General features: G+C 46.6%; 2 protein-coding genes and 1 pseudogene across 3 annotated transcripts; all 3 read right to left on the bottom strand.

Annotated features, from left to right (window-relative positions):
* Positions 1 to 25,881: 25,881 nt before the first annotated feature.
* On the bottom strand, positions 25,882 to 29,108 carry LOC123060132 (piriformospora indica-insensitive protein 2). 2 transcript variants are annotated; one of them, XM_044482705.1, is made up of 3 exons: positions 28,518 to 29,108; positions 26,975 to 27,395; positions 25,882 to 26,875 (listed from the first exon to the last, which is right to left on the bottom strand). In XM_044482705.1, exons 1-3 carry the CDS (start codon positions 28,767 to 28,769, stop codon positions 26,172 to 26,174), a joined length of 1,377 nt encoding a protein of 458 aa, XP_044338640.1. In that variant the 5' UTR covers positions 28,770 to 29,108; the 3' UTR covers positions 25,882 to 26,171. The 2 variants fall into 2 exon arrangements, with proteins under 2 accessions (XP_044338640.1, XP_044338639.1); XM_044482704.1 differs by having other exon boundaries at positions 25,882 to 27,395.
* A 13,838-nt stretch (positions 29,109 to 42,946) lies between these two features.
* On the bottom strand, positions 42,947 to 48,535 carry LOC123060131 (receptor-like protein kinase FERONIA; annotated as a pseudogene).
* Positions 48,536 to 53,738: 5,203 nt separating this feature from the next.
* LOC123056730 (putative F-box/LRR-repeat protein 23) lies at positions 53,739 to 59,922 on the bottom strand. The gene is made up of 3 exons (XM_044480021.1): positions 59,779 to 59,922; positions 54,335 to 54,507; positions 53,739 to 54,240 (listed from the first exon to the last, which is right to left on the bottom strand). Exons 1-3 carry the CDS (start codon positions 59,920 to 59,922, stop codon positions 53,739 to 53,741), a joined length of 819 nt encoding a protein of 272 aa, XP_044335956.1.
* Positions 59,923 to 72,089: the final 12,167 nt, after the last annotated feature.

Genomic DNA, 72,089 nt, shown 5'->3' with positions numbered 1-72,089 from the left:
TCAAAAAGCAAAGTTGTGTGTCTCTCTCGTCCACCGAAGCAGAGTATGTGGCGGCCGGTAGTTGTTATGCACAACTCTTATGGATGAGGCAAACTTTAAAGGATTATGGTGTCACTTGTGACAAAGTGCCTCTTTGGTGTGACAATGAAAGTGCCATCAAGATCTCTCTCAACCCGGTGCAACACTTCAAGACGAAGCATATTGAGATCCGGGATCACATTAGGCGAGGAGAGATCGAGCTAAACTACGTCAACACTCATGATAACCTTGCAGATATCTTCATGAAGCCCTTGGATGAAGCAAGATTTCGCGAGTTAAGGCATGAGCTAAATATCATCGATTCGAGCAATGTTGCGTGAACCCTTGCACACCCCACCATACTCAACGTGTTTTCCTATTTAGATGTAGGCATAGACATAGGCGGAGTGATGTTCTCTTAATGAACTCTCCCTCCCCCCATTATGCATAAATCAATCAAGTCTTTCACATTAGCCATGTTTGATGGTACTTGTGCTTCAAAGAAGAGTTTTGGTCATGGACCCAAGGATAATTCTTCGCGGTGCCATACCAATTGACTCAAACATAGGTGGCTACGGCCACCGCCCTCTCTTTTGGAGAGGTGGTGTCTCGTGGTTGGTTCGTTTGTCGTGTGCCTTTCTGGTTTTGTGTGTTGCGTGGTCTTGTGGTGTCGTGTTGGCTCGGAGTGGTTTGTGTAAAGATCCAGTTTTTCACGCTCGAAACGTGCATCTTCTTGAGCCCAAGGTACTACCGCGTCTGGGCGCGGTACTACCGCTTTGGGAGGCACGGTACTACCGTGTCTGGGCACGGTACTACCGCGCCGTCAAGGGCGCGTGGGGGTTATGACTCAGGCAGGGGAGTTCCAACTCCCCATACCCATTCATTGTCTCTCTCTCCACGTCTCTCCCTCTCAAGAACGGCGTCGGAGGCCCTCGCCGGATCTCCGTCTCCGGCCACTCTCCTCGGATTCCGACCGGTGGGATCATTCCCCACCACTTCCTCTTGCCATGGACCAAGGTTTTTCCCTAAATCCTTCTCTTTTTCTTGGTTGTTCTCTTGCTTCTAGGCTTTTGGGGAGAAACTTGTCGTTCTTGAGATTTTAGGCCAAATCTATGCAAGAGTAGGATGTAGGAGAGTCGTGATGCGTAGGAAACATACTTGATATGCTGTCTTGTGGTAGCTTTGTCCAACCATAGTACCGCCGTGGTTTTGCGGGCTTTCTCAGATTTGAACCAGTTCAGATCTGACGCGGTGCGGTACTACCGTGCCCGATGTGCGGTACTACCGCTCTTGCGGTACTACCGCCCGTCAGGTGTGGTACTACCGTACCGTGCGGTACTACCGCTCCGCAGACGCGGTACTACCGCGCCGGCCGCGGCGCTAAGGTCGTACTACCGCTCCTACACCCGGTACTACCGTGATCTTGCACGGTACTACCACGTCTAAGAGCCGTACTACTCTCTTAGCTCCGCAGCTCTTGGCAGTACTACCATAGGGATCAAATCTATCTCTATGCATTTATCATGTGTGCTTTCTAGTTGTTTCGCTTGCTTTGTTGTGGTCTTTGCATTAATCTCTCTTGGCTGTTGTGGGTGTTTTTGTGTTCTGTGTCTCAGGTGGTGGCTCTCGCCGTTCCAATCCCAGTCGTGACACTGGCTCCAAGCATCTGCGCAACCCCCAAGATGAAGCCCCAGAGGGCTCCAATGCCCCCAAGCGCAATGTCAAGACCACTGCTAGCAAGCAAAAGGAACCGGCTAAGGGCATGGACGAGATTTCAACCACTGAGTATTCGAGTGCCGGAAGATCAATCCCTATGTGAATCCTCGGGCTATCCTCAGAGGCATCGAGTTGTTCTGGACCAAGCAACATGCTCTCATCTATCTGGATGTGATCAAGAACAAGCAGAATACCTTCGTGGATGTCAAGTGGATAGACATGCATCACCTGCGGAAAGACAAGTTTCGTGACTATTTTGGAGAGGCTCTGGACTTGGTGGAGCAGTTTGCTATTGAGCCGGTGATCTCCTTTCACCTTGACTATGACCCTGAGCTTATCTGTTAGTTCTTTGCCTCAGTGTACTTTCATCCCGGGGAGGAGCGGAGGATGACCTGGATGACCAATGGCCGTCAGCTGTCTGCTACATGGAAAGAGTTCATGGATCTGCTGCACATTCCTGATGACGGGCTTCACACCCCCGTTGGCGTTCGCCCCCATGCCAACTCTGAGTCTGCCAACAAGAACCATCTTCAGCCTTCCTTGTTGAGAAGGTACTCCCCAATGGCAAGTCATCTTGGGTGTTGAACTCCTTTCTAGATATCATGCATCGCATCTTCCGCAACACTCTGTTCCCACGCATTGGCGACAAGGACAAGGTTCATGCATATCTAGTAGACATGTTGCTCTTGTGTGCAGAGGCACGTACTTCTCAGACTCAGCCACTTGATGTCTCACACATCATGTGGTGTGAGCTTCGGTTTGCGGTGTTCACTCGCAAGGTACCTACCTATGGACCGTACCTGTTTCTGCTGCTCTCCACCACTTGGAAGAAGACGTATCCAGGTGATGAGTTCCTTGCTCCAAACTGGATTCGACATGAGTCCATCAGCCTCCGCGTCAAGCCCAACTGGGCCAACACCACTACCCGTGCTGAGGCATCTTTTGCTAGGAGGGTTGCTGGTGAGGGGGAGGCTGCTGCTGCTGAGGACCGTGCTGCTAGGTGCACCACTTCTTCCTCTGAGCCGTCATGGGCCAAGAAGCTGAAGGACAAGATGAAGACTCTCTTCTGCATGCAGGTGAAGGGACAGTACAGGGCTCATGTGACTGACAAGGAGAGTCGCCGCCGTGACAAGAAGGTGATGAGGCTCTTTGGAGAGGATGTGTCTAGCGGGTCTGAGGACGTCATCACACCTGAGACTGCCTGGATGTCAAAGCAGGACTACAAGTGGACCAGTTCAGAGGATGACATCGAGGAGACTATCCCCGCCGCTGAGTCTGACGAGGAGCACGAGGAGCAGTGGGACGACTTCTCTGCCTGAGCCACCCCGTGTGTGTAGGTGTCCTCTCTGCCCTTTTGGTGTCTCGATGCCAAAGGGGGAGAGAGTGTAGGGATTTGCGTTGTGCCGTTCTTGGTGTGTTTGTTTGCTTTGTCGTTTGGACCTCATTTGCCTCGTTTTCTTTTGTTCGGTTTGTGCCTTCGAGACCTATCCTCCATATGGTGTAAGACATATGCACTCTATCTATCTTAGTCATCTTATGTTTGTACTATCTTGTCTAGTGATAAATTTGCCTTGTCTCTATAATATAGGGGGAGCTCTGTTCCTAGTATTCATGCTCATCTAGGTGGCACACATTTAGGGGGAGCCCGTCTATATTATAGAGAGGAGGGGTTTGCTTTTACTTAATAGTATTTTTCCTTGTGCAAATCCCGTTTTGTCATCAATCCATCAAAAAGGGGGAGATCGTAAGGACATATTTATCCCTAAGTGTTTTGGTGATTGATGACAACGCATTTGCGGACTAATCGTGTGCCATGAGTTTTCCAGACACTTCTTTGCTAGGCACAAGACGATTGGGTGCCCCTCGAAGACTGACAAAGACGGCGTCTTTTCTACGTTTCTTTTTGGTGGATTTGAGTCGTAGGAAAGCCGTACTATTAAGAGGGGGTCCGCGTTGGAAAGGTTTGGGTGAAATCATCACGTACACATCTCCTTTTATCCCCTCCTTCCTTGGAGCTTCCTCCGTTTTTCCTGCCTCCTTTGACTGGCTGCTGTTGTGGTTGCGGTAGTACTGCTCCTGGATCAACGGTAGTACCGTAGGCATCCACGGTAGTACCGCGCGGTGGCGCGGTAGTACCGCTGGTGCTCATGGTAGTACCGCTCCCCTGGAGCCGCACTACCGCTGCCCACCAGGCTAGTGCCACCCCCTTGCGGTAGTAGGAGCGGATGTAATTTTTTACATCCGCACCTGCCGCGGTAGTACCGCTTTCGCCGTGCGGTAGTACCGCGCTATGCGGTCAGGCAGTAGTACCGCCCCTCGGTAGTACTACTGTGTCGGGTTTTTGCTACTTCCGTTTATTTGCGGAAGTAGGCACGGAAGTTCACCTTCCCCCTGGCTGGGACTTTTGCCTTGCGGTAGTACCGCATGGGGGGCGCGGTAGTACCGCGCGTGCGGAAGTACCGCCCCCAGCTTGCGTCTGTTTCTGTGCTGGGGTCACGGCAATACCGTGGGATGGTACGGTTGTACCGCACTGCCGTGCGGTAGTACCGCTTGGTTGCAAGCAGTAGTACCGCACGGCCTTGCGGTAGTACCGCTGGCCGCGGGCTGGTTGGTGGGTAACGGTTGGATCTTTTCCACACACTATATAAAGGGTCTTCTTCTTCCCCGTTGGCTCACCTCTTCCACCATTAAAACTCCATTATTGCTCCAAGCTCCATTTTCGCCCAATCTCACTCCCTAGCCAACCAAACTTGTTGATTTGCTCGGGAGTGGTTGAGAAGGCCCCGATCTACACTTCCACCAAGAGATATTTGATTCCCCCTACTAATCCCTTGCGGATCTTATTACTCTTGAGTGTTTGAGCATCCTAGATGGTTGAGGTCACCGCGAAGCCATAGTCCATTGTGGTGAAGCTTCGTGGTGTCGTTGGGAGCCTCCAATTGAGTTGTGGAGATTGTCCCAACCTCATTTGTAAAGGTTCGGTCGCCGCCTCCAAGGGCACCAATAGTGGAATCACGGCATCTCGCATTGTGTGAGGGCGTGAGGAGATTACGGTGGCCCTAGTTGTTGGGGAACGTAGCAGAAATTCAAAAAATTTCCTACGTAACACCAAGATCTATCTATGGAGAGACCAGCAACGAGTAGAAAGGAGGAGTGCATCTACATACCCTTGTAGATCGCTAAGCGGAAGCGTTCAAGTGAACGGGGTTGATGGAGTCGTACTCGTCGTGATTCAAATCACCGATGATCAAGTGCCGAACGGACGGCACCTCCGCGTTCAACACACGTACAGCCCGGTGACGTCTCCCATGCCTTGATCCAGCAAGGAGAGAGGGAGAGGTTGAGGAAGACTCCATCCAACAGCAGCACAACGGCGTGGTGGTGGTGGAGGAGCGTGGTAATCCCGCAGGGCTTCGCCAAGCACCACGGGAGAGGAGAAGAACTTGGGAGAGAGGGAGGGGCTGCACCAAAGGCATAAGGTGTGTTTGGGAGGCCCTCCTACCCCACTATATATAGGGATCCCAAGGGGGGGGGTGCGCCAGCCCCTAGGAGATCCAATCTCCAAGGGGGCGGCGGCCAGGGGAGGAGTCCTCCCCCCCCCAAGGCACCTAGGAGGTGCCTTCCCCTGCTGGGACTCTTCCTTTAGGGTTTCCCCAGGCGCATGGGCCTCTTGGGGCTGGTGCCCTTGGCCTATGTAGGCCAAGGCGCACCCCCTACAGCCCATGTGCCCCCCGGGGCAGGTGGCCCCACCCGGTGGGCCCCCGGGACCCTTCCGGTGGTCCCGGTACAATACCGATGACCCCGAAACTTGTCCCGATGGCCGAAACAGGACTTCCTATATATAAATCTTTACCCCCGCACCATTCCGGAACTCCTCGTGACGTCCGGGATCTCATCCGGGACTCCGAACAACATTCGGTAACCACATACAAGCTTCCTTTATAACCCTAGCGTCATCGAACCTTAAGTGTGTAGACCCTACGGGTTCGGGAGACATGCAGACATGACCGAGACGTTCTCCAGTCAATAACCAACAGCGGGATCTGGATACCCATGTTGGCTCCCACATGTTCCACGATGATCTCATCGGATGAACCACGATGTCAAGGACTCAATCGATCCCGTATACAATTCCCTTTGTCTATCGGTATGTTACTTGCCCGAGATTCGATCGTCGGTATACCGATACCTTGTTCAATTTCGTTACCGGCAAGTCACTTTACTCGTTCCGTAACACATCATCCCGTGATCAACTCCTTGGTCACATTGCGCATATGATGATGTCCTACCGAGTGGGCCCAGAGATACCTCTCCGTTTACACTGAGTGACAAATCCCAGTCTCGATCCGCATAAAACAATAGATACTTTCAGAGATACCTGTAGTGCACCTTTATAGTCACCCAGTTACGTTGTGACGTTTGATACACCCAAAGCACTCCTACGGTATCCAGGAGTTACACGATCTCATGGTCAAAGGAAGAGATACTTGACATTGGCAAAGCTCTAGCAAACGAACTACACGATCTTTGTGCTATGCTTAGGATTGGGTCTTGTCCATCACATCATTCTCCTAATGATGTGATCCCGTTATCAACGACATCCAATGTCCATAGCCAGGAAACCATGACTATCTGTTGATCACAAGGAGCTAGTCAACTAGAGGCTCACTAGGGACTTATTGTGGTCTATGTATTCACACGTGTATTACGATTTCCGGATAATACAGTTATAGCATGAATAAAAGACAATTATCATGAACAAGGAAATATAATAACAATACTTTTATTATTGCCTCTAGGGCATATTTCCAACAGTCTCCCACTTGCACTAGAGTCAATAATCCAGTTCACATCGCCATGTGATTAACACTCACAGGTCACATCGCCATGTGACTAATACCCAAGAGTTTACTAGAGTCAGTAGTCTAGTTCACATCACTATGTGATTAACACTCAATGAGTTTTATGTTTGATCATGTTGCTCGTGAGAGAGGTTTTAGTCAACGGGTCTGAACCTTTCAGATCCGTGTGTGCTTTACAAATCTCTATGTCATCTCCTAGATGCAGCTACCACGCTCTATTTGGAGCTATTCCAAACAACTGTTCTACTTGGAGCTATTCTAAATTATTGCTCCATTATATGTATCCGGTCTCTCTACTCAGAGCTATCCGGATAGGTGTCAAGCTTGCATCGTCGTAACCTTTACGACGAACTCTTTTACCACCTCCATAATTGAGAAAATTCCTTAGTCCACTAGTTACTAAGGATAACTTTGACCGCTGTCCTATGATCCATTTTTGGATCACTCTTGTACCCCTTGACTGACTCATGGCAAGGCACACTTCAGGTGCGGTACACAGCATAGCATACTGAAGAGCCTACGTCTTAAGCATAGGGGACGACCTTCGTCCTTTCTCTCTATTCTGCCGTGGTCGAGCTTTAAGTCTTAACTTCGTACCTTACAACTCAGGCAAGAACTCCTTCTTTGACTGGTCCATCTTGAACACCTTCAAGATCATGTCAAGGTATGTGCTCATTTGAAAGTATTATTAAGCATTTTGATCTATCCTTATAGATCTTGACGCTCAATGTTCAAGTAGCTTAATCCAGGCTTTCCATTGAAAAACACCTTTCAAATAACCCTATATGCTTTCTAGAAATTCTACATCATCTCTGATCAACAATATGTCAACAACATATACTCATCAGAAATTCTATAGTGCTCCCACTCACTTCTTTGGAAATACAAGTTTCTCATAAACTTTGTACAAACCCAAAATCTTTGATCATCATCAAAGCATACATTCCAACTCCGAGATGCTCACTCCAGTCCTTAGAAGGATCGCTGGAGCTAGCATACCTTTTAGCATCCTTAGGATCGACAAAAACTTTCTGATTGTATTACATACAACCTTTCCTTACGAAAACTGGTAAGGAAACTTGTCTTGACATCTATCTGCCAGATTTCATAAATGCAGCTAATGCTAACATGATTCCGACGGACTTAAGCATCGCTACGGATGAGAAAATCTCATCGTAGTCAACTCCTTGAACTTGTGAAAAAACTCTTCGCCACAAGTCGAGCCTCATAGATGGTGACATTACCATCCACGTCCGTCTTCTTCTTAAAAGATCCATTTATCTCAATGGCTTGCCGATCATCGGGCAAGTCCACCAAAGTCCATGGATCCGTTCTCGGATTTTATGGCCTCGAGCCATTTATCGGAATCCAGGCCCACCATCGCTTCTCCATAGCTCGTAGGTTCATTGTTGTCTAGCAACATGACTTCCAAGACAGGATTACCGTACCACTCTGAAGTAGCACGTATCCTTGTCTCCCTACGAGGCACGGCAGTGATTTGATCCGAAACTCCATGATCAATATCATAAGCTTCCACTTCAATTGGTGTAGGTGCCACGGGAACAACTTCCTGTGCCCTGCTACACACTGGTTGAAGTGATGGTTCAATAACCTCATCAAGTCTCCACCATCCTCCCACTCAACTCTTTCGAGAGAAACCTTTCCTCGAGAAAGGACCCGATTCTAGAAACAATTCATATTGCTTTCGGATCTGAATTAGGAGGTATACCCAACTGTTTTGGGTGTCCTATGAAGATGCATTTTATCCGCTTTGGGTTCGAGCTTATCAACCTGAAACTTTTTCACATAAGCGTCGCAGCCCCAAACCTTTAAGAAACGACAACTTAGGTTTCTCTAAACCATAATTCATACGGTGTCATCTCAACGGAATTACGTGGTGCCCTATTTAAAGTGAATGTGGTTGTCTCTAATGCCTAACCCATGAACGATAGTGGTAATTCGATAAGAGACATCATGGTATGCATCATATCCAATAGGGTGCAGTTATGATGTTCGGACACACCATCACACTATGGTGTTCCAGGCGGTATTAATTGCGAAACAATTTCCACAATGTCTTAATTGTGTGCCAAAACTCGTAACTCAGATACTCATCTCTATGATCTTATCATAGACATTTTATCCTCTTGTCACGATGATCTTCAACTTTACTCTGAAATTACTTGAACCATTCAATAATTCAGACTTGTGTTTCATCAAGTAAATATATTCAACATCTACTCGAATCATCTGTGAAGTAAGAACATAATGATATTCACTGCATGCCTCAGCATTCATTGGACTACACACATCAAAATGTGTTACTTCCAACAAGTTGCTATCTTGTTCCATCTTACTGAAACCGAGGCTTTTCAGTCATCTTGCCCATGTGGTATGATTTGCATATCTCAAGTGATTCAAAATCAAGTGAGTTCAAACGGTCCATTTGCATGGAGTTTCTTCATGCATATATACCAATAGACATGGTTCGCATGTCTCAAACTTTTCAAAAACGAGTGAGTCCAAAGATCCATCAACATGGAGCTTCTTCATGCGTTTTATACCATTATGACTTACATGGCAGTGCCACAAGTAAGTGATACTATCATTACTATCTTATATCTTTTGGCATGAAAATGTGTATCACTACGACCGAGATTCAATAAACCATTCAGGTTTAATACTAATCTTGATGGTAGAGGGAGCGTGCGATGTTTGATCACATCAAACTTGGAAACACTTCCAACATATATCGTCAGCTCACCTTTAGCTAGTCTCCGTTTATTCCGTAGCTCTTTATTTCGAGTTACTAACACTTAGCAACCGAACCGGTATCTAATACCCTGGTGCTACTAGGAGTACTAGTAAAGTACACATTAACATAATGTATATCCAATATACTTCTATCGACCTTGCCAGCCTTCTCATCTACCAAGTATCTAGGGTAATCCTGCTCCAGTGGTTGTTCCCCTTATTACAGAAGCACTTAGTCTCGGGTTTGGGTTCAACCTCGGGTTTCTTCATTGGTGCAGCAGCTGATTTGCCGTTTCATGAAGTATCCCTTCTTTCCCTTGCCCTTCTTGAAACTAGTGGTTTCATCAACCATCAACAATTGATGCTCCTCCTTGATTTCTACTTTCGCGATGTCAAACAACGCGAATACCTCAAGGATCATCATATCTATCCTTGATATGTTATAGTTCATCATGAAGCTCTAGCAGCTTGGTGGCAATGACTTTGGGGAAACATCACTATCTCATCTGGAAGATCAACTCCCACTCGATTCAAGTGATTGTTGCACCCAGACAATCTGAGCACAAGCTCAACGATTGAGCTTTTCTCCCTTAGTTTGCAGGCTAAGAAAATCGTCGGAGGTCTTATACCTCTTGACATGGGCACGAGCCTGAAATCCCAATTTCAGCCCTCAAAACATCTCATATGTTTCGCGATGTTTCAAAAACATCTTTGATGCCTCAATTCTAAACCGTTTAACTGAACTATCACGTAGTTATCAAAACGTGTATGTCAGATGTTCGCAACATCCACAGACAACGTTCGAGGTTCAACACACTGAGCAGTGCATTAAGGACATAAGCTTTCTACTGTCCGCATAATTGCTACTATCAACCTTCAAACTATATTTTCTCTAGGAACATATTTAAACAGTAGAACTATAGCGCGAGCTACGACATAATTTGCAAAAGGTCTTTTGACTATGTTCAGGATAATTAAGTTCATCTTATGAACTCCCACTCAGATAGACATCCCTCTAGTCATCTAAGTGATTACATGATCCGAGTCAACTAGGCCGTGTCCGATCATCACGTGAGACGGACTAGTCAACGTCGGTGAACATCTTCATGTTGATCGTATCTACTATATGAGTCATGCTCGACCTTTCGGTCTCCGTGTTTCGAGGCCATGTCTGCACATGCTAGGCTCGTCAAGTTAACCCTAAGTGTTTTCGCTGTGTAAAACTATCTTACACCCGTTGTATGTGAACGTAAGAATCCATCACACCCGATCATCACGTGGTGCTTAGAAGCGACGAACTGTAGCAACGGTGCACAGTTAGGGGAGAACACTTCTTGAAATTTTGTAAGGGATCATCTTATTTACTACCGTCGTTCTAAGAAAACAAGATGCATAAACATGATAAACATCACATGCAATCAAATAGAGTAGTGACATGATATGGCCAATATCATATAGCTCCTTTGATCTTCATCTTCGGGGCTCCATGATCATCTTGTCACCGGCATGACACCATGATCTCCATCATCATGATCTCCATCATCGTGTCTTGATGAAGTTGTCACGCCAACGACTACTTCTACTTCTATGACTAACGCGTTTAGCAATAAAGTAAAGTAGTTTACATGGCGTTCTTCAATGACACGCAGGTCATACAAAAAATAAAGACAACTCCTATGGCTCCTGCCGGTTGTCATACTCATCGACATGCAATTCGTGAATCCTATTACAAGAACATGATCAATCTCATACATCACATATCATTCATCACATTCTTCTGGCCATATCACATCACATAGCATACCCTGCAAAAACAAGTTAGACGTCCTCTAATTGTTGTTGCATGTTTTACGTGGCTGCTATGGGTTTCTAGCAAGAACGTTTCTTACCTACGCAAGACCACAACATGATATGCCAATTGCTATTTACCCTTCATAAGGACCCTTTTCATCGAATCCGTTCCGACTAAAGTGGGAGAGACTGGCACCCGCTAGCCACCTTATGCACCAAGTGCATGTCAATCGGTGGAACCTGTCTCACGTAAGAGTACGTGTAAGGTCGGTCCGGGCCGCTTCATCCCACAATACCGCCGAAACAAGATTGGACTAGTAACGGTAAGCATATTGTACAACATCAATGCCCACAACTACTTTGTGTTCTACTCGTGCAAAGAATCTACGCAATAGACCTAGCTCATGATGCCACTGTTGGGGAACGTAGCAGAAATTCAAAAATTTTCCTACGTAACACCAAGATCTATCTATGGAGAGACCAGCAACGAGTAGAAAGGAGGAGTGCATCTACATACCCTTGTAGATCGCTAAGCGGAAGCGTTCAAGTGAACGGGGTTGATGGAGTCGTACTCGTCGTGATTCAAATCACCGATGATCAAGTGTCGAACGGACGGCACCTCCGCGTTCAACACACGTACAGCCCGGTGACGTCTCCCATGCCTTGATCCAGCAAGGAGAGAGGGAGAGGTTGAGGAAGACTCCATCCAACAGCAGCACAACGACGTGGTGGTGGTGGAGGAGCGTGGTAATCCCGCAGGGCTTCGCCAAGCACCACGGGAGAGGAGAAGAACTTGGGAGAGAGGGAGGGGCTGCACCAAAGGCATAAGGTGTGTTTGGGAGGCCCTCCTACCCCACTATATATAGGGATCCCAAGGGGGGGTGCGCCAGCCCCTAGGAGATCCAATCTCCAAGGGGGCGGCGGCCAGGGGAGGAGTCCTCCCCCCCCCCCAAGGCACCTAGGAGGTGCCTTCCCCTGCTGGGACTCTTCCTTTAGGGTTTCCCCAGGCGCATGGGCCTCTTGGGGCTGGTACCCTTGGCCCATGTAGGCCAAGGCGCACCCCCTACAGCCCATGTGGCCCCCCGGGGCAGGTGGCCCCACCCGGTGGGCCCCCGGGACCCTTCTGGTGGTCCCGGTACAATACCGATGACCCCGAAACTTGTCCCGATGGCCGAAACATGACTTCCTATATATAAATCTTTACCTCCGGACCATTCTGGAACTCCTCGTGACGTCCAGGATCTCATCCGGGACTCTGAACAACATTCGGTAACCACATACAAGCTTCCTTTATAACCCTAGCGTCATCGAACCTTAAGTGTGTAGACCCTACGGGTTCGGGAGACATGCAGACATGACCGAGACGTTCTCCAGTCAATAACCAACAGCGGGATCTGGATACCCATGTTGGCTCCCACATGTTCCACGATGATCTCATCGGATGAACCACGATGTCAAGGACTCAATCGATCCCGTATACAATTCCCTTTGTCTATCGGTATGTTACTTGCCCGAGATTCGATCGTCGGTATACCGATACCTTGTTCAATCTCGTTACCGGCAAGTCACTTTACTCGTTCCGTAACACATCATCCCGTGATCAACTCCTTGGTCACATTACGCATATGATGATGTCCTACCGAGTGGGCCCAGAGATACCTCTCCGTTTACACGGAGTGACTAATCCCAGTCTCGATCCGCATAAAACAATAGATACTTTCGGAGATACCTGTAGTGCACCTTTATAGTCACCCAGTTACGTTGTGACGTTTGATACACCCAAAGCACTCCTACGGTATCCAGGAGTTACACGATCTCATGGTCAAAGGAAGAGATACTTGACATTGGCAAAGCTCTAGCAAACGAACTACACGATCTTTGTGCTATGCTTAGGATTGGGTCTTGTCCATCACATCATTCTCCTAATGATGTGATCCCGTTATCAACGACATCCAATGTCCATAGCCAGGAAACCATGACTATCTGTTGATCACAACGAGCTAGTCAACTAGAGGCTCACTAGGGACTTATTGTGGTCTATGTATTCACACGTGTATTACGATTTCCGGATAATACAGTTATAGCATGAATAAAAGACAATTATCATGAACAAGAAAATATAATAATAATACTTTTATTATTGCCTCTAGGGCATATTTCCAACACTAGTGGCTTCTTGGGGAGCATTGTGCCTCCACACCGCTCCAACGGAGACGTACTTCCTCTCAAAGAGAAGGAACTTCGGCAACACATCCTTGTCTCCACCATCTCCACTCTTGGTTATCTCGTGCCTTTACTTGTGTAGCTTATTTGTTTCATATATCTTGCTTGCTTGTGTTTCTATTCGTGTTGCATCATATAGGTTGCTCATCTAGTTGCATATCTAGACAACCTACTTTGATGCAAAGTTTAAATTGCTAAAGAAAAGCTAAAAATTGTTAGTTGCCTATTCACCCCCCTCTAGTCAACCATATCGATCCTTTCACTAATACATATTTTAGTAGGTTTCCTAGGACTAAAATTTTTTAGCCTCAAGACTAGTCCTAGCCTCTCTTTAGTCAGGGGTGCTTGGAACTTTAGCCTCTAAAAGAGACTATTTTTAGTCAGACTAAAAATAGTCCCTTGGATCCAAGCACCCTCTAAGTTAACTACCAACTACTCCCTCCGTCCGGGTTTATTAGGCCTAAAGACAACTTCTCTTAGACCAAGATACATAGTAATTTTCTCACATTAATTCTTCAATTCCACTCCCAATGCACTCTCTCACATGCATGCAGCCAATGAAAAAGCAGGCATGAAGTGTATTAATTTTCCAGCCATGGCACCAACAATAATGACTTTTAATACAACCAATGAAATGGTTGCATGCATGCACCTTTCCAAAGCGGGGCCTTATAAAAGGGGACATGCTTGTAATGCTGAGAGGCCTAATAAACCCGGACGGAGGTAGTACTACCATTGGCATATGCCCCATTTGGCATATATATGAATGCAATATGGCATCGTTTGCCGCTTCGGGAGACAATTCTTTTCTTGCCCTGTCTAGACTTCCATTTATGCCCTAGGCGAGGCGTTTGGCCATCGCATAGCGCCTAGGCGTGCCTAAGCGCCTCTTAGGCACTGGCCTAAGCGCCTCTTAGGCACTGCCTTTTCCAACAGAGCCCATACCCATACTCGACAGGTACCCGTACCCATTGGGTAGAACAAATAGTACACAAGTTGTTCATAATTTTACACTCATTAATAGCACATTTGACAAAAAAATCAATTATCTCAACTCAATAACAAGGCAGATGACTACGTGACCACTGTCAAAATATAGAAATCACAACATACAGGTACCTAACCAGGATTGCCATATTCGGCACAAACGCCTGGACTGGCCAGCACTCCCCATATACGGCTTATCTGAGGCGGATATGGGGACACGCGGGCACACCCACCACGTTGAACCCGACAAGGCGGGTCCATCCTAAATCCTAATAAAATTGACTTCTCCTCGTCCTCTTCGACCGAAACCCTCTCGCCCCTGTCCTCCATTTCCCGCCTCCGTGCAGCCGCCTACCCCTCCTCCCCCTTGTTCGGCGTCCTCATCTGTCGTCGCCGACAACCCAGTCCACCGCCATGGCCCTGGATGATGCCTCGGCGAAATCGGTCAGGCTCCCCAGCCTGGCGGCTCCTTGTATTGCGAAGAACCTTGCCCGGGAGGAGTGTCATTTGTGGCAGTGCGAGCGTGACGCGACGGCGAAGGCAGCCGCAGAGGCAGCCAGTCCTGAGATGCCCTTCATGCCCGCTACTGAGGACATGGTCGTGGGGACAAACAACTTTTTGACTGTGCCCGACTCCCTTCCGCCGTCCCAATGGACGGGCATCCCGGATTTGAGCTTCTCGCAAGTCGTCCTTGACACGTCACGATAGCGATTCGTCGGAGCTCCAAATGCGTCGGGCATTGCCCATCTCTAGGCATGCCGCATGGTGTTCGACTAAACGCCAAATAAGACCTAATATAATCTTTGCCCCTTTACTACGTGCATTCGTTAATTCTTTTGTTGTGCATACCATTTGATCAAACTTGTAGGACGACAGTTGGGAATGCCCCAATATGTGGAACCGAGCAAAAAAGCAAGAAATATTAATAAAAATTCATAAACATTATCACGAGTGAAAACACTATGTGAAGCCACACCCAATCGTTACGAACCATGTCCCATGTTCTCTCCAGCGTAGATGGTCCCTCATCCAAGAGACCACGAGGAAACTTGTTGGTTATCTTAAGCAAGTTGTTAGCCGAAAGCAAAGCGGCGTCAGAGTTCAAATCCATGCAACTTTGGCGGCGACATTGTGCTGACAAGTGGTGAAAAATACGTTCAGTTTTTCTATTTGGTGTTCCCGGGCGTATATGGCCTCACTTTTGGTACTTCCCATTATAGATGCTCTAAGTACGTTGATGTGATTTCCAACAAGCAGGTCCCGCTTGTAAGTACACGTGTGGCAAAATAAAGTAACCGTGTGGCCACCTTTGGCCCAACCGTGCTTAATTTTTTTCCTCATATTAAAATTTTTTTTGGTGAGTTTTGAACCAAAAAATTGAATGGGGGTAACTAAAATTGCCAATTTCTACCAAACCTCTAGTCCAAATGAGTTGAGATATTCCCAGATGATTGTTGTATACGTTTATGGTTGGCAAGATTGTCAGCATTTTTTTGAAAATGTTGAATTTGGAACCAAAATTTGAATCAAAGAAAACTAAGACTTCCAATATCTACCAGAACCAATGGCCGAAATGAGTAGTGCTTTTTTTTTTCCAAATAGTACTAGACATATGTGTGATTTATGTATTTTCCAGCATATTCTGTAAATGTGGAATTTTGAGTAAAAACAGGACCAATTGAAACAGCAATAAGAAGCATCTTATATCTAAATAGTTGATCCGCACTCTCTCAATTCTCTTAACATGCACACATGTCACCTCATGACCCCACTAATAAACACGCCAAGCAAAAATGAGGCGCATGTTTTTCGAACCCCTGGACCGTAATCTGTACACAAATACCCCCATGTAAACTAATATAAGAGCGTTTAGATCATTATTTTAGTGATCTACAAACGCTCTTACATTAGTTTACGGAGGCAGTACAAAGCTACGAAACAGAGCGTGATTTTCGGAACTACTCTCTCCGTCGAATATTAGTTATTTTAATTTATCAGGCGTATCCATGTAGGGGGTAATATAGTGGGAGTATTTAGCAGTAAAACACAAATGATCACTCGCTCAATAAAATCCTGATCAAGCGCACTCGGCCAGCGTCTAGCGCATGGATGGCAGGGCAAAAGCACTGTTTCTTTTCCTCGCACCAGAAAACAGAACCAGGATGGGTGAACACGAGGAGCAAGCAGCAGCAGACCGCACCGCACCGCACTGTTGATCCGCAAAGCAACGGAGGAATCCTTGGATTGGAGCAGCGGGGCAGAGTACGCCGCCACACCACCACGCGCCGTGCACCGATCATTCTGATCCCCGATCGAGTACCTGTCTTTTGCCTTTGTTTCAAGAAAAAAAAAACGTTGCAGCCATAGATGATGTTCGTCCAGTGACACTCTTCAGGTCTTCATCCATCTGATTCAAACGAATGGAGGCAAAAAATGTTGAAACTCGAACTTTACAATAAACACTCTTGGAATTGATCTCAGGTTTACAAACCGACAGAAAAACAAAGTCTCCTCCCCTCATGTTTCATGTTTGTGCCTTCATTGGGAGCATAAGTAACATTTCGTTCTGGTCCCGGTTCTCTTAGGGCATCTTGAGCTGATCCGTTCAAAGTTTAACTTTAACTCTTCGACAATCCACTTTGGTGCATGCGCTTAGATGAGCCCGGTAATCAGTAATAACGTGATTAAAAATAGTAAAACAATTTTAAAAAATCTTTTTTTTTTACAAGCAGGAGGCACATGCGCATGTTGTTCGTCTAAAATTTCATCAAGTTTGGACATTCGAGGGGCGCACGGTGAAAAAGACAAAAATCGTGTGTGAACAGTGTAGTTTCTAAATGTTTCTCATAGGCCCATTTTTTTGCCGCAAGCTCCTCGAATGTCCAAACTTCAAGAAATTTTGCACAAACATCACACATTTAAGCATCTTGCATCACAATTTGTTGGATTTTTTAAAATTTATTTTCAATTGTTTATGGCCTTACTGTTCATACCCGGGCTCATCTGAGCCGGGGCACCAAAACGCCACATTCACTCTTTATTTTTTTATTTTGAGGACAAAAAGTGAACCTAGCCGAACCCCTATTCAGCTTAACGCCTCAAAATTATAAGGGTCGGCTCAATCGGCGCCACTTCTTATCATAATTTTTGCCCCCAGGATCGTCCCTCTCCCGCTCACACTGCATCGACGCCGGTGTTGCCTTTGGCGTCCACCGCAGCCTCCACTGCTCTCCTGCCCCACTTTGACCGGGCGCCAGAATTGACCCATATCTCTGCCGTCGCCACATCGATCCCGTGGTAGGAAAAACCACCGGAGATGACGTAAAGCACTCGTTGAGCAGCTTTGTCGTTTGAGTGGTGTCATTATTGCGACCAAGACCGGTGATCTTTTTCAATGACTAATGCCTGACCGGCAAAAATAAGCTTCGGCTCGGCTCATTCTCGCACCCACCGCGCGCGCGCGTCGTCGCATGGCATGGCGAGGCGGCGGAGGAGGAGAAACGCGCGTGTACAACTCATATTACCAAGCTCCCAATAGCAAGTGATGGAGCAACCCTTATAAAGAGGTCTCACTTTTTTTACTGTAGCAGTAGGGTACTAAACTTCCCACACTTCCCAGCACTTGCCGTACATATGCATGAGCCTCAGAGATTAATCAGAGATTATTGTCTTACTAGTATAACGCCCGTGCGTTGCCACGGGCTCTTCAAAATTTATAATCAGTATCTTTCATTTATCATCCCCTCATATTGGATGATTATGGGGTGCTCTAATTAGAAACACAACAATCAAATATTAGGAAATTTCACCGAACGAACAACAACGAATAATACGATATCTATCAAACGAATAAAATGAGGTCATATTTTTGGTCCGTCATGCACTTCTGTTGAAAAGTGCCTATCCCTTTTAGAATCAACCCACTGTTTGCTCGCACGCAAAAAAATACATCTCTAAAGTGGGGAACCGATCGGTGCCAAAAAGAACTCAAACTCCTATCCAATCTCGACTTCGTGCTCTTCCACTTCCATTGATAAAGATGGGACGTCAAGGGTTTCATCATGATGACCTCGAGCAGCCACCGACATCCCTCCCCACATCTACCCTACCCCCTGCTGCCGCTTGCACTGTCCTTGCTCCTCAAGGGAGCTAGGGACACAATGTTCTCTAGGATGGGCATGATCAGATCCACGAGGAGGCCACATTCTTCCATGGGAACCCAACCAAGCACACCACCCTCCACAACCATCCAATCCCGGCCTAACAAAGTCAAGACCCGCCATCGATCCACAAATCAGGCTCGCCGCATCCAGGTTCACTGCAAGTCTGCGACGAGTCTGTAGTCGACATCTTGACTTTGGCTATCCCCACGGAAGAATCATCGGATCCTGCTTACTTTTACCATCACTTCGTCTCTTCCCAAGGCAGCGACACCACCCAGCCAATCACCACCACCGCTTGCGGCTTGCCTACATAAAATCATGAGAAATCCCCACGGCGGTGCTGTAAGATCACCTTGGCGACCTCGACAGTGACCGACTGGTCTAAGATCTAAGCTAGCCGCTCTTTGTAGAAACCAATAGAAGTAGGCATGTGACTCAGATTTGTTCTTTGGTGTGCATGCGTTTCTTGCTGCCCACCAGCTCTTGTCTACAACTCGCCTATCTCTGTACCAGCTCTTGGTCTACAACTCACCTATCTCCATGCTCGAGACGACCAAGCTCGATGCGCAAGCCGCATACGTCTGCTAGAGCTATATCCAGGTCCTATGATTTTTGGATCACTGGCACTATGGGTGCCAGGACCGGAGTCGCCCTCATCCACCAAGTGGATCAAGGAGGCCCACCACCTAGACTCTACATCGCAACATTTTGTGTTTTCCTATAAAAAGTAAAGAACCTTCTCTAATAAACGTAAATATAACCTTTTGGTTTTATAGTCTCAACTTTCCTACACTTCAATACCAGAAGGATTTGTTGGTTTTATTTAATGACCGTCTTGAATGTCATTCACTTAGAAAGGTAGTAATACAATCGGTGATATTAAGGCAAATTATTAGTCATATTAAAGTGCAAAAGGCCCTATAGGAGTCAAAGCATGACTTTTATGGTTATACTGTAATTTGCAAGATCTGAGATTTATGCAAGTGTACAATTAGAGAAGAGCCAATTAAATAGATTTTCACATTCAGAATAGTACGATTAGCAGTAGCACTTCAATTTTTTCATGTTTGATCAGCTTGCTAGGTGGTTATCACTAAGCATGTTGGAACGACGATCATAACCTAACTTAGTTCAGTACGTGTTGCTGCAAATTAGTTCAGTACATACGAAGCTGTTGCTAATTTCAATGCCTGGCTGTTGCAAGTTTCTAATGAAAAAGTACTTCAGGTCAAAGGTCAGGGAATATACACTTTTGTTATCATGGTTGTTTCCTTATAGTGAACAACTTTGATCACCACTTCAACAGCTACTATCTATAAGAAGACATTAGCTAAGTAGATATAGGCAAAGAAAGCATGTAGGCAAAACCAGAATTAAAAACATCCTTCTCAATGGAGCTCGTGCAGTTCGGAAGACCCTAATCATCGATGAGGGACCCCTCCGATGGTAGCATGGCGTGACAATTGCCGTCAATGACGACACCCAAAGTACCTTGCATAATCCATCGATCCAGTTCGGAACAATCAAGCACATACCTTGCAAAGTGATGTGGATCTGAAGCAGAGGTGGGAAGGTAAAGGCTCAGGTGAGGTGGAATGAGACGTTGATATAGATGTGCACGCATGAGAATAAGGCGGTGCCCAGGATGGATCTCCATCGGAGGAGGCCGGATCCGCTGGGGAGGAGGTCGCTGTAGTACCTGCCATCTGTGCGATGGATCACGGGGTTGGCAGGCAGGGGGAGGGGATAGGAGGGAGCGGGTGGGCTAGAGCGCAGATGGCGGGTGCCCCCGACGACGGCTGGGAAGGATGGTGGAGGAGGTGGATGAGGATGGCGGCGGCGGCGTCTGCGGTTGCGCCTCGTCCGCAGCCGTGCTGGTGGTGGTCGATGCGAGAGCCGGATGGCGTCGGCCAGAATCAGGCAGGGGCGACAAAGATTTAGAGGAGAGAGAGAATGGAGGCGATGAGCGATGGGAGGAAGGGCCACCGGCGATTGGGGTGGCCTCAGATCCGCCCTCCGTGGCCGCCTATTTCATGGGACGAACACCCGTGCTCACCGTCGGGCTCGCCTTCGGCCGCTGCCTCGCCGACATTCACGACGTAGAGCCCCTTCCTCCGATCCCATTTGCCAGGGAGGCAGCGCCATCCTTCATCGTAGAGAATGAGTCCACACTGAGATCCCAACCAGATCGTGATTGCGCCTCCCCAAGCCGCAGCGGCACATCCCACTCCATCAACGACCAACCTATATGAGGCGGAGGGTCGGTGTAGGACGCGAGCGCCGTCACCATGGACGTGGGGGACGCCGTAGGTGGGAAGGAGGCGGCGACGGCGTCTGTGTCAGGAAGATCGCACGACGGTGGCGGCGTTTACTCGAGGGGATCGAGAGGAGCTGCGTTTGGTGCCGGGTGGGTTCTTTGGTGCGTGCGTGGGGCTGGAGATTGTGATAGGTGATCAGGTGAGGGCGTGCCATACCTGGATCGATAGCCTTACCATACCTGGTGGTAATTTAAATTTATTACCATATTCGATATTTCCCGAGTTATGGCCTTACCATACCTGGATTGATAGCCTTTGGGGTAATTTACATTTATTACCATATAATTACCATATTCAAAATTTCCTGAGTTATGACCTTACCATACCTGGATTGATTTATTACTATACGTGGATTAATTATGATTTATTACTATACGTGGATAGTCTTACCATACCTGGTGGTAATTTAAATTTATTACCATATTCGATATTTCCCGAGTTATGGCCTTACCATACCTGGATTGATAGCCTTTGGGGTAATTTAAATTTATTACCATATTCGATATTTCCCAATTTATGGCCTTACCATACCTGGATTGATAGCCTTTGGGGTAATTTAAATTTATTACCATATAATTACCATATTCAAAATTTCCTGAGTTATGACCTTACCATACCTGGATTGATTTATTACTATACGTGGATTAATTATGATTTATTACTATATGATTTATTACTATACGTGGATAGCCTTACCATACCTGATGGTAATTTAAATTTATTACCATATTCGATATTTCCCGAGTTATGGCCTTACCATACCTGGATTGATAGCCTTTGGGGTAATTTAAATTTATTATCATATTCGATATTTCCCAATTTATGGCCTTACCATACCTGGATTGATAGCCTTTGGGGTAATTTAAATTTATTACCATATAATTACCATATTCAAAATTTCCTGAGTTATGACCTTACCATACCTGGATTGATTTATTACTATACGTGGATTAATTATGATTTATTACTATACGTGGATAGTCTTACCATACCTGGTGGTAATTTAAATTTATTACCATATTCGATATTTCCCGAGTTATGGCCTTACCATACCTGGATTGATAGCCTTTGTGGTAATTTACATTTATTACCATATAATTACCGTATTCAAAATTTCCTGAGTGATGACCTTATCATACCTGGATTGATTTATTACTATACCTGGATTAATTATGATTGATTACCATAAATACGTTGGGTATTGCCGGTCAGACGAGAAAAGAGAAAAACCGGTGGGAGGGGCTGGTGGGAGGTGGGACGAAGAAAAACCGGTTGAAAATAAACCGGTTGAAAGTGGGGGGGACTATTCAACCAATTCGTCCATTAAAAGTAGAGATATGGGTCCATCCATAATCCATCACGTTCTAGAGGGAGTTGCATTGGAGGATCTACGAATTTGGCATTCACACTTTGGATTGCGTGACTCGTAACAATTTGAATGTGCCGTCAAGATCATCACTATTCAGAAGGCTAGTCGTCGAAAATACTCGTCCTTGCAAATATGTTGCCAATGCCTGTCAGTACACGATATGTTTCTACAGCACAACAAGCAAACACTCCGTTCATATCAACAGCAGATATTTGAGGTTTTGTTTTTTGAGAGCCAGATATGAGGTGTATGACAGAGTTAGTAATATGGAAGAATGGGTGACATTTGAACAGCGAAATGAAACAAACTGCTTAAACTTAAAGTGTGCGCTACTGCCAGCCTACTACATTTGAACAGCGAAATGGGTAGGATTGAGATACAGTAGACTGTAGTGCGTAGCGTGTAGCCTGGCTCCGTAGAGTGAACGCCGAGCCGGAGCTGCCACCGCAACTGCCAGCCTACGACGACGAGCCGTGGGGCAGGCGGGCAGAGACATTCATGGCCTGTCATGTGCTAGCTGGAGTGGCTACTCTGTGTCTGTCCTGTGAGCTGCGTCGCCATGCCGTCCACGCAGCAGGCTACATACAAACCGGTCCAGGCTACCAGCAGCACTGTGCTGCTGCTGGGTGTGCACACAAGAGACAACGCTGGCGGTGGCGGACCTCAAGGCATCGAGGCAGCGATGCCATCCGCCTCGCCAGTGATTCCGCTCCTTTGCGGATCAACAGCGAGGCACGCGCAGTCTGCCGCTGCTTGCTCCTCCCCGGTGCTCGTCGATCCTACCCTGGCCTTTCCCGGTGCCCGGTGGTGCGTGCAAAACAAAACAAAACAAACAGAGACATTGCTGTGCAGTCCATCCATCCATCCATGGAGTAGATGCTGCTGACCAAGTGCGCATCAACACGATTTTCTACTGACCAAGTGCTCATTGCTGCTTTTACCGCTAAAAAAATGTAGTGGTACGAGGAATTACCTATCATTGCAACAATTTATTTTTTACTACTTGCCAAATGCAACCAAGATCGTTACATTAGTGTATCCCAATTCCCCCCAACCCTAAAAACAGACACACTATTTATTTGTGAACTGATCCGAACCAGTCCACAGACAGTGATATGCAACAATGTCTTTAAACGTCTGTCCTTCTTTTTTTATTCTTAAGTCCGCAACACTCAATATAGTTGTAGAAAATTACACATCAACCAGTGCACCTACACGGGAAGGATTATGCATAGTTATTCATAGTAAAATTTCATCAAATACTTTGATCGAGCTCGTACATTTTTTATTGGAAAATATGTACGAAGAAAAATGTATTCATTGTTACTACTACATAAATTTGAAGCTCTGTTGTTTTCTATTAGGCTCTGTTTGCGGTTGATAAACTTTGATGTGGTGTGGATATTTCATAGTTAGTTGTAGAAAATTAGACATAAAAGTATGAACACGTGAGTCAAAAACACAAAAACATAAGAAGAAGGGATTAGACAAACAGGAGTATTACAATCCATCACAACGACAAATGCAAGGTCCAATGTGTTCTGTTTACCAATAGCTCGAATGTTTATTGACATAAGCTTGTCCATGTGGAATCAAACATATATGGAGAATCATAATTTTAGCAATGTGATACGGGTTAGTTTTATAATGGTAAATTATATAAAAGAATTTACCTAAACTCTAGTCATACGAAAAAAAGATGTGACCTAGGATGCTAAAGCTATACTTGTAACTGAACACCACCATAATGGAAATGTCTCGACATCGAAGTTTATCATGGGCAACAAATTATATTATGTGCTAAAGTTTTAACCATCAAGTAATGTGCAAAAATGTCCTCTGTTTTATACAAATAGAAAGAAGACTTGCAAATAAGCATGTATGGACAAAGAATCGGACATACATATGTTATTAGAAGTACATAACATAACTTACAAAAGTGAACTATTTTTTAGATTTACACAAACTCAAAATCTCCAATGCCGGCCTTCAACATTGTCTTATTAACATACATCGAAGAAGTTGAATAAATACAAATAAATACAAATACTACTAAATACAATGATTGTACTTCATAATTGCATTGTTGGATTAAATAATTTTATGGAATCCATAATTCTAGAGGCAGAATAGATCAATATTAGATACTACTAGACTTTAACATATAGTACGTTCGCAAAAAAAACATGTAACACTTTTCCTCCTTTACCTAGGTAAAGATGACAGGCAAACCTTACATATTTGTGAAGTGCGTCAAAGAAATTAAGTAAACATTGTACTAAAGTTAGTACAAAGTTGAGTCATCTATTTTGAAACGGAGGGAGTTGACTTTAACATATAGTAGATTAACCAAAAAAACATGTACCACTTTTCCTCCTTTACCTAGGTAAAGATGACAGAAAAACCTTATGTGAGGGATTCTTACATCTCATGCAAGCAACTCAATTTTCACACAATTTACACAAAAATGTGTGTTGTTATAATGTAAAAAACAAGTACAAAACTGTAGAATTTTAGAAAAAAAAGTTTCCTAAGAATGAATGAATTAGTGATATTGCTATTACCATCAAAAGAAATTTTTTTTAATAAAAAATGAAATCAAAATTACAGCTGGAGGATGAAATACGCGACAGTAATACAGGGGCCGCACCTGACAGCCACAAAGATTGACATGCAGGATAAAGAGCACCATGAAGCTCGGCCTCCAAACAACATTTTCGCATTGGTATTGCCCTTTAGAAAGAAAGAAATAAAATGAAAATAATAAAAATAATAATGGAAAAATTTGCACAAAATTTACATAGAAATTGTGCTTTTTAATAATATGAAAGAACAAGCATATAATGGTGGATTTTTCACAAAAAAAAGAAAGTTCCTAAGGAATTAACTGGTGTCATTGGCAATACAGTTAAAAAAAGAAAAAGAAATAAAAACTAAAACAAAATCAAACTAGCAAAAATTTCTAAGAAATAATGAATTAGTATTTTGGTATAGCCCTTTAAATATAAAGAAAATAAATAAACACTAATCGACAAATAATTGCAAAAAAATTACATAGAAATTGTGCTTATCGGAAATATGCATGAATAAGTATATAATAGTGGAATTTTCAAAGAAAATGAAATTTCCCAAGGAATCAATTGGTGGCATTGGTAATACCATTAAAGAAGAAAGAAAATGAAAAAAAAATAAAAAACAAAAGCAAAATAATATAGTTTTCAGAGAAATAATGAGACAGTGGTTTGGTACTACCCTTTAAGTAGAAATAAAATGAAATAAAAACTATTTTTTTAAATAATGAGATTTTCTAAGGGAAAATGAATTTGCGTCATTAGTGTTAAACTTTAAGAGAAGAAAGAAGATGAAAAAAAAGCAAACAAACAATGAAAAAATTGCACACAAAATTGCTCGTTTCTGAAATATACAAGAATATGCATTTAATAGTGGAATAATACAAACAAAACAAGGTACAAACCTTGACAAAAAACTGACGGTCAGGAAATCAACTTACTCAAATTTAAAAACCAGACGACTTGCATATGGCTAAAGTGAAAAAAAAAATCCATTTAAACATGCATGAGTGACAAACTCATCAACAACCAAAGTAATCCACACATGTGCTAAAAAAACATAATTATAGAGGGTTATTATCTTAATAGAAAATCCATCATTGTAGATGATTAGGGCTGTCAACCTTTTTTTGCATATATTCACATCCTCTAACTTGACACAGAAACAGGCCTAATTACAACCAGAAGAACAAACTACCTGTCTGTCAGCAACCACTTAAGACTCCTCATGCCTCTGTTCTTCCTCCTTCACCCTAGTAGACAGAGCAGAGCAGAGCAGAGCACCAGCCAAAATGCCAAAAGAGAAGGACACCATCGAAACAAATCGGCCTAATTAACTATATAAGTTTCTTCGTCGTCTCCTCCTTTGCAGCTATCAGTAAATCTGAACTTGCTGCCGCCTACAACACCATCACCATCACCAAGCACCAGAGGCCGGCGACCTTGTGACCCGAGAGGCCAAACGACGACGAGGACGCCGGGAAGCTCGAGCTCGCCTCAGGCTTCCCCCCACCCGCATCCATCCCGTCCCTCACGCCGACGCGAGGCGGTTCCTGCGCGTCCTTGCACACGGCCACGCCGGTCGGCGCGCCGCCGGCCGTCTCCGCCGTGCACAATCCAGGGTTGTCCCAGGAGGCGAACCTGCTGCCCATCCTCTGGTAGAACCGGGCCGAGAACTCCAGCGCCCCCGTCAGGTTGTTGCCGTTGAGGTACATGGCGCCGATGCTCGGCAGCGCGGCCAGCTTGGCCGGCACGGTGCCGGAGAGCCGGTTGTGGTCCAGCGCCAGGAACCGCAGCCTGGGCATCGCCGCCATGGACTCCGGGATGGCGCCGGCGAGGCCGACGTTGGACAGGTCCAGCGTCGCCAGGCTCGCCATCTTCTCCCAGCCGCGCTGCATCAGGGTGCCTCCCAGCAGCGGGTTGCTGGAGAGCAGCAGGTCCTGCAGGGCCGGCATGGCCAGCACGAAATCGGGGAGCCCGCCGGTGAGGCTGTTGTTCCGGAGGTCGAGCAGCGTGAGGCTCTCGAGCCCCGCGAGCTCCGGCGGGATGCGGCCGTCGAGGCGGTTGTTGCTGAGGTCCATCTTGAGCAGCCCCTTGAGCCCACCTAGCGACGGAGGCAGAGACCCGGTTAGAGAGTTCTTGCTCATGTCCACGATCAGCAGCTGCTCGTTGTCGAGGCGGCGTAGTTGGGGGTTGTTGTTACCGAGCGTCGCCGGCACCGGGCCCGACAGCCCGTTCCCGGACAGCACGAGCCGCCGCAGCTTCGCCAGCCCGCCGAGCTCCGACGGCACGGCGCCGGTGAGGTTGTTGTCGACGAGGACCAGGGACCGCAGGCTGGCCAGGCGGCCGAGGGACGCCGGGATGGCGCCGGACAGGCCCGGGTTCGAGCGGAACTCGAGCGTCTCGAGGGTGCCGGAGAGCTTGTCCCAGCTAGCGGCCGGGATCGTCGTGGGGTTGGCCGCCGGGAAGCAGGCGTAGAAGGTGAGGCTCTTGAGGCGCCGGAGGTCGAACAGCTGGGGGCTGAACCTTGCGTCCGGGGCGCACTGCAGCGAGTTGTCGAGCACCGGACCGATGCTGACCACCGTTGGGTACCACACGCCATTGAAGAGGTCACATGACACCCCCTGCAGAAAACAACAGAATGGGGGTCCAAGAACCAATTATTGCACTGAATTTGAATATCGAATTCAGTAAAATTGAATGCCAGATCATCACTCAGTAAAATTGCAGGCAAATTGAGAAGTACTAGTAACAAATTGGGACCCAATAACAAATTATTTCACCGAATCTGAATGTCATCGTCTATCAGTTAAATTGTACTGGTACTACATATTGCATGCAAATGAAAAGTACTAGTGGAAGCAGGGCATGTAACAAGCAAAACATACTAGGGGTAAATACTAGAAACAGACATGGAACGCTCACATGTTCATGTACAACTCAACTGAGAGAGTAAATAATTCATAGCAGATGTAAACCAGGTTAAACCAACTAACTGCGTATGAAGGTAACAAGTGTTAAATCGGTGAAAGTAAAAAAGGAAGTAGCACTAGTACTTGGTACAAATAATTCTCTGGGCAAAGCAAAAGAGCAAGAGGACAGAGGCATGGGAAAAGAAGGACCAAATGGGATGCGTTTAAGAATACATTGACATTTCAAATCACAGATTCCTATCATGTGCGGGGAAAGAAAGTTGTTACGCGCAAGAGATAAAAAAAAGCTCCCAAATTAGGCAAGAATCGGGAGGCCGTAGGTAGGTTGAGGAACAGAGGATTCGTCTCACTCGTCCAGCAGTGGAGTACTAGTAGTAAATCTTGCGTTCCCCGAGGAGAAACAGTCGAGAAACAATGGAGCAAACAGTGAGAGAGCTGCTGCTGCGTGTGTAAAAGCAGGAAACAGAGGTTGCACACAAGAACAGTGCTGAGAATTTGACGAGATTTTGGCGAGAAAAAGCATGTTTGAGGAACGCGTGCTCGGAGCATCTCACTGTGCATTCCCAAGATAAGACAACTAATTGGATGGATGTGCAAAAAATCGGGATCCTTTCTGCAGCGATTTGCTGTGAATCTCAAGACAATGTAGTGCAGAACAGGAAAGATTTGACTGTATAAATCCATGAAAAGGGGCAATTTTTGGTGTTTTCGAATCCTCCATTGCTCTAACATTTCCCAGGAATAAATCAAGAAGCGAAGACGCTGAGTAAAGAGAAGGAGCTAGCTGTGGGGGAGACGAACAAGAAGACGAACCTGGATGGGAGTCTGGCCGCAGGGGTCGGGGAAGAGGCCGGAGCCGTTCCACGCCTTGCCGACGAAGCTCCCGATGGCAGCGTACAGGGCCGCCTTCTGCTTGTCCTCCATCGGCGCCTCCGGCTCCTCCGCCGCCACCACCGGCGAGCCCTCCTCGTCCTCCCCTTCCGCCGCGCAGCCGGAGATGAGGAGCAGCGCCACGAACAGCGCGGCGAGGACAGGGAGCAGCCTTCCGCCGCGAGCACGACCCATCACGGTACTTCTCCGCAAGAAAACAAACAAGAACCTCTGTTCCCCCTCCAGTCTGCCTGCCCTACTGGCTATATAGCCGCCATTGGTGGTGTCGCGAGCGGGCGACCTCCTCTGCGCTTCTCGATGCGGCTGGCCGGGAATTGAAGCTGGGGTGGGGAGGCGTGCCCCTTTTAGGTGGCAAATAAATGTGAGTTTCGCTGCGCAGAGACGGAGCCCGCGGCAGGCCGAGACATTCCTACGCAAAGGCCAGCTCAGTGCTGCGCTGCGCTGCGCCGGGGCATCCCGAGGCGTCGAGAAAAGGAGAGACGAGGAGGAAGAGGGGACAGTGTGCTGCGTGTTGCGTGTGGGCTGTGCCTGTGCTCTGGGTTTGTCTAGTTTTGTACTCCCTTCGTTCTGAATTACTTGTCGCTCAAGTGAATGAATCTAACACTATTTTAGTGCTAGATACATCCATTTGAGCGACAAATAATTTAGAACGCGGAACTGCTTCGCAGACGACAAATATGCGCACGACCACTGCACGATAAGCATCTAGCGGCCCGCTGTCTGCTGTTGCCATGCAATGGACGGAGCTGATTGCATTGTCGTGCACACATCGTCCGCCACTATCGTGTGTATAGCACTGCTCTTTAGAACGGAGGGAGTACTAGGAAAGAGAGACGGGGACGGTGGCTTCGGAGTTCTTTCCGATGGAAAAAGATGGCTACGGTACAAAAAGAGAGAGAAAAAGCTATGCCCAATGGGTTATTAATATTATATATGCGCAGTATGTGTACATGCTCCCACTCTACTCGGTTCAGATGGATGTGGTGCATGGCTTTTGTTTCAAAAAGAAAAAAATGAGGGTCAAATAATACTCCCTCCGTCCCGAATTACATGCTCCAATGGACGACAAATAATTCAGGACGGAGGGAGTAACAACGCAAAAAATTAAGGACCCTAATGTCGGGAGGAGACTCCAGCTAACTAATCGTTCCTGAAGGTCAATCCAGCAAATTGTATAAACTTGCTGCTCTCATGACCTAATAAATAAAAAAGCCATGGTGTAACTAAGAGAAATTACCATGATCTAAAATAAATAATTTTGCCATGGAAAAAGTTCAAATTGCATCGTCTATTTTTTTTAAAAATGCCATCCATTAACACAAAAAATTGCCATAAAAAATTGTCAAGTAAAAAATGCCATGGATTATACACAAAATAATAATAACAAATGCCATGGGGACACATGTTGTTTTGCCATTTCATATACATTATAAATGCCATGGTTGCCCACAAAAAAATGTCATGGGTTATACACGCAAATATAATTTGACATGTGGACACATGTTGATTTGCCATGGAATATACATTATAATTGTCATGGTCTGTACAAAAAATGACATGGTTTCTACTTTTTTCCCATGGGGACACATTCTGATTTGCTATGATAAATACATGTTATTGAAATTAAAATTGCCATGGTTGACACATGTTGATAGTCTATTATAAAAAAATGCCATCCTATAACAAAAAAATGCGATGATACCTAAAAAACTACCATGTTATCAATACTAAAAATGCAATGATGCCTATAACAAAATTGCTCAGGTCAAAAATAGCATGAGTCAACATGAGGACAATGTTTGTGGTGATTACATACCGAGAAAAAACAAAATTGCCATGTGAGCTATTCAAAAAATAGTCATACAAAAAAACGTGATGCAAAATGTTTCCAAATCATTCACGCTATCTACACTCTTATAAAAAACAGAGTTGGAGATGATGGTGTGCCTGCCATCCTGCAATATAGGTCGTCCGATTTATATCTGACGGATAGGAAGGAAACTATGGCAATTTTGCAAAAAGGTACCCATACACCTCTCCACATTTGTAAATAAGCCCTTCCCTCGTCCATCCTTTTCTCTCACAAGATAAACTAGTCATACAAATGGATCTTGATGTTACGTGCAACGCACGGGCATCTTGCTAATTTAGACCTAAAAGGATATATACACTCTGGCACAATAATCATGGAGCTGCCATGGCAAGAAAAAACTTTTTTTTGCTATGTCAACGAAAAACACAAGGATTTAGAGACACGGTAGTGGAAAGTGCCATGCCGCTAACTAAAAAAATGCCATGTTTTCGAAAAACTATCATGTAGAAACTGCCATGGCAAAAACAATATAAAAATGCCATGTTCTGAATTTTGCCATGTCGCCTAGTAAAATTTATCACGCTCGTAATTAACAAAATGTCATGTCTTTTTTGAATAGTTCATGGATAAATTGCCATGGACGATTCTCGCATTTTCATAACATGGCATGATTATACACAAAACATTATTGGTGTTACACAACAAGTCTAGTGAAATTGCATTTGAAGCATTGCAAACAAAATGTGTACTATAAATACATGTCGGAAGAGTTGCATGTTCTATACTCCCTCCGTTCCAAAATATAGTATGTCCGCGCCTCCCGAGGTCGAACTTTGACCATAAATTTAACGAACGAGACCGATTGCGGCGAGAGAAAAAGTTACATAATTAAAAACTTCTTTTGAATACGAATTCACTGATATAACTTTTGCTCCCGCAGCAATCGGTCTTGTTAGTTAAATTTACGGTCAAAGTTGAAGCACGGGGATAGAGGAAGCACTACATTGTGGAATGGAGGGAGTAAAAGACAAAAAAGAGGAGAACCACGATGTACCTAATCTATGATGGGCAGTGGCGGATCCAGGATTTGAAAATTGGGTGTTGATTTTTTTTTTTTGCACTATAGTATCTAAAAGGTTCATGTGGCCAGTAAGATTTTTTTCAAAGAATAATGACAGTATTGTTGGACCGAAGATTTGAGACCAGTTTATTTGAAATGACATGATGTTCATTGCACAAACCACACCATTTTTACACATGCATCTTGTATAAATCATATACTCCCTCCATTCCAAAATATAGTGCGCCCGCGCTTCCCGAGGTTCAACTTTGACCGTAAATTTAACCAACAAGACCAACTGCGGCGGAAGAAAAAATTATATAATTGAAAACTTCTTTCGAATACGAATTCACTGATATAATTTTTGCTCCCGCCGCAATCGGTCTTGGTAGTTAAATTTACGGTCAAAGTTGAAGCACGTAGATAGAGGAAGCACTACATTGTGGAATGGAGGGAGTATAAAATTTCCTGCCAAAACATTTGGGTGTACAGATGGACACATTTGACCCCATGTGATTCCGCCCCTGGTGATGGGCGCAGAAGCTTGTGCTCTCCGGCAAGTAGCTTGCCAGCATGCAGTAGTTGGAGGCCCGCTGGTCGGGCACATTGCGTTGAGGGGGTGGCGTCTAGAGGAGCTTTGCGGGTGGCGGCGGCTGAAGAATAGTGATGTTGGCAAGGTGGGGACACAGATCCAGACAATGAGGCACGGGAACGGTGGTGGCAGGGTTATAGTGAGTTGAGGAAGACCGAACAGAGGAGAAGGTGGGAGAGGCCAGAGCACGGTTGACGATGGGGGCTGCGGTCGTTGGACACCTCTCCCGCGTTCGCTATAGACATAACCATGGAACGTTTTTGTTTTTCTGGCGTGGCCACTAGGGCTGCTTAAGGATCCATGTTTTTCGCCCAATGGTCAAAAGGTACTAGTTCACTAGGGAACTCACTGGACTTGAAAGAAATCCGACGTTCACCGTATAGCATTTTCGAAATATAAAGCTGCATTGGCATATACCTTTTTTTTAATCTGATAATACGTTGTCATTGAATTTGAGACTATACTCACATCACAGACCACAGCTCACATAGCCAATAGGGGTGCGGTGGTGCGGTGTGCGTTGGTTTGAGTTTGAGCAAAACAAGGAAGAGATCGGGGATCCAAAAGGCTGCAGGCAGATTGGAGTTGTAGGAGTAAAGAGGACAGGAGCAGAAAAGCAGGAAAGAGTGGGGAAGAAGATTGTTGCATGGCATGCCGCGCTGCGCATCACGTTGCCCTACGGATGTGGCAATACGAGTAAATTCATTCATATGGAGTGGAGAGAGGGACCGGTACAGTACAGTATAGTGCAGGGAGCACGCAGCAGCAGCCTACATACAGTCTGGTCTGGTCCTCCCCTACTAGTCTGACAAGGGCGTACGGCCACCGAGCGAGCTACACGCACAGCACAGCACGGAGGACTGCGGCCGGCCCCGGGTCTACACCTTCGTGTAGCCTACGGTTCTGAGCCTCCTACCACTGCCTAGCCCACGGCACGGCGCCGCACGCGTGTCCGTCCGGCCGTCCAAGCCGGTGCGTGCGTGAGGAGCGTGTCCTGGCGTACTGCACGCCGGTCGGAGACGCCGGACGGCGGCAGCTGGCCGCTCCCTCCGCCGCCCCAGTTCACGGTTCGTACCCGGCCGTGGACGGTTCGAGTTCGTTGCAAGGTTGGGGCTCGCACAGTGGAGAGTACTCTACAGTGGACCAGATTCCACGGGCGATCGAGCGCACTGCGCACCTCTTGCTCTCGGAGCACACATGGAGCAACAGTGGCCGGTTCTCAGACCCCTCAGCAGCTGTGAGTGCCCAACGGTGCCGCGTTCCTTCCTTTCCTGCCCGCGAGTCGACGATCAGTGGCGAACAGTGCCCCGAAAGTAACAATGATGCGGCGGCAGGACGGGCGGCCCGGGCGGTTCGAATTTGGTTTGGTTCCTGCCAGATATACCAATTCATTTTTTTATTTTATTTTTTGCTCTTCTGTTTCATCGAGACAATTCAAAACTTCTGCTTCCGTGCATTTATATACAACTTAAACAGTCGAAATCGGCCCATACCCTTTGTAACTAAAGGCATGATGGACATTGACAAATAATCAAGTCAAGTCTAACCCTATTGAAACCCGAGGTGTGTTTCGGCGCACTCCCTATAGAAAAGTGTTCAATTTTTGAGAAAGAACGTACGGTGTAGAATAAAACTTAACTATCACTTAAAAAAAACAGTTTAGACAATTTACGTATTGAAAAACCAACGCTTGGCCAACCAACCGGGTAGCCTAAAGGCCCTCAATCCACGAGCATGTACAATGATTCATAAGCCTATCTCATCTTATGTTCGCCACGTAATTTATAAAAAATAAAAAATGATGTAGAGTGGGTAGTCTTAACTTCGATAACCTTTAGTTAATATAGAGGCAAGCTTTTCAATATATGATGAGATAATTGTTGCTAAGAGATCTCCTTTAATTAAGAAAGGCAAGCTTTTCAATATGATTTCCCTCTCCTCGATCTCAACATTTATGCTATGTGGCATTCTAAGATAGTACCATTATACATGCCTAATGGGACAACGCAGCTTCGCCCAGCATATGTGTTGGCCATGACTTGCCTCCAGGCACAATGAAAGTAAAAAAAAAACTGTATGTACGTCTTTGCCGCCATCCTCCTCATCGACGGCTTCCTGGTGCAGCTACACCCGTTGGTGGTGTCCAAGAAGTCTGGCATCATAGTGGTCGTTGTTGGGTATGCTGGGTATAACGTGCCAGTGGCCGGGCTTTGAATCTTGTCGTTCTTGGCGGGAGGGGGTTTACTAAGACTTCTCAACTTTTCAATATGCAATAGATGGACATGGACATGGTTATGGACTGGGAAGGGAGGGGGGGGGGGGGCTCGGGAAGCTGCTTGGTGGCGTGCATGAGCAGGCCAACAAGGAGAGGAAGGACAAGTGCAGGGGCAAGCGGGCATGGATGGCAACGGAGGACGACCCATGGGTTGCCTGGGTGCGTGAAGGGGGCTTGCCCCGATTACGCCCTAATAAATTGCCAAACAAATTACTCCTTTCTCCCATAATATAAGAGCGTTTATGACACTATGGGACGGATGAGTACATGGCTTGACAAGAATGCCCCCATAATATCTAATTTTCCAATATGTTCCACATACATTTTCTAATGCAATTTCTAATTAATTCGTATCACCTTCAATTGACTAGAATTTTGATCAGAAATTTATTTGGTTTCAGATACATTTTCAAGGAATTTCACAAACGTGAAATAAATTGCTCAAATTTCAGTCACGAGCAGGGATATTTCAAATACATTTCAAATAAAATACACTTGAACTTTCAATTCGTGAACCAATTCCAAATAAATTGGAATCGTGTGAAGTTTAGATATTAGAAAAGGTTGATTTAAGTTATGGTTCAGTAAAACCAGAATGCATTTCAATACTCTTTCGCTAATATTTCAATTTGTTGTGTGATAGTCTCAAATGCATTTCAGCACGAAGGAAGTGCATTTGAGTCATGAATTTCAGAGATCCATTTAATAGAGAATCAAGGCCACCGGCCAGACAAAAACATGTCTAGAACTATTTAAGATACATTTCCATTAGGAATTTCCAAAGGAACATTTTAAGCTCCATTTCAGAGGCACTCCAGAAATATTCCATTTGTAGTCCCTATCTAAGTGAAAACCATTTCCAAAAATATAATAACTGGTCGGACGGGACCTGACCTCCTGTTTAGGGCATGTACAGTGGTTGATAAGATAGTCTTATCTTAAATTTTGCATGTAATTTAGAGATGACAAAAAAAATGTCTACAATGGGTCATCTCTTAGTCTTATCTTCAAAAACTAGCTATTCCTAAAAACATGGTGAGACAAATTGTGCTAAGAGATCATCTCTTGCATTCTCTTAAATAAGAGAAGACAAGTCTTTTCTTATGAGTTCTCTCTCCTCCACCTCATCATTTATCTTAGGTGGCACTCCTAAGATAGCACCATTGTACATGCCCTTACCGCGTAGTGCCATGCGAAGTATTGAAACGCGCACCCACCCCCTTCCCCTACGTGCCTTTTAGGCCGGCCCATGTGCGGGATGAGGCGCCATTTTTGATTTCTTTTTTTGCTTCTTTAAATCAATTTTGCGATTTCCAAAAATGTTCATGATTTCGAAAAAATTGTATATAATTTTATTTTAAAAAATCCTATAATTCAAAAAGTGTACCTGAATTTGAAAAATACGTTCATGTATTTCATGAAATGTTCGCAGATTAAAAAAATGCTGGCAAATTTATAAATATGAATATTTTTGGTGCTTAATGAACACATTTTGAATTCGAATAACCATTTTTTAAAATTCATGGAAAAATCGAAAAAATATGATGAACAATTTTTAATTATAATATTTTTGATATTTTCTGAACAAATTTTGATTTTTTGGACACCGATGAACATGTTTTGAACCCGATGAACATTTTCTGAAATTGATGAACAAAAAATATTCGCCAATATGAAAAGGTATTCTAGAAAATTATTTAAAAATAATAATAATAAAGGAAAATAAAAATTAAAAAACGAACATGAAAAAACAGAAAAACAGAAGGAAAACGGGACCAGACGGGACGAACTCATCGATGCATACGGGATGAATTGAGCTGAGTTGGTTGGAAAGTTGAAAGTCGGTACAGTGCTGCATCAGATTCCACATGCACGATCCAGCCCAGACTCACTGCTCTTCCTCCTCCTGCTCGCTTTCCCGGGGCAGTCAGGCAGTCAGTTATGTATAGCTAGCCCATAGTACGGCCGATGGAGCAGAGTCCTGTGCGCTCCGGCAACAGAACAACAGTGCTGTTCATAAACCGAGATCCATCCATCCATGACATCCACCGCCAGCGGGGAGGAAAACATGGGCGTGGTGACAGACACTGTTCCTCCCTGACTGAATAGCTTCGCCGCCCGTCGCCCGATCGCTAGTGATGAGATGATGAGTGCACAGTGTTGCATTCTGTCCTGCCCCGAAGCTAATGCGGCGGCGGCGGCGGCAGGAAATTAAAGAGGCCGAGCGAGCGATTTGAATTCAGTTCCTGAAGCCTGCCGAACAATTCGGAGCCTGACCCGGACCCGGACCCGTCAGTCTGTCCTTGGGACGATTGGGATGTTGATGATCTTTTGCTGCGGTGATGTGAGCTGTCCGAGTGGGGCTCCGATCTTTGCCCCGCGGTGATGTTTTAGTCAGGGAAAAGAGATGGAGTGAGTCAGTGGAAAGACAGCGGGAGTGCACCCAGGTCTTTTTCCCCCCCTCACTAACCGGACCGCAATCTGCAATGCTACCGACAGAAAAGCCGAGGAAAGGGAACCACCGAAGGTGAGCATGCATGGTACTCTTTATTATACGCTTGCCTGCGTTTTTCACCTGTGCTAACAATGCAATTAACTTGCTTCTGATTCCTCCTAGGAGTACCAGCAGCAAGTATCTTAGCCACGCACATGTTCTAATGCTGGGTTACAGACGCTACTATAGTAGTACTGTTCTACTGCATTTGACAGCATGTTCTATACTCCCACATGGACAGGTTAGCCAGAGCTACGCTAGTGCGTGCGTGCATGCATCAAGCCAAGCCCTGCCCAGCCGCCACAGGAACGGGCAACGGCATTGTTGCAGGAATGGCAGTCGATCACAAGCTTTGGACCAACATTCACAATTCACCCGCCTGGTGATCGATCGGATCGAGTGTGCAAACTAAAGAGCAGAAAGACAGACACCGGAGGAAAGGAAGGGTAGATGGGATCGTTGACATGCAAGGCGAGATGGAGGGATAGGAAACGCGAAGCAACGGGTGGGTGGGGTGACTGGCGGCCGGCAATGTGCGTGGATCAGATCAGACCAGATCTCCTCGGTGCCTTGGTGGAGCGGGCGGAGCCGGAGGCAGCGCAGGGTACCATGCGCTGCAACTGCAATGCAAAAGGATACAGACGCATCCCATACGGAGGCCATGCATGTGCTTCGAGGACCCATTCCGTTCGGCAAGCAATCATCGCTAGGGGACCTCCCCTCCACGATGCACAACTTGTCGGATCCACGACCGGATCTGTATCATCTCCTTCTCATTTCTCACCTTTAATTCCACACAGGCATGTAGGTTAGTCAGTCAGTTAGTTACCAGCACTACTATAGTACTGTAGTACTGTAATACTAGCTTGCATGGAGATGGAGATGGGGTAACTTGAAAAATGTTACTGCTAGCAACGAAACAATGACACTCTGCATGGAGATGGAGTATTGTACATGCAATTACGCATCGAGCGCTTCCAGAGCGTTCTATCCCTCCTTCCATGTTGCTCTGCTATTGGTGTTGTATCCCATGAGTGCCGAGGCAAACCTTTTCCTTTTCCAAAAACAGGAAATTCAGTACGTGTAATTAACAAGATGGTGGCCTACCAGAATATAAGGCATCTACCGATGAGTGGCCGGTGCAAGGTAAGGGCATCTCCCGCCGTTGGAGCCCCCCAGGACAATCGCCGGACCAAAAAAAGCATGTCCTGAGGGGCAAAATGCTTCCGCCGGGGGGAGGGTGAGTACGTTTTTCCAGCCGTGGGTGCCCCCAGGACAATCGCCGTGGCTGCCCCCAGGACAATCGCCAAGAAAAAGGACGCGTGAGGGAATAGGATTGGTCGTTCCTTCCGCCAGCGCCCCCAACAGCCCCCCGATGTGCTGGGTTTGGCCTGGGTTCGCCGGCGCTTTTTTGAGGTCCTGAGGGTGCTTGGGGGGCTCGGCTGGGCCGATTTTTGGCCTTTTTACGTCGCCGGCGAAGAAAAAGGGCTCCTGCGGGGGCGCTGGGGAGGGGGGGGGGCTGGAGATGCTCTAACTACCACAAGTACAGTGTGCTGGCAACCCAAAACACCGTCGGCCTGCTAGACAATTTATTGCCTTGAAATATGACTCACATGTACATAATTATTTTTTAGTCTTCCCTGCTGCTACTATGGTGGGGAGCACAGTCATCCCTTCAAGCTTTGTCAGCGAGCCCGTGGATCCACCTCTCTTTTGGTTGCCGCTTAGACAGCTGGTGGTAGTGAGGGAGGTCCTGGTGCCTCCACTCCAGCTAGTAGTTTTGGTTAGAGTTTATTTTCCTAGGATGACGGCGTAGGTATAATAGACTTCCGGGAGCCGTCGGATCTGAGATCCAACGGCCCAGAAGCCCGTATCATGGTATCATCTAAGTGTTGGTAGCACCTAGTATTTCCCCCGACTCTAGCTAGTAGTTTTGGTTAGAGTTTATTTTCCTAGGATGACGGCGCTTTATCTTTAAGTTGGTCTTCCGGCCTTCGCTTTGATTGTCCTTGAGTTCGTCCATCCGGACAAAATTAATGGAGCTTTGACATAGATTCCTGTCGTCTCTTTTGGACGGTGAGATTTAGCATCAGACGCTTCAGGTCGATTTAAGACACCAGTACCACGACAATGTTAGGGTTTCTTCCCGTGCGTGTGCAACGCCATGGACACGGCGATAATACCGTGTCCGCAGCTCATTTTGGCAGCGGTAATGGTTGCTTGGCGATGCAGTGTTTTAGATGTAATTTTTATTATGTCTGAGGTGCTTTGTACTTCATATATGAATCTGTATAAAAAACTTATTTTTAATCCTAATAATGGTTACTATCGTGTTCGTAGCTCAAAAAAAGAAAAGCATTTCTAAATCTTATTTCGTAGTATGAGTCTAGACTTTTGCCCAGGCCAGCTCGGAGCGTACTTGGCATGATCATTCGCTGGTCATGACTCATGCAAGCTTAACATTACAGCCGATCAAGATGGCCGTTTTTAATGCGGTAATACGGATGCGGACTGGATCTTAACTAAAGTGCTACTTCCTTCATTCCAAATTACTCGTTGCAAAAATGAATGTATTTAAAATTAAAATACATCTAGATACATTCATACCTACGACGAGTAATTCGAAACGGAGGGAGTATTAGTGTAGTATCTTGAACTGTTAGGGATGACCGCTGACCGAAGCACGTGGACGAACGGTTTGGCAAGTTAATTAGTTACGACGAAGTGAGTCTGGCATCATACATCTTCGATGATGATCGGTACGTACGCCCATCCATGGCGTGAAGGTGCGGTGGGGGAGGCATGGCAGAAATGCATGGTAACCGACCGGGGCCATGCATGCATGGGGCCAGGATGGGTCACACATGCATGCATGATCTGGATCCCGTCTATCCACCCACATGGACGACGACGACGAAGAAAATACAATTCAAGTTTAGATCACTGGCCTGTTTAGTCTTGACTCAAAACGTGCAGTTGGAGCCTACCGGCGGCGCTGACATGCATGTAAGACCATCTACAACTGCAATTCACAAATCCGAACCCTCTTTCCAGGCGCAAAAAAAATAAAAAATCTGATAACCCTCATATCTTAGTCATTCCTTGAATTAAACTTTTATCCCGTTTTATAAATAAAGCAAACATCCATACAACCAAGTACCAAGAGCAATAGTATGAACGGACGGCTGGGGTCACATCACAAGCACGCCCAAGAAACAAAAAAGAAACATAAAAAAGGCTACCGAGTGGCAAACTCCGAAGCACGCCTATGGAGCAGAAAGACGCCACGCCGATGCCACCAGCGCATCCAACATCTCGCCTAGCCGGTCGCGATCCCGCTGCCTAGCAAGCGGGTGCCGGTGCTATAGAAAAGCCAAAAATTTAAAAAACGAGTCAGAAGTCCGACGCGGGAAGATCTGCTCAATCACCATTTTATTGTGAGTAGTCCAAAGGGTCCACGTCAAATCCGCGAAGATAAACCAAAAAAGGCGGCGGTTGCGACCCGCCTGGGTTGCCCTGGCCTGCAGGAACTCGGCCAGGTCTCCAGCCTCTCAGTCGGGCCCGAGTGCCTCCCGAACAAACCTCCACAGCGCCCGTGCCGCCGTACAGGAGAACATGATGTGAATGCTCATCTCTGGGATGCTACAGAGGGGGCAAACACCATCACCCGGACCGTTGCGCTTAAGGACCTTCGTCCCCGAGGGCAAACGGTTTTGAAGCAACTGCCAAACGAAGATCTTTATTTTAAGCGGCACAGCGCCTCACATCTTAGTCATTGCAACCATAATCCTCATTTTCATGCTACTACATGCAATGCAATGTCCCATTTCACCTCTCTCTATATATAGCTAAAATTTAGCAAACTAACTACTCATCATTGGACATATCGATGACCTTCTGGCCGCAGTCGTCAACATCATGGTCATTGGCCGCCGGGCAAAATGTCGACGCCTCCTCGTGTGCGAAGAGCTACTCACGCTTCATACCCACCTTGTGGATGAAGCCGGCAGTTAGCCGCCACCTCCACCTCCGACTGGATGGACTTGACGATGGCATGCTGCTCCGTCGCCTCCTCTGCTTGGGCGAGCTTGAACCCCGACAGCGGGTCCTCCATGTGGAATCTGGCATGCTCCGGCGTCGACGCCTCCACCTCCTCGTCCGACATCGACTCCTCCTCCCACACCTTAGCCTCTTCCATCTCCTCGTCCGACGCCATCACCTCCTCTTGCTCCAGTGTCTCCACCTCCTCCTGCTCTGGCGACACCTCCTCCTTTGGGGAGTTCGAAGAGTGCCTCGACGGCGTGCATCTCCGTCCAAAGCTCCAAGGTCAACAACTTGTAGTACGTCGCTTGTTAAACCATGGCGGCAGGCGTACGACGAGCTTAGATTGGAAGTGGAAGAGGGGAGAAGGGAGCAACAACGACACAGACAGGAGGGAGAGGATGGGAATGGGGACGGGGTTAGGTTGCCTCGCCGCCGACTTAAATAGCCATATTTGGCCCCTCGTGTGGCGTGCTGGAGCGACACCATGAATGCGTCCTCACTGAACCAAAGGAGGCGTTCATTGGACCGACGGGTTCTAGCGCGGGCCTCTCCCGTCGGTCTGACATGGCGGACGCATCCGGGCACCCCATATTCATCCCACATATGGATTGGGTTCGGAAGACCCCCCCCCCCCCCCCCTCCTTTTCCTTGGTTTGGAGCAACAGCGTAGCAAAGCAAATAAATAATGCTGAGGGAACCATGGTAGCTGTGAAATCACAGGAGACCCAAGTGCAGGGGAAAGAATGTAGCCGCCATGTAGAAACAGAAAGTTTCCACTGGTGACGCGGTTCATCAATCTGGTTCAATCGAATGGAAATAAATAAAAAATAGCATGAGATCTCACGCGTCTCTGTCCATAGGATATATTGAGCATAATTGGTTTGTTGTCAAAAATTGGCATGCCAATGTTTGGCATTGTGCCAAATATTGGCAACTACTTGGTTGGCTACGAGTTGTTTTGCCTCTCTCATATAAAGTTGCCAATAACTGGCAAGTCTCGGTATTGCCAATAGTTGGCAGTGCAAACCAATTATGCTCATTATCACTATGGGTTGTTGGAATATATGGATGCAAAGAAATTGAAAGATCTTTAACAATGGAACTCCTACGGTAAGATCATGGAAATTCAAGCTGAAACATGACCTTTTACTGGCCAGGATCAGAACTAAATCAAAGAATGTGGACAGTCTGGATGAATGGATCGATTCCTTGGTCCTCTAGGTTTCCTCTCCCATGATTATCACCATGCTTGGTAGAAAAAGACTGGCATCGGATAGCCCTTTGGAGCTGTTTTTATTTCCTTTCCTTTAGTTTGATGTAAATAACTTCTATTAGATGTTGATGGAAAACAACTTCAAAAAAAATCCCGTCAACAGGAGATCCAGGTAATGAGGCGAAGGTAAAAAAGCTATGAAAATATTCTAATCATACCATTCTTGTAATTTGACTGTTTATAGTGACTCAACTCAATGTTTCTAACACGAAACCTCATGAAACTCTTGTCTTCATTAATCCTCTGTTTTCATATGCATTTCTATTATATTTTTAATTTTCCCTATCACTACATTTTCATAATCCGGCGAATCAAAGACACCCCCGGCATACATGCAAAGGCCACCTATCTAGTCTTGTAACAAGGGAAAACCTTTTCATCGGATTCGTCAAGTTTTCCACGAATATTGTCATTTCTACTTCAACCAAGTTCACATCGTCAATATTACCACCGTGGAAAATATATGGAAGTGTGCTAGTTATGTGAGGCTAGTGACTACCCACTTAATATGAACTTTGATAACAAGATAGTAAGTCCCAAGATCTTGGACCAAGGAAAAACAACTTTTTACCAAATAGAAACTCCAAAACAATCAATATCTGTAGCTACCATAAGTACAGTTAAAAAGTGCTGGTACACCAAAAAACTGTACCAGCTCGCTGGAGGACTCCAGGAAGTGCAAACTGTATATTTTAGTTTCAGGTGTGATTGGGTCACATGAATAAAAAGTTAAAAACATAGCAATAAAGAAAACACATGAATATGCGAGTGCAAAATCGATGATTACAGAATATGCGAAAGTTGCAAGATTATGTAAAATGAATGGGTGAACAAAATGTTTGACTGAATGTAAAAAAGTTTGAGAGTAGGTGCGCATTGAATTAATCAATTCTTAGAAATTTTGTGGAATAAGCATACTATCTAAAAAAACGTAAGTCTACCATTCACTCTGTAATTCTGGCCCCACTAGCTCCATATACCTGGCGACGCATAGCACCGATGAGGCTATGGTGCCTCAGTGGCGTCGTCGGCTTCTTGGCCATGTCATCGCAAACGTGGCCTCTCAACAAGCTGGATAAGACGCTGAGAATCAGAAAGGGTGACACTAGATATCAACTGGGCACCCCAATTAGATTGATTACACTGTTGATGAGTTCTTCATTGACTCGGAGAAGGGAGAGTGCTTAAAATCAGGTAAGATGTCTATTGTGGATCCTTCCTTTATCCTTGATAGCTGTAGTTAATACTGTTGCATCAAGATAACTGAGGCACTGAACAACCTTGTAGCAGAATAACAAAATAGCAACCTGGGGCATATCTTGAAATGTCAGTGACAGAGAGAAAAATCTAATACAAGGAAACTAAATTAACTGACAGTATTATGCAAGCTCACCAGAACAAAGATAGTATGTTGAATATATAGGTTGACTAGCTAATAGAATATCAGTTGTATGAACTTGTAAACAAAATAAATACTGACCTGCAGTTTGCTTTTATCGGCCTTCTGGATGTGCAATATCTGAAAATATGGCTTCCTGTGCTGCAACGCTAATTGTTGAGTTGGTAGATGGTCTGTCTGAATCCACCGCGGTGATCTGAAGAGATGACGCACTCTCGGCACAGCTGCTGTTGTAGCTTGCACTATCCTGCACCTGGAGTGCGACCTCAAGGTTCCAGAGTACATCACCCATTGATGGCCTATCTATGCTGCGATCAGCAACACATTTCTCCGCTATCTCTGCAAATATCCTGAAGCACTCAAGGGTGATTTCCTCCTTAACACGGGGGTCGATGATCTCCTCGAGTGCACCTTTCTTTCGGCAAGATAGCGCCCAGTCACGCAAGCTCACTTGCTCCTCGGGGAGCTTGGTGTTTATCACAGGGCGTGCACACAGGGTCTCAAACAACACGACCCCGAAAGAGTACACATCTGATTTTTTGGTGAGACGCTGCAGCCGGAAGTACTCCGGATCAAGATATCCAAAGGTGCCTTTTACAGCGGTGCTCATGTGGGTGTTGTCAATGTCTGGACTAGCCTTAGACAGACCAAAGTCGGAAACCTTTGCCATGAACCTATCATCCAACAGGATGTTGGTAGTCTTAACGTCACGGTGGATGATTCCTTGCTCTGCACCAGTGTGGAGGTAATGCAGTCCTCGGGCTGCACCGATGCAAATCTCAAGGCGCTGCTGCCACGACAGTGGTGGGTTTCTGGTGTTGTATAGATGCTCACGCAATGTTCCATGAGCCATGTAATCATATACCAGAATCATCTCATTCTTCTCCTCACAGTAACCAATCAGAGACACAAGGTGGCGATGTCAGAAATTGCACAACATCTCGATTTCAGTCTGGAACTCATGAAAGCCTTGTTGGGATTTCTGATTGCATCGCTTGATCGCCACCTTTGTCCCTCCATCTATATCGCCGATGTAGACATTCCCGAAACCGCCTCTGCCGATGATAAGTGCTCCATCAAAGTCTTTGGTGGCAACTTGAATTTCTGCAAATGAGAAACGATGGACGATATCACATGTAGACTTTTTGCGTTCAGTAGGACGATGTCCATAGTCGGTCTTGCAAGAACTCTTTGCAGCCTTCTTCCGTCTGCAGATAACACACGTGCTGAAAAGGGCAATCAATATGAAAGCAAAACCACCTGCAGTTCCGCTGATGGCTGCTTGCATGTCACCTTCGGGTTTTCTTGCATCGCTAGATAGCCAACTAGGATCCACAGGAATTTGTGGGATTGGAGGATTGTGCCCGGCAAGATTGCTCACTCCGTAACCCTGTAGCTTGAACACCTCAAGACCATTCAGTATTGCATCAAAATACACTAGTTTAACTGAGAGATCAGGGTGAAGTGCAATCCACATGTCTACCTGACCGGAACCAGTAGACATGATAACATAGTCTGTGTATAATGTTCTACCGATTCCTCCGCTCAAGACGATGACATCCATTTGCTGTGCCGCTGTCTGGTTGTTGATATATATGAAGAACACCCTCTGATTCACCTTGGTAATGGGATGCTGAATCTCACAGAAATGGAACCTTAGGAGGTAAAAGAAACCCCCATCAACCGGTAAAATCCATGTAAGGTTGTAATTCAGGTTGATCTGTGGAATTGGCCCCATTGACCGAGCTGTACCATAGACATCAACTGGGGCGGTGTAATTCGGCACTTTGGATGTATAACTGATAGTCAAATTATCATCTTTCGACAAGGTCGCCAGAGCCACCAGATATGTACGGGGCGTCATTGGCCCAGGAGCGGTAAAAGCCCGAGTCACCTTTTGGGGAAATGTCTTGGCCCCCGACATTGAGCCGGTACATAGTCTGGAGGCTCGTGTCAACGTCGAATGAGAATGGAGAAATGTTATCACCGCTGACAAAGGTTGTGTCAGGTGTTGTGAAGATGTCAGGCGTGGGCACAATCTCAATGCCATTCACAAATGCATAAGAACCAGTGTGATGTGCTGATGGGGTAAAGGTGAGGTTCAAGCTACCTGAAGAAACATTCACCGAGAATTCACACACAAGGTAGGCAGAAATGATCGCCTGAGCTGTTTGCGAAGCATTGAAGTCATTTAAGAGGACAATATTCCGTGTCATGACACTGAAGAAGGCATCTGAGACAGCATAGTTTCCGTGAGCACTCGGATAGAAGTAGAGGCGTAAGAACATGCGGCCTGGGCTGACAGGGAAGGAATAGGTGTAATTTGAAGTGAAGATGCGTGCAGTCATATAAGGGACCTTGGAGGGGAGTGAAGGGTCTTGGTATGAAGCACTGGCTGCAACTCCTTTCACTGGTGGCGCGAACTTGGAGCTGGCGTCCCCGTCCCATGTACGACCACTATCATCAATGTTTTGGCTTGATGCTCCGCAATTTAGGAGGATGAGGCCAGAGGCCGTGGAGTTGTTATCAGTCGCCAGGGCAATCGACAAGAGAACTAACAGTGTGAGGCATGTAAGGCTAACTGGAAGGGTTGGGAATGCCATTGTCATGGTTGGTGTACCAGGATCAAAAGTTTGGAGACTCAATTACATCAACTTGCTACAAGATATCTCTAGGGGCAGCTGCATAGAGCAAGAACATGGTGATTTTCTTGATAGGATTTGGAGCAAGAAACTGTCAGGAAAATAGAGGAACTTAGGATAGTATTATTGTTCAGTAAAGAACTCACGCCTAGAGAGCCATAGAACCTGTAATCGCAGGAAAAAAAAAGCTAAATTCAGTAAATTAAATAGTGGCAATATGAACAATAGATAAAAGGCAGAGCATCCACGTGTCTGAGTAAGAGAACACTGCTAATAATTGCAAGAATTTTCGCAAATCGAAGTTCCTGGTATCACCAAAAGTTGGAAACTGTACAAGAAGATATAAATAGACAAATGCTCATTACTAATTTCTTTTCAACAGTAGTACGAATAAGAAAAAATGATTGCGAAAATTTATCTAAACAGAAGTATATATATCTCACAGGGGGAGATCCATCATGTTACTATAACGTGTATAAAGGAGAAGTTTAAGAAAGAAATAAGGTAAGAAGTACTAGTACATATTTGTGGATGAAGAAGTCACACCAAAAGAAAAAAAAACATGGAGCAACCGTCCTGAATGTTCATTCTACATCTAGAAAAGAAATTGCGGCCAACTTGCCTTTTATTTTTGACGTTTCCCCTAAATGCAGATCTACTCTTCTTGCTAGGTTGGAGATCATACTTTATAGTCTAACAAAACCAAACAATCTAAGAAGGAAAACGCCAAATGTTCCCACTCCAAAATACATAGTAGGTGGGGTCGTAGATGAATGAACTAAGCTCGGGGGAACCCTGTGGCCAAATTAGGAGCGGAAACTGCCAATATTGGAACCCTTCACAGATTTAAGCCCGAGACTGTACACACAGAGCATATCCAACCGAATCAAGTAGGATAAGGAGCTCGAAAAGAAGGAGGATGATGAATGGTTACCTGAACAGGAAGGCCGAGCTCGTGCGGGAAGAAAGAACAAAGCCACGGACACAGAAAATAAACAGCACGCCAAGCAACTCAGGACAAATGATAGCCAAAGAATAAATATTGAATGGTCTCTTGTACACATAAAGACAAACATCTCACAGTCTTTGATTTTTATCACTCCAAAAGACTACATACATTTTGGCATCTACAGAAAGGTCTATACTGATTTTCCATGTCCATAGCACAACTGCAGGGAATAAAACTTTATTATAAAGCTACAAATGTGTAACATCTATAATGTTACTTCAATTCCGTACATACATGTTTTCGTAGAAACTCGCCACACTCACAACATGGCATACTAGGAAACTATGAACTATTCAGACAAAAGAAGAAAATATTTTTGTTATTTCGTCAAGATCACATTAGCACGATGCAGATTAATCACGCTACTCTACTCCCGTCTCCCGGTCATAAACCACTTAGCTTAAACCTCTATTGTCCACCGGAAAGTCATTGTTTCACGAAAGCATAGGGTTGTTTATGCTATGTAGCAAGTGGAACAATTTGTGACCAGTCAGCCAGTCAAGAGAACAGAAAGCTACTGCCAGGATAAGGACATCATTTTGTACTACCATGCCATGGATGAGAGTAGCTGGAGGACTAGATCCATGTTAATTCCTGGTTCCAGATTGGCACAAGGGAACAGCTTGGTTGTGATTCTGTTGCAAATGGCAGTCGAAATGTCAAGTGGAGATGCTTCCTAACAAACACCTGGACACTGTAACTCTAAACTAATTAAACATGAGATTCAAGAGTTATCTTTCAGACCTCCGTCAAAATCTCGAGGCTGACCACCGCGTCGTCATGATTTGGATCGAAGGGCTCCCACATCAGTGGGGTGCGCATATGGACCAGTACTCTGTATCTGTCCTTTGAAGCGGTCAGCTGCATCCATTTTGGCCTTAATGGCTTGAAACTTAAGCTCTGCGGTCATCTGGACACAAAATCAAAATGAACACAGTTTGTTCAATCTCTATATATGCCAAGCCCAACAATTGTGCAAAAAACTTGCGAATGTGCAGTAATATTTTTCACCATGAAGCTGAAAGAAACCTGAATGAGATGCGCTCGAGCACACCCGACCCCACCTCCATCCCCGCCCGCCTCCACCACTACCAGGCACGCCCGCTCGTCGACCTGCTGGCCCTGGCCCCAAACGACGTTTCCGGCAACCCCCGGCCCCCGTCGCCAGCGCGGCCATCCCTCCGAACACCCCGCACCACGGCATCTCCTCCGTCGCCGGCTAGCACCCCGCACCGCCGACCCTAACCTACTCAGGCCGTCTCCGGCGGCTCGTCACGCTACGGCTCGGCCGGTTCGCCGCCGCTGCGCGGGTCTGTTGGGTCGGGTCCATTGAGGCGGGTCGTTGGGGGGTGACGGCGGAATCGACACTCGCCAGCAAGCCCCGTGTTGGCAGGGCGAAAAGACTACAATGCCCTTTGAGCTGGATATATATAATCAGATTTCAGAGGGAGCTTGTGTAAAATTGTAGTACTACTATTGCATTGTACAATGTTGGACAGGAAAGACTACTATAGCAAGAACATTTTTGATGATGTGAAATAATTTGCATCATGTTATTTGAAATAAATTATTTTGAACTATTTTCTTTGAATTTATAATCGTATGTACCATTTGAGATCGTCCATGTGCATCAAACGCTCAAATCTATCACTAGTTATTAACACATTTTTCTCAGAGCAAAGTTGAAGGACATTCCGATCATTTTAGCCTGGACCGCAAAGCTCGCTTTCCCCTTCCCATAATGTTCTTCATCTTTGGCTTGTGGCCACAACATGAAATCTTCAACCAAAGTGGTACTCTAGTTGGACCAAGCTCCCCCCTTCTCTCTGTGTGTGGGCTTTCCTATTTGCACTGTATACAATTCTTAAAGTTTTTTATTACTATATACAATAAAAATACCTAACAAGTTCACAAGATTTTGGGTGAAGCTTTCAGAAAAGGAAATTATATAAACATATGGTTAGGCTTTTAGAAATTGGAGTTTCAAAACTCTTTGGTGAGCTTTCGGAAAGGAAGACTTTCACAGAGGCTTGGTCGAACTTTCAGAAAATAAACTTTAATTTTTTTTGCCAAATTTCACAAAGGAAACTTCCCCATTTTCCCCAAACTTTTAAATGAACTTTCAGAATTTTCAAAAGTTCTCACAAGTTCCACAAATTTGTATTTCACTTTCATATGAAGTTTAAGGACTCCGGCAACTACAAGCAACTGTGGTCACCCTCCACCGAATGCAGCCTGGCCCAACCCCTAGCCGTTGTCGTTACCATCATCACTATGAAAACCTTTGAGCTCCACTCTATGCGTTGCAGTTGAGCTCCACTCCGAAGAACCGTGATGGTAGTGCACCGACAGGACATGTTGCAACGTCCCAACGGCATCACGCAACGATATTATGCGAAGGCGCTAGATCTACATATTGGAGTTAAGATTTGTGAAGGTATTTGAGGGGCTAAATTATAGGTGTTCGGCTAGAGATACCCCTTTTCAACAAACGGTGGATTTTATTGGCTCAAAATGGAGCATCAAGAAGATTGATTCCATCACTTACCTTCAGCGTAGTTATCTTATTTTTCTTTGCCATCCAACAAGCGTTCCTATGAAAATAACTACTATTTCGTCTCCACATATAAGCCACTCAACACTCTTTGTTTCCACATCCTCTTTTCTTTCAAAAGTAATGAAACCCTCCTTTGGTTTTTAGGAATTTTATAAAAAAAAATCTATATGGAAGAATTTTTATAGATTTTTTTTCTTTAGAGCCCTTTGATTTGTAGGTATGGATTCATATTCCAATATAGGATTGTTTCCTATCCTTTACATTTCAAAGTAAAAAAAATAGCTCAGATCTAATGAATTTTTTTTCCTATTCTATGAATCAATAACATCTTTTTTTTTCTATAGGAACTGAGGTAAATCTCACCTCATCTTTTATGATTTTCTATTCCTATGAAGAAAGGGAGGCCCATCCATTTCTCATAACTCTTTTTTCGTCTAAACATTTGCTTCCTTGTCATTTCTTTTCTACTATGCATCCACTCTTTTCCTGGCCCACTTATTTTTTAGGAATGGATCCAATATGTTTCCGGCTCCAAGAATGCAGAGATTTTATCATGCCCTTTTGCTATCCTTCAGTTATCTGATAATTTATTTAGTCTCAGTCGATTTGTTTTGTATACTTGGGAACAACCCACGTCTTAGCTACTAGAGCAGTCCGCTGTAGCTGTCTAGCCTAACAATATTGTGCGTACCTGATTGTACTTGCGTGCATGCGCGCATGGTGTGTGTATTTTATTTTTTGAAAGCCATATTCATGAACACACTCACTTTTTAAGGTTAAACCACTCCCATAAGCCATTCTTCTTTAGAAAAATATGTTCTTCTGTGTTTTTGTTCATAATCTAAATTTGTACTAAAAGCTAAGTACTATTTTGGCCTTTTTAACATTTTCCTCTTTTTTAGGGTAATAGCAATGCCTTTAATTCATTCTTCCTTAGAACAAATGTTAATTTATTTTCCTTTTCCTTTTTGTTTTTATTTTTGTTCCAGGTAACATCGATGTCACGGTTCTTTCTTCCTTGAATTGAAATTTCTATTTTAAATTATATTTTTAGTTAATATTTCTATATGTCTTTGTTAGTGGTAGAAAAGGTGACTACCACTAGAAAAAACATGTTTCTCTCTTGTGCTAATGTTTCGACCTGCTTTTTCTTGTTGCTTACTCATTTTTTAAATCGTTGGATTTTCTCTATATAAGCGATAAGTACTTAATTTGTGTTAGGTAATTAAAATAGAATTCATTTTTAGTTAATTCACTTAAATCATAATTATTATTAAAATTGCACTATTTATGCTTGCTTTGCACAATATAGAAGAGTGCGTGTTTTGTGTAGTTTATGTGCAATTTATTGATATATTCTAGTTGCTGTGTATAATAAAAGAGTTTGACAACAAGTCTTTGTGATTTGACCATGGTAGGCATAGTTGTATAATATATTTTTATTCGCAAATTTCTTGTCATTATTTTTAGGATTAAACCACTCCCATAAGTCATTCTTCTTGATATTTTTTTGTTTTGTTCATAAGCTAAATTTGTACCAAAAGCTAACTTCTATTTCATTTAAAAAATTGTTTTTCACCTTTTTAATTCTTTTTTCATTTCCTTTCTTCTTTAGGGTAATACCAATGCCTTTAATTCGTTTATGATTAGAATAAATGTTGCTTTATTTTAATTTCTGTTTTGTTTTTGTTTTATTCCAGGCAACACCACTTTCCTGATTCTATCTTCCTTAGACTGAAATTTATATTTTAAATTCTATTTTTCGTTTTATTTAATAATTTAAATGTATTTTTAGTGGTAAAAAAGGTGCCCAGGAAAATCATCTTAGTTGATCGCGCTAATTTTTTGACCTAATTTCATTGTTGTTGCTTATTCAACTTGACCGTTGTATTTTTTGTGTATAAGCGGACACTCCTTAATTTGCGTTAGGGACATAAAATGAAATTTATTTTAATTACTCCACTTAAATGATAGTAGTTATTAAAATTCTACTAAATTATCCTTGTATTGCACAATATGGAAGAGTGCAAGTTTTGTGTAATTTATTGATATATTCTAATTTTTGCATATAAGAAAAGAGTTTGACATTAAGTCTCTGTAATTTTACCATGGTAAGCATAGTTGTATAATTTAAATTTTATTTTAAAATTGATTGTCCTTTTAGGATTAAACCACTCCCATAAGTCATTCTTTCTTAAAATATATGTGTTCTTTTGTGTGTTTGTTCACGATCTCAATTTGTACTAGTTCAGTGCTATTTACTTTTTAAAGCTGTTTTTGGCCTTTTTAATTATGTTTTTATTTTCTTTCCTTCTTTTAGGGTAATACCAATCCCTTAATTCTTTCTTCCTTAGAATAAATGTTGTTGTATTTTCATTTCCATTTTTGGTTTTATTCCAGGTAACACCGCTTTCACGATTCTATCTTTGTTAACTTCACATTTATAGATTAGACATTATGTAGTATATTATTCTAGTTCATATTTTATAAGTATTTGTTTATGGGTAAAAAAATTGATTGGCACGAGAAAAGATGTCTATTTTTTGACTTGTGCTAATGTGTCATCTTGTTTTTGCTTATTCATTTTTTTTGACTGTTGGATTTTCTCTGTGTAAGCGATGGTTCTTTGTTGCAATCATGTTACTACTTAATTTGTTTTAGGGGATTAACATGGAATTCATTTATAATTAATACACTTAAATCCTAATTATTATTCAAATTTCACTATACTTATAGTACGCTTGTTTTGCAGAGTATGGAAGAGTGTAAGTTTTGTTTAAGTTATGTGTAATTTGTCGATATATTTTTAGATTTATTATTCTTTAGGATTTAATCCACTCCCACATTTCATTCTTTCTTAGAAATAAATATGTTCATGATTTAAATTGAACTAAAAGCTAGTAAGTGCTATTTTCTTTGCAGGGCTAGAAGGCAAGTTATACATTACTCTATATTATAGTGTATGGGCTATTTAGATGCATGCGTTTGATTTTCTGTGCCTCATGACAGCTACAAGGGCGGTACAAATATGATATCATATATGCTGCCACTTGCAACGATAATGTACAGATACACTAGGCTTGTAGCATCACCAGAAATACAAGGACGACATCTATATGGCAAGAAAAAGGCCCATCATGAGGCTTTCGATCGGCTAAGCAACATGCAGACTCGCCAAAAATAATGACATGATGAAGGGAGCAAGTATATATTCATAAAAAAAAGGTGCCTGAAAAAAATGTTTGCATCAGTCACTTTGTTTCTATACTCTTAGATTATCACCTATGTTCTGAATACACACTTTACTATGTTAACACAAGCAAACCTTCTCTGTCCCAAAAAGTCTCATCTCAAACTCTGAACAAAATGTTTCGTATGCGTTTGATCAACCAAATGAATTAAAAGGGGACAATGATCTGATCTTGGACTTACGAGATGAGAGGCCTTACTTTGTGGAAACAAAGAATACCAGAGGGGGCATCCCACAGCACATAAGGCACAAAGAATTTTTTTTGAAAAGGACATAAGGCACAAAGATATCTAACTCACATAACTGAAGATACATCTGGTCAGTCCTGCATCCGGTTCACATAAGTTATCAAGTTAAGATAATCTGGTTTGGTTCACACAAAGACAATTAAGTTTGGCCTGCATCCTGGAGTGCATGGGCATTGGTGCTTCTGGTTTACACTGGTTTGGTATTAGCTAGTAGGATGAACTTGCTAGCTGGAACACATTGGTGCACCTGTTTTGTACTACATTATGATTAGAATAGCAGCGGTGTAGTATGTCAGGAACATGCACACATGAAGTTTCGAATTCATCAATCTTGACCAAACGAACATCAATCAATGACAGCGATCACACTGGATAAGAACATTAAGTAGCAACGTGATGATACTACATTGTCTTTCAGGAGTACTACGGTACTACTACGATACATGTAAACTGCACGCGGCCGCCATGAACGAATCGGCGCGTAAATTTAGTCAGAGCCCCAACCATCGACATCGCGACTGCTCAACGGCTCATCATAGTCGTCAAGGTAGTACCTCGCCTGCGCGTCCTGCACAGAGGGGAGCGTCAGGTCCTTGATGCCGGCGCACTTGGCTCGCAGGTCGTCGTCCACGACGACGTTGTAGCAGTCGTTCACGCGGAGGCGCTCCAGGTGAGGACAGGCGTCGACGACGGCCGCCAGCTCGTCCGTGGTGATGTCGCTGCCGACGAGAGAAAGGTCCCGCAGCTCGCGCATCGTCGCGATTCCAAGCGCGCCGCCTCTCTGGTCATACCACCCTTTACGCAGCACGAGACGCTTCAGGGTTGCTCCGCATGCCACGCCGGTGGCCTCGTACGCGTCGCCGCCGACGTTACGACAGTTGACAAGCACGAGGTCTTCTAGCAGCGGGGACCTGGTTGTCAGATGGGTGAACCCTTGGTTGGTGACGTCGGGGCAGGATATGAGGCCAAGGCTCTTCAGGGAAGGCGACCTGCATGCCAAGATCGAACCAATATGAGTTCAGTGACGCGCGCACGTTCGGATCACACGCATGTAATTTGAACAAGGGGTAGAGACTGATGTACCTGTCCCCTATGTAGTTGAGGAGCTCATCCGTGACAAACTGCTTGGCCAAGAACACCTTGAGCTGTCCGTCGGAGCGGTCCACCGCCACCTTCGCCATTGCGCACAGGGCGCTTTCGTCCTTGTCAGCTACCACGGCGTCACGCACCATGATCACGGATCTCCACATGTTAGACTGTATTCACATGTGTATATTGTAACGTTGTATACCACCTCATTATATATATATGTGATAGGCCACCCCTAGAGGGTTGTGCCGGTTCCCCCCAAAGCCTATTGTCTTACATGGTATCACGCTAGGTTACGTCCGCTTCCGCCTAAAAACCCTAAACCGCCGCCGCCGCCGCCGACACCGCCGCCGCCGCCGCGCCCGCCGTCGCCGTCGCCCGACTGCTATGACGTCCGCCGCTGCGTCCGGCTCCACCGCCACCGGTTTTCTGCCGGCCTCCCTCGCGGCACTTCTCTCGAGGCCGCTGGATGCCGCCTCCCTTCAGGCGCCGATCGGGACACGGAGCGTCGGCTCCCTCTTCGCGCTCCCGCCGGCTGCTACTTCGCTCGGGCAGGCGCTTGTGGCCCACACCGCCGCCGCCCCGTCAACCGCGGCTATCGCGCCCTCGGCCACTGCGCCGCTGGTGGCGGAGGACGTCGCGCTGGCAGGCTTCGCGGCGTCAACCGCGGCCATCGCGCCCTCTGTCACCGCGCCGGCTGCCCCTCTGACTGTCTTCACGGTGGTCTCACCTCAGCCAGTCTCCTCGATGGGATCGCAACCGCCGCCGCCGTTTCACTTCGGCCATCTCATCACCATCAAGTTGTCGTCGGACAATTACATCTTCTGGCGCGCGCAGGTTCTTCCGCTTCTTGGGAGTCACTATCTGCTTGGCTATGTCGACGGCTCTCTCCCTTGCCCTCCTGCGCTGGTTGACAGCGTGCACGGTCCGGTCTATAATCCGGCTCACCGTGTCTGGACAGGGCAGGATCAGGCGAACCTCTCCTCCATCCAGGGGTCGCTCTCTCCGGCCGTTGCTGGGCTTGTTGTCTTCGCCAAGACGTCCCACGAGGCATGGACTATTCTTGAGCGCTCGTTTGCGGCACAGTCGCAGGCTCGTGTATCTGGGCTCCGTCGCCAACTTGGAGAGTGTCAGAAGCTTGACTCCACCGCCACTGAGTTCTACAACAAAGTCAAGAGTCTCGCCGACACGCTGGCCTCCATTGGACAGCCCCTCACCGACTCCGAGTTCAACTCGTTTATTGTCAATGGTCTTGATGAGGAGTATGACGCCCTAGTCGAGATCATCAATGAGAGGGGCAACTCCACGCCCATGCCAGCACACGAGGTCTTTTCACGCCTCCTGCTTACTGAGCAACGAGTCGAGACGCGCCGATCCAGGGGCAACGGCGCCCTCTCGGCAAACGCCGCCACCAAGGGTGGTCGCTCCTCTGCTTCATCCAGGGCTCCTTCGGGGCAGTCACCACCACCCGCCTCGGCCCCTCCTCCTACTGCGACGCTACCAGGGGCTGGCGGTCCACGTGTGTGCCAGCTTTGTGGTCGCGATGAGCACTAGGCCTCGAAGTGTCACAAGTGCTTCCAGCAGGGTTTTCTTGGTCTCGGCAATGACGGGAAAGATACACGCAACTTTGCTCGTCAGGTCGCCATGGCTGATCGTCCGCCGCCGCAGAAGCCACAGGGACACACTCAGTCCTACTCCATTGATCCTCACTGGTACATGGACTTTGGGGCGACAGAGCACCTGACCAGTGAGATGGGGAAGCTTCACACTCGTGAACCCTACCATGGCTCCGACAAGATCCACACCGCCAATGGAGCAGGTATGCACATCTCTCATATTGGTCAAGCATCACTTCTCACTAGACATGCCAATAGGAGTCTTCAACTTCGCAATGTTCTTTGAGTTCCATCTGTGACACGTAATCTTCTTTCAGTTCCTAAACTCACTCGTGATAATAATGTGCTTTGTGAATTTCATCCTTTTGATCTTTTTATTAAGGATCGGGGCACGAGGGACATTCTTCTTAGTGGGCGGCTCTGCCAAGGTCTCTATCGTCTGGAGCATCCTGGCGTCGCTCGCGTCTTCAGTGGAGTTCGGGTATCTCCATCACAGTGGCATGCTCGTCTTGGTCACCCGGCCACACCTATTGTCCGGCATGTTTTGCGTCATCATGAGCTTCCTAGTGTGTCTAGTAATAAAGATGTAGCAGTGTGTGATGCTTGTCAGCAGGGGAAGAGTCATCAACTTCCTTTTTCGGAGTCCAGTCGTGAGGTGAAACATCCTTTAGAACTTGTGTTTTCAGATGTATGGGGTCCTGCTCAGACTTCTGTTAGTGGTCATAATTACTATATCAGTTTTGTTGATGCTTACAGCCGCTTTACCTGGCTTTATCTTATCAAACGTAAATCTGATGTGTTTGACATTTTTGTTCAGTTCCAAAAACATGTTGAACGCCTTCTCAAGCACAAAATTGTTCATGTTCAGTCGGACTGGGGTGGCGAGTATCGCAACCTCAAGTCCTTCTTTCAGTCGCTTGGGATCACTCACCGTTTAGCATGTCCACATACACATCAGCAGAATGGTTCAGTAGAACGTAAGCATCGTCACATTGTTGAAGCTGGTCTGACTCTTTTGGCCCATGCATCTGTTCCGTTTCGTTTTTGGAGTGATGCTTTCACCACTGCATGTTTTCTCATCAATCGTACTCCCACTCGTGTTTTGAATATGAAGACTCCCATTGAAGTTCTCCTTAATGAACAACCGGACTACACCTTTCTCAAGGTGTTTGGGTGTGCTTGCTGGCCCCATCTCCGTCCATATAACAAGCGTAAGCTCGAGTTTCGTTCCAAGAAGTGTGTTTTTCTTGGTTATAGCTCTCTTCATAAAGGATACAAATGTCTTCATGTGCCCACTAATCGTGTCTACATCTCTCGGGATGTTGTGTTTGATGAGCATGTTTTTCCCTTTGCCAAACTCCCTGTGTCCACTACCGAGCCACCTGTCATGCATTCATCCTCTGTTGCTTCTGACCAATTTGATGATGTTGCATATTCTCCTCTATTGTTGCCTAACCATGGTGCAGGCACTGGTCGTGGGGCTCGTTTGGAGATTCTGGAAGTGCCATCTTCCTCTTCGTCGCCATCGCCTTCATCCTCGGCACCTTCTGTTGTGCATGAGGAGCACATGGCGCCCCTGCATGGCCTCGGTTTCCGTGCTCATGCACGGCCGATCGACGTCCTGGCCCGGTCGCCTCTGGCTTCTAGGCTGCCTTCGCCATCGTTGCACCCTGCAACCCCGCCGACTGGGCCGGTCCCCGTCTCGCCCAGGGCGTCGGGGCAGTCATCACCAGGCCTGGCCTCGCCCGCCCCTGCCTCGCCCAGGGTGTCTGGGCCCTTCTCACCAGGGCCGGCCTCGCCTGCTCTCGCCTCGCCAAGGCCGTCTGGGCCGGTGTCACCGGAGCTGGCCTCGCCCACTCTCGGTTCGCCCATGGCCTCTGAGCCCCTGTCGTCGGGCCAGTCTTCGCCATGCAGCCCGGAGTCGTCTGTCCCGAGCTCGCCTGAGGTGATTCCTGCATCTCCGGCGACCGTCACGTCTCCGTCACCTTCGCCTCCGCCGGCTCCTGCTGCTGCTCTACGTCCACATACGCGCAGTCGGAGTGGCATTTTTCAGCCTAAGCAACGTCACGATGGCACAGTTGCTTGGTTAGCGGCGTGCATGTCTGCTGCTCTCGCAGATCCATCCTCTGAGCCACGCACGTATCAAGCTGCTATGCGCATTCCTCATTGGAGAGAGGCCATGGAGCAAGAGTATCAAGCGCTTCTTCGCAATCAGACATGGACTCTTGTTCCTCCACAATCACGGGTAAATGTCATTGATTCCAAATGGGTTTTCAAAGTGAAGAGGCATTCTGATGGGTCCATTGAGCGCTATAAGGCTCGTCTGGTTGCTCGTGGTTTTCGACATCGTTTTGGACTTGACTATGAAGACACCTTCAGTCCAGTGGTCAAGCCTACTACCATCAGACTTCTTCTCTCTCTGGCTGTTACTCGAGGTTGGTTTCTTCGTCAGCTTGATGTTCAAAATGCTTTTCTTCATGGTGTCTTGGTGGAGGAGGTTTACATGCGCCAGCCTCCGGGTTTCTCTGATCCGGATCGCCCTGATCATCTCTGTCGTCTGTCCAAGGCAATTTATGGTCTGAAGCAGGCTCCTCGTGCTTGGCATGCTCGTCTTGCAATGGCTCTTCGTGCTCATGGTTTTGCATCATCAACTGCTGACTCCTCATTGTTTCTTCTTCAAAGGCCTGAGGTTACTATGTACTTGTTGGTCTATGTAGATGATATCATTTTGGCCAGCTCCTCTCAGTCGGCTGCTACTGCGCTTGTTCGCTCACTTGGTGCTGATTTTGCGGTCAAGGACCTTGGGAAGCTTCATTACTTTCTTGGTGTGGAGGTTACTTCTCGTGCTGCTGGCCTTGTTATGACGCAGAAGAAGTACTCTCTGGATTTGTTGCAGCGAGCTGGGATGCTTAAGTGCAAACCGACGACTACACCCATGTCTACCACTGATAAGCTCAATGCTGTTGATGGTGTGCTTCTTTCTTCTTCTGATGCGACAGAGTACAGGAGTATTATTGGTGGGCTCCAGTACTTGACAATCACGCGACCAGACATTTCCTATGCTGTTAACTGAGTCTGCCAGTATCTGCAGTCACCCCGTGACACTCATTGGTCTGCTGTTAAGCGGATTTTGTGCTATATTCGTTTCACGGTGGCTCATGGTTTGCATATTCGTCCGTCTGACTCTGGTTGTCTTTCAGCATATTCTGATGCAGACTGGGCTGGCAATCCGGATGACAGGCGATCCACGGGGGGTTATGCTGTCTTCTTTGGCTCTAACCTGATTGCCTGGAGTGCTCGGAAACAGGCTACTGTCTCGCGTAGCAGTACTGAGGCTGAGTATAAGGCTGTGGCCAATGCCACATCAGAGATCATCTGGGTACAGTCCTTGCTTCAGGAGTTAAGTATACCCCAATCACAGCCTCCTGTTCTTTGGTGTGATAACATCGGTGCTACATACCTTTCTGCAAATCCGGTATTCCATGCCCGAACGAAACACATTGAAGTTGACTATCACTTTGTGCGTGAACGTGTCTCTCAGAAGCAACTACAGATCAAGTTTATTTCTTCCAAGGATCAACTTGCTGGCATCTTCACCAAGCCATTGCCTTTGCCACAGTTTGAGACTTGCAGGCGCAATCTTACCCTTCTAGATTCATTAGAAAGTGGCTAAGCTTGAGGGAGGGTGTTAGACTGTATTTACATGTGTATATTGTAACGTTGTATACCACCTCATTATATATATATGTGATAGGCCACCCCTAGAGGGTTGTGCCGGTTCCCCCCAAAGCCTATTGTCTTACACCACAGATCGGGCAGAACCTTGGCCGCGTGGAGCCACGAGTGGCACACAAGACCGGCGCCCATGAGAATCTCGACGGCACCGAGCTTGATGAAGATCGAGGACAGCGCGTCAAGAGGCAGCTCCGACCAGTCCCTAGCGGCGGCGTCTCGCTGCGCCTCCATTTCTTGCGAGCGCCCGAAACAAGCCAGGTAGTAGTATGGGCTATTGAGTTTGAGTGAGGTGGTCAAGCACGGGTCCTGTCATATTCCTTTATATCTTGGGCATAGGTACCGCCAGCCCTCGTATTGGGAGGACAAGGAAGCGAGCCGTCGCAGGTCGCACCTGGGGAGACGGCCTCGGGAAGGAATTCTCCTCGGGAACCCTCGACTTCAACGCTTGACGCCTCGGGACTTTGATCATGCGTTTGCAACGTTAAACTGTTAGGGCATCTCCAGCCGTTGGCCCCAGGATGCATAAAAATCGCCCCCTGGGGCGAGCCGGCGATACACTCGGTGCTGGGGGCGGTTTTGCGCCCAGTCGTCGCCCCCAGCTCGCCCCCAAGCGTCGAAATTGGCCCACTTTGCAGCCCAATTTCGGCGAATAAACGGTCCATATGGGCGAGAATAATCCCATATTCGGCGTGGTTTCGCCGTGTATCGGCGTTCAGTTATCAACACAATTATTTCTTATCACATATTTCATCACAGAAAAATCAAATACTTTAACAAAATAGTACAACAACAAATAGTTCAATACAAATTATATAGTTCAACAAATAAAAACTCGTATTTCATCACACGGCGTCCCTCTTGAGCCTCCATAGGTACTCAATCAGATCTTTCTGCAGTTGATGATGCACCTGTGGGTCTCGGATCTCCTGACGCATACTGAGATAGGCAGTCCAAGTTGCCGGTAGCTGGTGATCAACTTCGGCTAGAGGACCCTGCCTGTAGTATGGTTCAGTGTCAAACACTGGGTCTTCTTGCTCGCTCTCGATGATCATGTTGTGCAAGATGACACAGCAAGTCATGATCTCCCACATTTGATCTTTCGACCAGGTCTGAGCGGGGTACCGAACAACAACGAATCGAGATTGGAGCACACCAAATGCCTGCTCGACATCCTTCCGGCAAGCCTCCTGAACTTTCGCAAACCAGGCGTTCTTGCCTCCTGGCACAGGGTTTGAGATGGTCTTCACAAATGTCGACCATCTCGGATAGATGCCATCTGCTAGGTAGTACCCCTTGTTGTATTGGTGCCCATTGATCTCGAAGTTCACCCGAGGAGAATGGCCCTCAACGAGCTTGGCAAAAACAGGAGAGCACTGCAGCACGTTGATGTCATTGTGAGTTCCTGGCATGCCAAAAAAAGAGTGCCAAATCCAGAGGTCCTGTGTGGCTACTGCCTCAAGCACCACACTACAACCGCCTTTGGCGCCTTTGTACATCCCCTGCCAACCAAATGGGCAGTTCTTCCATTTCCAATGCATGCAGTCGATGCTTCCAAGCATCCCAGGAAATCCTCTTGCTGCATTCTGGGCTAGGATCTGAGCAGTGTCTTCCGCATTGGGTGTTCTCAAGTATTGTGGCCCAAACACTGCCAGCACTGCCCGACAAAACTTGTAGAAACACTCTATGCTGATGGACTCGGCCATGCGCCCATAGTCGTCGAGTGAATCACTGGGAGCTCCATATGCAAGCATCCTCATCGATGTCGTGCACTTCTGGATGAAGGTGAATCCAAGAGCGCCAGTGCAATCCATCTTGCACTTGAAGTAGTTGTCGAACTCCCGGATGGAATTCACAATCCTGAGGAAGAGCTTTCGGCTCATCCGATAACGGCGCCAAAATGTTCTCTCGCCATGAAGTGGAGCATCGGCGAAGTAGCCGGAGTAGAGCATGCAGTAGCCTTGCAGACGATGCCGGTTCTTTGCTTTCACCTGCCCCGGTGCCGAGCCACCTCGCCGCGGCTTTTCACTGCTCGCCAGCAGCTGGGCGAGGGCGGCGAGCACCATCAGATGCTCTTCTTCCTGGACGTCGGCAGCGGCTTCCTCCTCCAGCAGCGCGGTGAGCTCTTCCTCCTCATCCGAGTCCATCGCCGAGACGGGCAAAACGCCGAACACCTTGCGCTCGGTGGCCGTGAACCCGCCGTTAAACCGCGCCTCCGCGGCCGGAAACTGCGACCGGAAATGCCCAGCTGTTGTGGGAGGGGCTGCCGTGGTGAAGCGCTGCTATTTTCCGGCGGGGAATGGCTATCTAGCGGAGTCGGGCGGCGGCCGTCGCCGGGATACAGCTAGTGGTGGCCGAGGGCGCGGGGGGTGCGAGGCGAGTCGGGGAAGAAAACCTTGACTTTTCCCCTGTCGGTGTGGGCCAGGCGTGCTTTTCCCTAGCGCCGGAGCCCCCAACGGCTCCCCAACGCGCTGGGTTCGGCCTGTGACCGCCGAGCGGAGAAAAGGTCTGAACCGGCGATTTTCGGCGTCCTGGGGGCGCGACTGGGCCGTTTTTTTGGTGCCGGCGCCGAAAAAGTGGCCTGGGGGGGCCTGTTGGGGGCATGGCTGAAGATGCCCTTAGCCAGTAAATGCGTGCGTGTGCGGCCGAGCCGAGTCATTGGCGAGGGTAGTGGGAGCCGTTGTGATCTGTTGGACACTGGCCACTTCATGCGCGTAGGAGCGCGCTGTGCATGCGGCAGAGCGTGCAGATCGTGAGCGAGCTAGTGAGTGCATGCGTGCGTGGGAGAGTGGCCAAGTGGGCAGCGGAGCTGCGGCGGGAGCGGACGTGGGCGTTGTAGCATACGCGTATAAACCCCGTCCCCTGTGTGTTGTAATCAGAGGCTGGGAACGAGTTCGTGCTCGTGGTAGGGGCGTTCGAGCGCCGGAAACCTCCTGTGTCCACCTGTGTCTTCTTCTTCCTTTCTTCTTCTACCTCAGTCCGCTGCAGAACAAGAGAGCTGCGAGAGGTAGGCGAGAGCTAGGTCTAGACGGCAACAACAATTGGTATACAGAGCCACAGGTTCGGGGGGCGGCCGTGGCGTGCGGCCGCGTCCGCGACGCGCGCGGCGAGCGCGGCGAAGATGGAGGCTGCGGCCACGGCGTTTGTGGCGAGCGCGGCGGACATGGACGCATCGGCTGCGATGCGCGGCCATGCACGGTGATGCCGTGCGCGCGACGAGCAGCGGCGGGCGCGGAGACGAGGAGGTCGCGGAGGACCTACGTGGTGTCGCAGAGGCCGCGGCGGCTCGGCGCGACGACCGTGGAGGCGCTGCGCTGCGGTTGACGGCGCAGCAGTGTAGGGCAATAAGCGCGGCGGCGAGCCGGGCGCGACCGGTGCGTGTTATGGGTGCGCACCGGACGCGTCGGGCGCGTCGGGACGGCGTCGGGGCGCTGGACCTGGTTGCGCAGATCGCGTACGTGCGCGGCGGGAGCGCGGGCCGGGAGCGCGGGGACGTGGGGAGTGCACGCGAAGGGTACAGCGGCACGGTGGCAGGCATGGCAGCAACGTCAGGGCGGTGGCGGCTACAACGACGACGTCGACGGTGCGGCGGAGCGCGCGCCGCTGGCGTGGCGAAGGCAGCGGAGGACTGACCGCGTCGGGGCGCTAGACTCGGGCCGTGGCGACTGCGTGCGTGCGCGTCGTGTACACGAGCTTCAGAGCGCGGGACGTGTGGTGCTGCGTGGTGGAGGCTGTAGCGGCGGCTATGACACCGACGTCGACGACGAGCCGACTCTTCAGTAGGTCACGGTTTAGGGGGAGAATGTTAGCCAGTAAATGCGTGCGTGTGCGGCCGAGTCGAGTCGTTGGCGAGGGTAGTGGGAGCCGTTGTGATCTGTTGGACGTTGGCCGCTTCATGCGCGTAGGAGCGCGCTGTGCGTGCGGCAGAGCGTGCACATCATGAGCGAGCTGGTGAGTGGATGCGTGCGTGGGAGAGTGGCCAAGTGGGCAGCGGAGCTGCGGCGGGAGCGGACGTGGGCATTGTAGCGTACGCGTATAAACCCCGTCCCCTGCGTGTTGTAATCAGAGGCTGGGAACGAGTTCGTGCTCGTGGTAGTGACGTTCGAGCGCCGGAAACCTCCTGTGTCCACCTATGTCTTCTTCTTCCTTTCTTCTTCTACCTCAGTCCGCTGCAGAACAAGAAAGCTGCTAGAGGTAGGCGAGAGCTAGGGCTAGACGGCAACAACATAAACCTCTTCAAATCACCAACGAAACGCATCACAACTCCTCGAGTAGTTTTTTTCTCAAATATGCAAGAGTGTGCATATTATATATTAAAGAAGAAAGGTAAAAGAGTACCTCCATCATAGTTTACAAGGGTTCGTTACAACTCATTCCTTACTACTAGCCTACCTAAGACTAGCCACAATGGAGAGTAACATACACTAGTAACATACACGTATTCCTAGCCTATATTACTACCTTCATAGTGGGTAGTAACATATGTGTGGTAACATGCATAGCTTCATTTATTAGGTTATAGACTCAAATTGCATTGGGACATGTGATGTTACAGTAACTAGCTAAGTTACTACTACTACCTCTCTCCTCATTAACTCATTGCCACATAAGCAAATTTGCTGAGGTGGGCTCGATGTTACTGCTGAAGTTACGCCCATTGTGGCTAGTCTAAGCAATCCACGAAAGAAAGGATCAACATTGCCTTTAAACTTCCCGGCACTCAGCCAAGTCATGCCCTCGGACCTCACCCTACTCAGGAGCACACTCATCGAAGGAGACGCTCCATCGAACACAATCGCATTGCGATGCTTCCACAGTTCCCAAAGTGTTAGAATGAAAATTGTATGCAGATCCTTCCTTCGTAGGTTATGTGGCTCTTGCTTCTCCCGTAGCCATGGGCCAAGGGTGTCCTGTGCCGTCGGCGTCCAGTCCAACTTGCCCACATATGACAGCCCATACCGATCTGGCAAACACACATGTTAGTAGCACATGGTTTATCGTTTCTTCCTCGTGTCATTTTACAATGCATCCGGACGATATGGACCGTCCGTCGGAGCAAATTCGATGGTCCAGATCTGATGCAATACGCTAATGTCACGTGTATTATGTCAGACCCCGAGGGGCATTTTCGGGAGAAAAAATATTCCGAACTGATCAGATTTTCCCTCCCAAATATTTCAAGGATATTCTCGATACAAATTTCAGGGCTATTTTCGGTTCGATTTTATACCGTTCGGTAGGGTTTATTCCTCGCCGCCGCTAGGGTTTTATTCCTCGCCGCCGCTAGGGTAAAATGACTCTTAATCCCCGCCGGCAGGATCCAGCCGCGCGTCGTGGCCCCTCTCTCCCTCCACCCCAATTCCCTCGCGATCTCAGAACAACCTTTTCAACGAAGAACATGAGAGGAGGCACACTTCCCTCTCTACGGCGGCTGCCAGCGAAGATTCGACGCTATCCCACCTTCCAGTCCTCCATGCGGGTGCCTACAACCACAAGGTTATAGGCAACCTCTTTCCCACACCCCAATTGGTTGCTTGCGTTCTCTACGTCTCTCTGCCATGGCCACAGCTTTGATCTGGCCATGCATCTCGTCCGAAGGCAATGTGGTTGGGTATGGATCATGTTCTGCGGGACTAGATGAAGCCGGCCGCCGGCCTCGACGTCCAGCCCCATTCATCCATCCCCGACTGCAAGATCTATGAACGTTCAATCATTGCATTCATACACTTATACATTTCATTCAACATGTATTCTTTCAATTTGGCTGATAGGTGAGATTTGGATATCAATAGAGATGATAAGCTATTAATTTTGCAATGTACTATAAACAATTCATAGCTTATGTTGCTCAATATGTATGATGCTCGCTTCTTCTTGTGCAATTGCTGGACTGGGATAAACAGACTTGTCATGTGCTTTATAAGAAAAATTAGATTCACATGGGATATCCACCGTTTGAACATTGGTGTTAATTCTTATTATGATGTTTTAGCCTTGTTACGCCGAGAGTAATGATCCTCGCAAAAAGCAGAGAGAAAGGAATGAGCATTCGATTCTTCCATATGTTGCATTTCATTCTTCCGTGTTTAGTTATGTCCAACATTTGTTACATGCACACACTTGACAAGGTTAGTACAAGTAGTAATCTTTCCTCTGTTTTGCAGGGCTATGACAGAACATGCTATGTGATTCGTTGAGTCAGGATGGATGTACCATGGCCACCCCACTGTGCTCCTAAAGGTGATCCCTTCAATTCAGCGCACGTCCTACCATGCCATACCATGGTCGTTGCAGCACCTGCAGAGGCCCCCTATGGTACGTGCTTTACTCTGGTTATCCTGATGCTCTCTTTTATTGGCTTTGCGGCCTGCCTACGAGACATTGACTATGCCGTTTTCTGGAATTGCGTGTTGATTCATGCAGTATTTTTTCTTCTGTTGTGAGGATATGCTCATGCTCGTACCTTTTTCTCTCGTATGAAAATAGTCATGTCATAATCCATTATTCTTCTAGGGTTGCCCGTGCACTGTAATTGGTCCGAACCTTGCCCAGGCACTGTTACTATCACATGGTTGTAAAAAGAAAATATAGATTTCTACGAGATCCCGTAGAGACCAAATTTATTTCAAGCAAAGTATTGTAACCAATATTATTGAAGTTTCACAACTTGACTCATCCGCAAATGACTAAGACAATGCTAGGAAACCTTCTTCGGGACTAAAACCCAACCACACCCTACTCTATCGCTTTATGGCCAAGTGTACACTCCACATGTAAGAATGAACCACAATACTGGACTAACTGCTTGCATCCTCGTCGTCTTCAACCGCAGCTGCATCCGATAGCCTAGCATGGTACTGCTTGAACCTATTCCTGTATTTCATTTTGTTGTAGGGTGAATCGACAAGCACAACAGGTAGCTCTCTTCTGAATTTGTCGATGTTGGCCTGCATGCGAGGATATGCTAGTATCGTTCCATACATTTCAGAAAATGACAGAATTTTAGGTGTTACTCTACGTACTTCGTCATATTGCAACCTCAGTTTTACTCCCGTAAATAATTCAATGTTCTTCAGCATGTACAGTGCACAATAGGAACTGCAACATTTTATGTTGTTAGATCAGCATTTCAGATATTAATAATCTAAAACAAAAACAAGAGCTAATGTTGTTGACTGACGTCTCATCAGATTTTGGCACATTAATATTCCGTACTGGCCACTGCGTCACGTTAATGTCTTCCCATGCATTGCTTTCTATCCCATTGACTCGCATCACTGCTCTCAGATGTGCTTTCATCCCACGTACTTGCAAGCCCAATGGGATGAGAAGTTGCCTACAACTAATATTTACATACGATGATCCTTTGTTATAATTAATTATGTTGAAATTCTCACCACGTTATTGTAACGCCCTCGATGCGGCTATATCTCCCACGTGTCGAAGCATGACTTAGAGGCATAACCGCATTGAAAGCAATGTCGCAAGTGAGGTAATCTTCACACAACCCATGTAATACATAAGGGAAAGAGATACTTAGTTGGCTTACAATCGCCACTTCACACAATTACATGAATAAAGCATTACATCATCCAGATACAATCAAGGTCCGACTACGGAACCAAAATAAAAGAAGAACTCCACATGCGACAAAGGTCCCCGATCGACCCCAACTGGGCTCCACTACTGGTCAACTAGAACGAAACAACACAAAGGGCAAGATCTTCATCGAGCTCCTCCTTGAGCTTGGTTGCGTCATCTGCACGGTAACATAGGCACCTGCAAACTGGTTTTGGAAGTATCTGTGAGCCACGGGGACTCAGCAATCTCGCACCCGCGAGATCAAGACTATTCAAGCTTATAGGAAGGATGGAGTAATGAGGTGGAGCTGCAGCAAGCGACTAGCATATATGGTGGCTACAATCGCAAAAGAGAGCGAGAAGAGAAGGCAAAGCACGGTCGATAAAAGTATGATCAAGAAGTGATCCTATAGCAACCTATGTCAAGCATAACTCCAACACCGTGTTCACTTCCCGGACTCCGCCGGAAAGAGACCATCACGGTTACACACACGGTTGATGTATTTTAATTAAGGTCAACTTCGGGTTTTCTACAACCGGACGTTAACAAATTCCCATCTGCCCATAACCGCGGGCACGGCTTTCGAAAGATAATACCCTGCAGGGGTGTCCCAACTTAGCCCATCACAAGCTCTCACGGTCAACGAAGGAATAGACCTCCACCCGAGACGTTCCGATCAGACTCGGTATCCCGATACAACAAGACATTTCGACAGGGTAAAACTAAACCAGCAACACCGCCTGAATGTGCCGACAAATCCCGATAGGAGCTGCACATATCTCTTTCTCAGGGCACACTCAGATGAGACTAGCTACGAGTAAAACCAACCCTCAAGTTTCCCCGAGGTGGCCCCGCAGGCAGCTCAGTTCGGACCAACACTCAGAGGAGCACTGGCCCGGGGGGTTAGAATAAAGATGACCCTTGAGTCTGCAGAACCCAAGGGAAGGTGGTAGGTTGTTAGTGCAAATGGTAAAACCAATGTTGGGCATTGCTGGAGAGCTTTACTTAAGGCGAACTGTCAAGGGGTTCCCATTATAGCCCAACCGTGTAAGGAACGCAAAATCCGGGAACATAACACCGATATGACGGAAACTAGGGCGGCAAGAGTGGAACAAAACACCAGGCATAAGGCCGAGCCTTCCACCTTTTACCAAGTATATAGATGCATTAATTAAGTAAGATATATTGTGATATCCCAACAAGTAAACATGTTCCAATCAGGAACAACATCTCCATGTTCCAACAAGGAACAAACTTCAATCTTCACCTGCAACTAACAACGCTATAAGAGGGGCTGAGCAAAGCGGTAACATAGCCAATCAACGGTTTGCTAGGACATGGTGGGTTAGAGGTTTGACATGGCAATTTGGGAGGCTGACAAGCAAATGGTAGGCATCGTAGCATTGGCATAGCAAAAGAGCGAGCAAACTAGCATAGCAAAGATAGTAGTGATTTCGAGGGTATGATCATCTTGCCTGAGATCCCGCAAGGAAGAAGAACGAATCCAAGAAGAAGACAAACGGTCGTAGACGAACAAATCCTCACAACTCCAGAACGAAACCGAAGCTAACGAGAGAAGCAACCCGGAAAGAAACAAACAACATAGTAAACACACAAGCATAAACAAGTCATGATGCACAAACAAGTATGATGCATGTCCGATTTAATGAGGCATGGCATGGCAAAGTGCAACAAACAATACTACAAGTTAAGTGGAGCTCGATATGCAACGAGGTGCATGTTGACGGAACACCACATCAATTATTTAGTTATCTCTCGTTTAAGCTACCCAACAATATTAACTGTTGTTAAACATGGCAAGGGGTGAAACATAATATAAACTATACCATCTAAACAATTTAAATGGGGCCGGATATAAAAACAACAAATCCGGTAAATCCCCATATGCATTTAGCAATTTAATGCAACAACAAGTTTAAACATTTTAAATGTTGTTATCATGATGCGGATGACATATACAAGTTTTATGCAATTTTATGAAAATGTTGACATGAGCATGTTATGAAGCATTTGGTCACCATGGCGGAACAAAAAGGGTGCCACGGCGGCGAAACAAAAAAAAATGGTGCCACGGCAACATATCCAAAAATGATGCCACGGCAACATATCCGAAAATGATGCCACGGCAACATATCGGTTCCGGTAGCTCACGGAGATACCGGTGCAAAAGGAGGCGTGCGGATGCGTGCATGGATGGTGGGGTGATCCCGGATTCCGGGTGTCCCACATAATGGTGGCATGGCTTACGGCGAACGTGCAAGGAACAATTCGGACATGGTGCAAACACGGGCATCTCATACAACGTGCATTCGGTCCACGGCGGTCGTTTCGGGTTATACCTTCGAAGCGTTCAAACGAGACGGTTCGCATTCGGAGCAGTGTAGAGGAAGTAGGCATTCACGGGACGTCGTCGAAAGTAGTTGTTCACGTGGCGACGGTAGTGGAAGTAGTGGTACACAGCGGCGGCGGTAGTTGTTCAGGGTCTTGGCGGGTCGTCGTGTAGCCGTACATGTTAGTCGTGGTACTTGTGGTCTCGGCGACGGTAGTCGTTCACGTGTCGTAGTCGATGTAGTTGAACTTGACGAAACTCTCAGCAACAGTAGTGGTGCCTATCATAGTGGAACTTGGCGCATCCAACATCTTCGGGCGTAGAGGTACTTGCAAAAACCGAGATGGTCTTGACGATCCAGCGAGACGACGTGGTTCGGGGCGGTCTCGGTCTTGGCGTCCGTGCGGTAGCCGCGAGCTCATGGCCTACAGCAGCAGCAAGGGGCGGAACGGGTCGGAGACGCCGTGCGCTGATGGTGGTGGCGCAGGGGCTTCACGCGAACAGGGCCACGGCGATGCTGATGGGGAGGCGTGAAGGAGGCAGGGTGCTGGCAAAGGAGGGAGCAGGGGCGATGCTTGGGGCTCGGGGTGGCGCTCGGCAAAAGGAGCAGCTCCGGCGATGGCTGCGGGGTGGAGGAGGCGCGACGGGACGGCTCGGGCAGCGGGATCAGGCGCTGGAGGCGCAGGCGACGGAGGGCCGCCGGAGTTGGCTGCACCGATGGGGTCACCGGCGTGGCTTGGAGAGGAAGAGGGACTGGCCGGCGGCGTGGCTCGAGCGAGATGCTCTCGCTCCTCTCTGGCGGCAGAGGGAGGAAGCAGCAGCGACGAGGCTCGAGGAGCTGCTCTCCTTGAGCGCTCGGGCGACGGGGCGGCTGGCGCCGGTGGAGGGAGGAGGCGGCTAGGGGAAAGGGAGAGGGGTCGCGCAAGGAGGGCCATGGCTGCGGGCACGGGAACGAGAGGGAGATGGGGATCGAGAGGAGGGATGCGGGAGGATCGGGAACGGGCGCAGGAGAGGGTGATGGGGTCGAGCGATGCGACGCTGGAGGGAGGACGAGGGGAGAGATGAGGGTCGTGCTAGGGGGGCTAGGGTTCGGTCGGTGGGGCTGGGCCTTGGGAGCAAATGGGCCGGCCTGGTTTGTGGGCTGATGGGCAACCAGAGAAAAGAAGTGAAAAAAAGGAGAGTTGTTTGGACCGGGAAAAAGAAAAGGTTTGAATTTATTTCGAATGGTATGGACTAGGATAACATTTTGGAAGAGTCCAAAAATGTTAAGAATTTAGGAGGAGCCTTGATAAAAGAGGTAAGAATCGTTGGCAAAGTTTGGGGACCAAACTTGAAGTAGAAAGGCCATGGGAATTTTGCAAGTGTGTTACGGTTAATTCCAATCTAATGGAATATTTAATATAGCTCCCTAATATTGGAGGATATGTTATAAAGAGAAGTCACCATGTGAGTCCCTCGATTTAAATGGATCAAAAAATCCATACAATTTATTTAGTTGAGGTTTTAAAAATTAATGATATGATGGCATGATGACATGATGCAATGCACATGATGCAAGGATGAATGCAACAAATAAAACAAATCACACGATGAAACTCGGAATAGCTGGAAGTTTTCTGGAGCGTCGGTCTCGGGGCGTTACAACACTCCACCACTACAAGAGGATCTCGTCCCGAGATCTAGGATGGCACCGGAGAGAAATGGAAGAGGAAGAGAAGAGGTAAAACTAAGTTGCTTCTTTGACCAATGAGTGAAACCAAAGAACCTTGAGAGGTTGAACAAATTGAAAGAAAGAATACAAAGGAGATGAACGAGATTGCAAACAATCCGTTAGAAAGAGGAACAAGGAACATTACGAGAACTTGAAGGTTGCAAAGACATGAATCAAGAGTTTAATGGACAAGATAGAATTCGAAACCACTCCGGTTAAATGGATAAGCAAGAAAAGAACACGATCCTCACGAATCGAGATGGTGAGTGAAAAGAGCAACGTCACAATGCCTCCGAAAGAAATAATAGAAGATATATCATTGGAATAACAGAATGGAGAAGAAAATGCCAACTTCTGCCACAAATGAGTTTGGAAAGCATCCTTGCAAAGAAGAATTGAACGGAGTTGTTGGAAAATCAACAATGAAAAGCACAAGCTTGTAGTGGGCTTATGGAAAACATCTCAAAATTATGAGGTGACAACCGGCCACTAACGGAAACAATTGCTTGCTTGAGATCAACGAAGAGATGAAAACTTCTTCCACCAAGATGATAAAGAGATAACTTGGATCATTGGCAAGCACCACAAATAGCAACATTCCAATGGAAGGCTTTTAGGTGAAATATGACACAAGATAACTCCAACAACGAGGTTGATGGATTTAAAAATAACTCATTCTTAACAACATGTGAATCATGGAACATGAACTCAAATTATCAAGAATGACATAATACCACCTCCGATAATATGGTAGAAAGA

This window comes from Triticum aestivum, chromosome 3A (genome assembly GCF_018294505.1).
Source record: "Triticum aestivum cultivar Chinese Spring chromosome 3A, IWGSC CS RefSeq v2.1, whole genome shotgun sequence".
In the NCBI taxonomy this organism is placed as follows: domain Eukaryota; kingdom Viridiplantae; phylum Streptophyta; class Magnoliopsida; order Poales; family Poaceae; genus Triticum; species Triticum aestivum.
This window is presented reverse-complemented; position numbering and strand designations above follow the sequence as displayed.

What these genes read in the sequence shown, in the direction of transcription:
- LOC123060132 (XM_044482704.1), bottom strand. Translation starts at nt 28,769, where the DNA reads ATGGGTCGTGCTCGCGGCGGAAGGCTGCTCCCTGTCCTCGCCGCGCTG. An exon ending in GCGGCCAGACTCCCATCCAG is followed by an intron (nt 27,396 to 28,517) that starts GTTCGTCTTCTT and finishes TGTTTTCTGCAG; the next exon opens with GGGGTGTCATGTGACCTCTT.
- LOC123056730 (XM_044480021.1), bottom strand. Translation starts at nt 59,922, where the DNA reads ATGGAGGCGCAGCGAGACGCCGCCGCTAGGGACTGGTCGGAGCTGCCT. An exon ending in CGTGGCTCCACGCGGCCAAG is followed by an intron (nt 54,508 to 59,778) that starts GTTCTGCCCGAT and finishes ATGTGAATACAG; the next exon opens with TCTAACATGTGGAGATCCGT. An exon ending in CTCAACTACATAGGGGACAG is followed by an intron (nt 54,241 to 54,334) that starts GTACATCAGTCT and finishes CTTGGCATGCAG; the next exon opens with GTCGCCTTCCCTGAAGAGCC.